The sequence below is a fragment of the Somniosus microcephalus genome, chromosome 11 (genome assembly GCF_052327205.1).
Source record: "Somniosus microcephalus isolate GS21.2 chromosome 11, FLI_Smic_1.0, whole genome shotgun sequence".
NCBI classification, from domain to species: Eukaryota; Metazoa; Chordata; class Chondrichthyes; order Squaliformes; family Somniosidae; genus Somniosus; species Somniosus microcephalus.
In genome coordinates, this window is record NC_140997.1 from 53,987,941 (window position 1) to 54,060,029 (window position 72,089).

Below are 72,089 nucleotides of genomic sequence, written 5' to 3' on the forward strand. Positions count from 1 at the left end.
CCTGGAGCAGGTGCTCACTAGATTGCAGGAATATGGGCTCCGAGCTAACCGCCCCAAATGCGAGTTTTTTAGAAAACAGATCTCGTATTGTGGCCACGTTATCGATAAAGAGGGGTTACATAAGTCCCCAGAGAAGATTGAGGCAGTAGTCAAGGCTCCAGCACCAGAAAACGTGTCACAACTGAGGTCGTTCCTCGGGCTGGTAAACTACTACCATAAGTTCTTGCCAAATTTGTCTACAATACTACACCCACTGAACACCCTACTGCAAACTGGGGTGCCATGGAAGTGGAGTGACGAATGTAGACGAGCTTTCCAGAAGAGCAAAACACTAATCACATCGAAAGAGGTATTGGCCCATTACAACCCAGCATTACCAATTCGGTTGGCATGTGATGCATCACCCTACGGCATTGGAGTGGTGCTGTCGCACAAATTCTCGGACGGCTCAGAGAGGCCAATAGCCTTTGCGTCACGATCACTAACCTCAGCCGAGCGTAACTACGCCCAGATTGACAGGGAGGCCCTCAGCCGAGTGTGGGGAGTGAAAAAGTTCAATCACTATCTGCACGGGCAGAAATTCACCTTGCTGACTGATCACCAGCCTCTTGTCTCCATTTTTAATCCGAAGAAGGGCGTTCCGGTGATGACTGCACAACAACTACAAAGATGGTCACTTTTTCTAGGGGCGCACCACTATGAGATTGAATATAAGGGCACGAAACAGCATGGAAATGCTGATGGGCTATCACGCCTGCCACTGCCTACTGCGGAGGAAGCACCAGCAGTGGATCCTGTCGAAATATTCCATTCGACTATAGTTGAATACCTACCGGTAACTAACGCTCATATCGAAAAGGAAACCCGAAATGACCCGACACTGTCTTGGGTATATGATTTGACGGTGAAGGGATGGCTAGCACATGGCGACTCACTGTTGCCAGCATTTTCGACAAGGAGAGAACAGCTGTCAGTGTGCCGGGGGACCTTGATGTGTGGATCCCGAGTGGTAATTCCACCCAAGTTAAGGGATAGAGTGCTCAATGAGCTTCATGAGGGTCATCTGGGAGGGGTAAAAATGAAAAGCCTAGCCAGGGCTTATGTGTGGTGGCCGGGAATCGATAAACAAATCGAGGACCTGACCAAGAGCTGCTCAGGATGCCAGAAAGTCCAAAATGCACCACCACAGGCCCCTCTACACCAATGGGAGTGGCCCTCATCTCCATGGCAACGGGTGCATATTGATTTTGCTGGTCCATTCATGGACTCAATGTTTTTAATAGCCGTGGATGCGCACTCGAAATGGCCTGAGGTCATCAAAATGTCCTCCACCACTACGGAGAAAACTATTGCAGTCCTACGAACCATTTTTGCCAGGAATGGCTTGCCAGAACAGATTTGCTCTGACAACAGACCACAGTTTGTGTCCGAAGAGTTCCGGAGGTTCTTGAAAAAGAATGGGGTAAGGCATTACACATCCGCCCCGTATCATCCAGCCACAAATGGATTGGCTGAGAGGTTCGTACAAACCTTTAAGAAGGCAATAAAGCTATGTACAATGACAACATTCCGCTGCAGCACAAGGTGGACAATTTCCTGTTCGCCTACCGGAATGCGACACATGCAGTCACCAACCAGGCCCCAGCCATGATGTTCTTTAACCGAAGGTTATGATCTCGCCTGGATTTGCTCAGACCAAACGTACGAAGAGATGTTGAGAGTAAGCAATTCCAGCACATCCATGAGAAGCCAACAAGGAGCTTCAATGTAGGGCAACCAGTCTTGGCCCGCGACTACCGAACAGAAAAATGGCAGCCAGGAACGATATGCACATGGCAGGGCCCACTAATGTACACAGTGGACGTTGGGGAGAGCATCATGAGATGCCATGCTGACCAGATCCTAGAGTCACAGGAACAAGTCAACCCCATGCCTCGCCCATACGTACCTGGTGATGAACCCGACGTACAGGTCGCATCTACCCCAGAAACAGTAGCATCGGAAGCTGATGAACCAACCGACGACAGGGGGCCAGAATCGCCTCCGCACCAAGAGCAAGACACTCGGGAAAGGCGCTATCCAGAAAGGATCAGGAGGCCTCCCCAAAGACTGAATATATAAATAGACTATTTTCAGCTAATGTTGCATGTTAAAAGTGTTAATTGTAATTAGTTTGATATTTAATTGTTAAATGAGTGTTATGGTACTGTTAATCTAAAAGGGGAGGAATTGTAATGTATGTACCTTTAAGGGGGGAACTACTTTTTACAGCTCATGTATACTGTAGTACCGGCAGTGACCACACCTCTATATAGCACTGAGTAGTAATCTGTACAGGCAGTTCCACTGTGAGCCACGTTGAGTAAACACCTGTTGTACCATTTCTCCTGCAGTCTGTGTCTTATTATACCCAGACACAACAGTTATGCTATGACAACAACTTACAACACACAGGGAGGGCCCTTGATCTTGGGACCTCACTCCACCTTTGTGTCCTTCTAAGCATCTATGCTGTGGATTCTCTGCACTCACTCCATCATTCTCACTCAAACTCCACTTGTGTCCCTCATTGCAGGAAAAGAGAGCCCACAATAAGAGGGAAAGGGCGAAGACAGGAGGAGGGCCACCCTCAATAGCCCAGCTCACCAACGCAGAGGAGGTGGCCCTAGAGATTGTGGGAGTCGAGGAGGATGTGCAAGTGGGGGACAGACAGACGGGCGCATCAGAGCAAGCTGGTGACAGAATAGTTTGCATCTCTCTCATTTACATTGCATGAGTGACCGATATTGATTCTGATTCTCAGATTGACTTATGATCATCTGCACAATTCGATGTGCATGCAACGTTTATATCACATGTCGAACTCATTCCTTTACTCCCCCACAGGACCATCAACAGCCCCCCTCCCCACTGTCCAGGAGGAAGAGCCTGAGCCAGAAGACTCAGCAGAGGAAGCTGCAACCTCTGAGGGCGCAGCAGCAGCAGAATTAAGCGCACCCAGCACCAGTGCAGACACTCACACCTCAGTGGGACCTTCGGGAGATAGAGCAGTGTTGTCACCTAATGTATCACAGCTCACCATTGTCTATGGTGTGGTAAGAAGGTGCGAGCCAAATGCGCTTGATTGGGCAACCTAAGCAAATCTGGCCAAGATGAGTGCGTCCTTTGCATCCCGGGCAGCAATGTGCTCGCATGCTGCTGCCGCTGGTTGATGCGCCTCCGCAACGTCTTTGTTGGAGACAGGGACAGCAGTGGAGAGTCCTCATCGGAGGCCGCAGGGCACTCCCAGCTCAGCTCAGCTGCATGTCGACGCTGTGCCTCCGGGTCCATCCAGAAGGAGAGCGGTGCTGGAACTCCAGGAACAGGTGCAGGAGTCTCTGGCAGGTTTTGTCTCCAGGGTCACTGCGAGTGTGGAGCGGATGGAAGAGTCCATCGCCAACATAAGCAGAGCCTTTGTGGAGGCATTGGCGCATGAACACATCCATGGAAAGGGTGGCAACCTCTGTGGAAAGGATGGCTACAGTAGAGGAGAGGATGGCTACGGCCATGGAGGAGCTAAGTCGCCAGAGTGCTGAAAACATTGTGATTGTTCAGAATAGACTGACATCTCTGGAGGAGCGATGGGCAGCTATTGAGCAGAGAAACCAAAGCTTCATGGAAGTCCTCTGGAGTAGGACAACCAGTGCAGAAATGGGTCCTCATGGCCCCCCTGAAGTGCAGCAAGGTGCTGTCAAGCCACTTGCTAGCTCTGAAGTGGGGCTTACCCATGAGGGAGATGTTGGTGGCAGACAACAAGGAAGTGAGGGCTCCTCTCCAAGCACTCACACTCCCATGCCACTGTGGAGCCCTCAGTCAGAGCCTCACCAGAGTCCTCACCCAACTGAGATGGGCGTCTCAACCTTTACACAGCCGTAGGAGCAGCAGACTGTTGGCGAGCCCTCACAGGCTCGCAACCCCAGAGGATGCCCGCCAAAGGTGTCGAGGCAGGAGCAGCATGAAAGTGAGCAAGGGGCCTCCACATCTGCTGAAGCCACAGGGGAAGCACCATGTAGGAGCATGCGTAAGAGGAAGATAAAGCACAAGTAGTCACAAGGGTAGTCACTTAGATGTTCTGTTGTGTTTAATTGTGAAATGCCATCCTTTAGTGAATGTAATACAATGAAGTGACGGCAAACTGTTGAAGTTCTGGGCTGTGTCATATCGCTAATGGAGGTTCCACATTGAGGGCTCAGGGTGACTTGGAATTGTCAGTACGGTGGTCAGAGTGATAGGAAGCCGTAGGTTCTTGTCCATTGTCTATGGTGTGGTAAGAAGGTGCGAGCCAAATGTGCTTGATTGGGCAACCTAAGCAAATCTGGCCAAGATGAGTGCGTCCCTTGCATCCCGGGCAGCAATGTGCTCGCATGCTGCTGCCGCTGGTAGATGCGCCTCCACAACATCTTTGTTCTTGCTCTCCTCATCCTCATCCTCATCCTCCTCCTTCTCCTCATCCTCATCCTCATCTGAGGAGGCTATGCGATGAGTCACTTGTCCCTCAGGCAGCTGCAAGCCACGATGCTGGGGGAGGTTGTGAAGTACACAGCAGACCATGCTGATTCTGGAGACCCTGGCTGTTGAGTACTGCAGGGCTCTACCTGATCTATCAAGGTTTCTGAATCGCATCTTCAGCAAGCCGATAGTTTGCTCGATAATAGATCTGGTGGAAATGTGGCTGGAGTTGTAGCGCACCTCAGCTTTGTTGGATGGCCTCCTGAACGGCGTCATTAGCCACATCTTCAGGGGATAGCCCTTGTCTCCAAGTAGCCATCCGCAAAGTTGGTTTGGTGGACTGAAGAGTGGAAGCACACTAGGCTGCCGCAGGATGAACGAGTCCTGGCAACTGCCAGGGTACTTGGCGCAAACATGCAAAATTTCCTTCTTGTGGTTCACACCAGCTGCACGTTGAGGGAGTCGAAGGCCTTGCGGTTGACAAAAAGAGCTAGATTGTGATGGGGTGCCTTAAGGGCCACATGTGTGCAGTCTACGATGTCCTGCACCTCTGGCAAACTTGCCATATTTGCAAATCCAACTGCACGCGTGGTTACACTTGCTTGATCCTTGGAGAAGTTGATGTAATTGTGCGCATTGGCAAAGAGGGCATCGGTAACCTGCATGATGCAAGTGTGTGCGGCCGCCTGGGAGATGCCGATGATGTCTGCTGTTGATTCCTGGAATAAGCCTGATGCAAAAAAGTTGAGTGCGGTGGTGACTTTTATGATCACTGGTAAGGGGTGTCCACCTGAACCTCTGGCCTCCAGGTCTTGGTGCAGCATTGCGCAGATGTCACCCACTACCTCTTGCGAATGTCTCAGCCTCCTTTGGCACTGCTGCTCAGTCATGTTGAGGCAGCTCATCCTCTGTCTGTAAACCCTGTTTTGGGGGTATCTCCTGTGGTGACGTGCTTCCCTGCACTGGCGCCTTCTGGCCTGTGCAGCTTCAGGTGAGTGAGCAGCAAGTTGGCACTCCTGTTATTGCTGCTGCTGTTGGTGCTGGTGTTCCGGGTTCTGCTGCTGCCGCGGCTGGTCTTCGTCCAAATCTGATATCCAGGAGGAAAGGAAATAAATGGTTCCCATGCTGCAGGTATATACCACAGTTGAGGAAGCGCTCATTCAAGGTGGGGAGAGGGTTTTCCCAGGAGGTCACAGTGGAGATGGATCTCAGCTTCACCACTTCCAAAATCAGTAGACCTGCAAAAAGTTCTCCAAGACCTGAGAAAACAAAGTTCTGCCACCTGCAACTGATCCTTGTTGAAAACTCCATTTTTATGGTGGAGCTGCAGCTGTTAGGAAGCCAACCACTTGTGAACCTGACAGGATTAGCTGGCGTGTTTCAGGAGAGACGTGCAGCATGCTGGAAATGTGGCAAACTCTGAAAGGCCTCTCAAAATGGGATTATAGAGGTACTTAAGTGGTAGTTAAGTGCCTTAAGGGCCTATCCCGCCGCTTAGAGGCGGGACCAAAGCGAAGTCTGCAAGCCCGCTTTTGGGAAAGTTGCGCAGAGGCAGGTTGAAGGCGTGATCAGAACCCGCCGCCATTTTTTGCAACTTTCCCACCTGGCCCACCTTCAAACCTACCTCCTCTGGGCTGGCAAAATCCAGCCCTGAGTATCTCCGCTTCCACCACTTCTGTCGGCAGCAAGTTCCAGGTCATCACCACTCGCTGCATAAAAAAGTTTTTCCTCACGTCTCCCCTGTATCTCTTGCCCAAAACCTTAAATCTGTGCCCCCTAGTGCATGTACCATCAACTAGTGGGAACAACCTTTCCCCGTCTAGCCTATCCAAACCCGTCATAATCTTGTACATCTCTATCAAATCACCCCTCAACCTCCTTTGCTCTAATGAAAACAAATCCAGCTTCTCCAACCTGTCCTTGTAGCTAAGGTCCCCCATCCCCAGAACCATCCTGGTAAATCTCCTCTGCACCCTCTCAAGTGCCTTCACATCCTTCCTAAAGTGTTGTGAACAGAACTGGACGTAATACTCCAGTTGTGGCCTAACCGGCGCTTTATAAAGGTTCAGCATAACTTCTCTACTTTTGTACTCAATACCTCTATTTATGAAGCCCAAGATCCCATATGCTTTCCTACCCACTCTCTCAATATGTCCCGCCACCTTCAGGGACCTATGCACATTAACTCCCAGGTTCCTCTGTCGCTGCACACTCTTTAACACTGTGCCATTAAGTGTATATTACCTCTCCCTGTTTCTTCTGCCAAAATGCATCACCTCACACTTCTCTGTATTAAATTCCATCTGCCACTTGTCTGCCCATTCTGCTAGCCTTTCAATGTCCTGTTGCAGTCGATTGGTATCATCCTCACTGTTTGCCGCACCCACAAGTTTGGTATCATCGGCAAATTTAGAAATTCGACTCTGTACTCCAATATCCAGGTCATTTATATATATCAAAAAAAGCAGTGGCCCCAGCACTGACCCTTGGGGAACACCACTGTCTACTATCCTCCAGTCTGAAAAACAGCCATTTACCACAACTCACTGTTTTCTGTCCTTAAGCCAATTCCTTATCCAAGCTGCCACTGACCCACCTATTCCATGAGTCTCAGTTTTGTTAACCAGCCTTCCTTTGTCAAACGCCTTCCTAAAATCCATGTAGACAACATCCATTGCATTCCCTTCATCAATCCTCCCTGTTACTTCATCAAAAAATTCAATTAGATTAGTCAAACGTGATCTGCCTTTTACAAATCTGTGTTGGCTCTCCTTAATTAGCTTAAACCTCTCTAAGCGCCCGTTAATTTTTTCCTTGGTTATTGTTTCTAAAACTTTACCCACCACTGTAGTTACTAGGATTGTCATTACACCCTTTCTTGAACAATGGTGTCACATTTGCCACTTTCCAATCCTCATGCACTGCCCCCGCATCTAGGGAAGATTGGAAAATTATGGCAAGCCCTTCCGTTATCTCCTCCCCCAATTTCTTTAGCAACCTGGGATGCAAGCCATCTGGATCAGGTGACTTATCTACTCTAAGCATACCCAGCCTTTCTAGTACATCCTGTCAATCAATTTTCACCCCTTCCATTGCTTCTTCCTTTTCCACTTCTACCGATATTTTGTCAGCATCCACCTCCTTAGTAAACACCTATACAAAATACAAAGTGCTGGGGCCACTTTTTTTTTTGGTATACATTGGGTGACCGCTTTGTGGAACACCTCCGTTCAGTCCTCAAGCGTGACCCCGAGCTTCCGGTCGCCTGTCACTTTAATTCTCCCCTGCACTCCCACTCTGAACTCTCCATCCTCGGCCTCTTACACTCTTCCAACGAAGCTCAATGTAAGCTCGAGGAACAGCACCTCATCTTTCTATTAGGCACTTTACAGCCTTCTGAACTTAACATCGAGTTCAACAATTTCAGACTATAGCCTCGGCCCCTGTGTTTCTTTATATATATGTATATTTTTCTCTTGTTTTCTTACATGGTAGCTGTTGATGATTCTGCTGTCATCATTCACACCTCATCTAGAGTCATCTTTTGTTTCTTAACTTGTCCCATTAACTCTCCTTTTGCCTTGCACCATCATCCCTTTTGTCAGTCAATCTCTCCTGCCTTCCATCCTATCACAGACCATCCCTTTGCTTTTTCCTCCCCTCCTCCCTGCCCCTGCTTAAAAATCTCTCTTCTCTAAACTTTTCCAGTTCTGATGAAGGGTCTCGACTCGAAACGTTGACTCTGTTTCTCTCTCCTTGATGCTGCCTGACCTGCTGAGTGTTTCCAGCAGTTTCTGTTGATACAAAGTACTCATTGAGTATCCTAGTCTTGCCCTGTGCCTCTAAACATATATCACCTTCTTTGTCCCTCATAGGCCCCACCCCGCAGAAGATGGCACAGCTCTATATTTGGCTCTCTGATGACTCAGACCCTGTGGTGTCCATCGTCCCCGGTCATTGCCAGGGAGGGTACGAGCAGGTTTGTTTGGTCCATTACTCTTCTTCACTTCTTCCTTCAAAATAACATGAGTAGAGGGGAATTCCCAATGGGAACCCCACTGCCCAAATGCACCAAACAATGGGAGTGCCAGAACACTTGGCATAAAGTCTCCTTAGGAATTAGGTGGAAACAGGGGGAAAAAGCAATAAAAAAAGTTCAAATGCAGAGTGCTATACCAGCATTGGTCCCTCCATCCTTGCAAACTACCGCCCCAGCTACAACCTCCCTTTCCTCTCCAAAGTCCTTAAATATGTTGTCGCTTCCCAAATCCGTGCCCATCTTTCCTGCTACTCCATGTTTGAATCCTTCCAATCAGGTTTCCGCCCCACCACGGTACCGAAACGGCTCTCATCAAAGTCACAAATGACATTCTTTGTGACTGTGACAACGGTAAACTATCTCTCATCATCCTTCTTGACTTGTCTGCAGCCTTTGACACGGTTGACCACTCCATCCTTCTCCAATGCCTCTCCACCGTCATCCAGCTGGGTGGGACTGCACTCGCCTGGTTCCATTCTTATCTATCTAATCATAGCCAGAGAATCACCTGCAACAGCTTCTCTTCCCACTCCTGCATCGTTACCTCTGGTGTCCCCCAAGGATCTATCCTTGGCCCCCTCCTATTTCTCATCTACATGTTGCCCCTTGGCGACATCATCCGAAAACACAGCATCATGTTTCCACATGTACGCTGACGACACCCACCTCTACCTCACTACTACTTCTCTTGACCCCTCCATGGTCTCTAAATTGTCAGACTGCTTGTCCGACATCCAGTTCTGGATGAGCAGAAATTTTCTCCAATTAAATATTGGGAAGACCGAAGCAATTGTTTCCTGTCCCTGCCCCAAACTCCGATCCCTAGCCACTGACTCCATCCCTCTCCCTAACATCTGTTTGAGGCTGATCCACACTGTTTGCAACCTTGGTGTCAAATTTGACCCCGAAATGAGCTTCCGATCATATATCTGCGGCATAACTAAGAACACCTATTTCCACCTCCGTAACATCACCAGTCTCCACCCTTGCCTCAGCTCATTCGCTGCTGAAACCCTCACCCATGCCTTTGTTACCTCGACACTTGACTATTCCAATGCACTCCTGGCTGGCTTTCCACGTTCTACCCTACATAAACTTGAGGTCATCCAAAACTCAGCTGCCCGTGTCCTAACTCGCACCAAGTCCCGTTCACCCATCACCCCCATGCTTGCTGACCTACATTGGCTTCTGGTTAAGCAACGCCTCGATTTCAAAATTCTCATCCTTGTTTTCAAATCCCTCCATGGCCCCGCCCCTCCCTATCTCTGTAATCTCCTTCAGCCCCATAACCCCCCGAGATACCTGCGCTCCTCTAATTCTGCCCTCTTGAGCATCCCTGATTATAATCTCTCAACCATTGGTGGCCGTGCCTCCTGTTGCCTGGGCCCTAAGCTCTGGAATTCCCTGCCTAAACCTCACCAAAACTAGGGGCCATAAATATGAGATAGTCATTAATAATTCCAATAAGGAATTCAGGAGAAACTTCTTTACTCAGAGAGTGGTATAATCTTCCAATCCCCCTTAGATATGGGGGTGGTGCCAGAAGACTGGAGAATTGCAAATGTTACACCCTTGTTGAAAAATGGGTGTAAGGATAAACCCAGCAACTACAGGCCAGTCAGTTTAACCTCGGTAGTGGGGAAGCTTTTGGAAACGATAATCAGGGATAAATTTGACAGTTACTTGGACAAGTGTGGATTAATTCAGGAAAGCCAGCATGGATTTTTTAAAGGCAAATCATGTTTAACTAACTTGATTGAGTTTTTTGATCAGGTAACAGAGAGGGTTGATGAGGGCAATGCGGTTGATGTGGTGTATATGGACTTCCAAAAGGCGTTTGATGAAGTGCCACATAATAGGCTTATCAGCAAAGTTGAAGCCCATGGAGTAAAAAGGACAGTGGCAGCATCGATATGAAATTGGCTAAGTGATAGGAAACAGAGAGTAGTGGTGAACGGTTGTTTTTCGGACTAGAGGAAGGTATACAGTGGTGTTCCCCAGAGGTCGGTACTAGGACCACTGCTTTTCTTGATATATATTAATGACTTGGACTTGGGAGTACAGGACACAATTTCAAAATTTGCAGCTGACACAAAACTCGGAGTATTGTGTCCAATTCTGGGCACCGCACTTTAGGAAGGATGTAAAGGCCTTAGAGTGGGTGCAGAAAAGATTTACTAGAATGATTCCAGGGATGAGGGACTTCAGTTACGTGAATAGACTGGAGAAGCTGGGGTTGTTCTCCTTAGAGCAGAGAAGATTGAGAGGAGATCTGATAGAGGTGTTCAAAATTATGAGGGGTCTAGACAGAGTAGATAGAGAGAAACCGTTTCCATTGATGGAAGGGTCGAGAACCAGAGGACACAAATTCAAGGTGACTGGTAGAAGAACCAAAGACAACATGAGGAAAAACTTTTTTACGCAGTGAGTGGTTACAATCTGGAATTCACTGTCTGATAGGGTGGTGGAGGCAGACTCAATTGTGGCTTTCAAAAGGGAATTGGATAAGTACCTGAGGAAAAAAGTTTAACAGGGCTACGGGGAAAGGGCGGGGGAGTGGGACTAGCTGAAGTGCTCTTGCAGGAGCCGGCATGGGCTCGACAGGCCGAAGGGCGTCCTTCTGTGCTGTAACCATTCTACGATTCTATGGTGAGAACGTGGAACTCGCTACCACATGGAGTGGTTGAAGCAAATAGCATTGATGCATTTAAGGGGAAGCTAGATAGCTACATGCAGGAGAAAGGAATAGAAGGTTACGTTGATAGGGGGAGATGAAGTAAATAGAGTGGGAGGAGACTCGTGTGGAGCATTAACTCAATGTAAGTCTATGTAAATTCTATATAATTCTATGTGAATTTGATCTAATTTGATGTAAATTCTATGTAATTCTATGTAATCACACACAAAGTAAGGGCCTTTATCACCTTCATGGGAGGGCAGGTGGGAGTTGCAGGAAGTTGGCTTTCTGGCTCCCAATGTTCCTTTTTCACTGCCTCTCCTTTCGAAACATTCTAGTAGATTCAAAGTGACTTACTTTTGATTCTGACAACGTGTAGTGTTTGTAATTATTGGTCAATCAGTAATAAATGAGAAAGGGCTTTGGAGCTTAAAAACATATCATTGGAACATTCGGCCATTTTCAGCAAACCAACTGCAGCTGTCAATCACACAATCACGCCCAGGTCAGGGAACTCCTTGCATCTGATTGGTAGACTAGGTTACAACAATATAAATACTGGTTTCTGGAACTTGTCAACAAATGGTGATGCATTGCTCAATCTTGACAATTAAATGGTGAACAAACTATCCTAAACCACTGCATAACTCAGACAATTAGTCATTAAAACCAAAAAAAAGTTGATTAACTAGCTGAGAAAAGATTCCATGAAACAGTGATGCCCTGCAAACAGATCCACTCTGTCTCTGTTGCTCAGCACCTTGTTGCTTATCAATCCTGTAATTACTGCCTCCTACAAATATTTCCATGATATATCATCATCTGCAAGAAAGGATTTTTGTGCACATTTTAATTTTGAGCATTATTAAAGCAGAATTATAGGAACAGGAGGAAACAGGCCCATTTCTCAAAGGAGCAGTTAATTCTTCAAATTTGCCATCTAATCTTACACAGAATTACAATGGGCCGGATTTTGATGTAGAAATAACGGTGGACAGCCACTTCCGGCATCCGCACATGCACAGTTAAACGCGGAAATCAGGGAGTTGCTGTCTGAGATGCCCTGCTCCTCCAGAAGCTGCGTGATAACGGTATCTCGCCGAGAGACTCACCATTCAAATATATTAAACAGCATGAGGTTGCTGTATTTAGCTGATATCACAGAAAATCACAGAAACCCCACAATGCAGATAGAGGCCATTTCAGCCCATCGAGCCTGCACCGACACATATCCCACCCGATCCCCGTAACCCCTACACCAACACACATCCCACCCTATCCCCGTAACCCCACGTATTTAATCCCCCTAACACTAAGGGTCAATTTATCATAGCCAATCAACCTAACCTGCACATCTTTGGACTGTGGGAGGAAACCGGAGCACCCGGAGGAAACCCACGCAAACACGGGGAGAATGTGCAAACTCCACACAGACAGTCACCCGAGGCCGGATTCAAACCCGGGTCCCTGGCGCTGTGAGGCAACAGTGCTAACCACTATGCCACCGATGTATGCACTAAACTCGCCAAAACATAGGGGCTTGTCCATTCCAGTGTAAATACTCTTCTAATGGCGTGATAAGTCTTAATTACTGCCAAACAACTTCTCTGGCACTGAAAACTAACTTTAACAAGCGTGGCATCTCACTCCTTCAGATTTTAATTATTGTTGGAGATTTTTTTTTAAATTTAAATAATTAAAAAAAAACTTTTCCTTTATCTCTATTATCCTTCTCTCTTAATCCCATCTTTCTTTCCCTCTCTTTATTTCACTTTCTGTAACTGATTTGACATTGAATTCTATATTCTAACTGACACTTCCTGGTTTAGACTCTGCGCGCCTCATTAACATTTCTTCAATCTGATTGGCTAAGGTGATACACAGTTGCTTTCCCTGTTCACACTGGTCCCAGATGCTGTAGAGGGTGCTGCGCTTTTTGGCTTTCTAATTTACAGTAAGTTCCTGTGCATAATCCCATAGAAAGTCTATGGGCAAGTGTAAGTGTAATGAAGGGCGAACACCACTGAAAAGGCGCAGAAACAGGCCATTCGGCTCAACTGGTCTGTGCTGGAATTTATACTCCACATGAGCCTCCTCCCACTCTACCGTTTCCCACACTGCCCCCATATCCTTCTTTTCCCATCTCCTTCATGCATCTAGCAAGCCTCCCCTTAAATAAGTGGGCCGAAATTCCTCGGGACTTGTCAGGCCAGTGGATGGGCAGCCAATTAGCATAGGGTAGGCAGGCACAAGCACCACTGTGGGTGCATTGCTAATGCCTGCCTGCCTCATGTGGCTGGAAACTCGGATGTCCAACCACCATTGATGGAAGGAGCCAAAGCCTTGCCTGACCCCAGCCATGTTAGTTTCAGCCCCCTGAGCAAGGGAACCGACCTGGAAACATTTAAATAAAATACCTTTATGTTTCTTTGTGGGTTCAGCCCACTTCCCTGGCCTGAACTCCAACAGCGAGCAACATATTCCTCCATATGGAGGGTGGTACACCTCACCTCACTGGATGTCCTGACTACCACAGATACTCCGGGTCATGACTGAGTCACTGGAGCGGGAATTCCCACCCCTTTGCCATAATTTGCCTTCTAATGGGTGGACGGAGATTCTGCCGCTCATAAAGCAAATCGGAAGCTATCGGCAACACAGAGAGTCAATGCAGCCGGATCTCTGCCATTTTCCTGGGGGTCCTGCTGATCTCTTCTTGGAGTTCAGCCTCTTTTCTAGCCTCTTGTGCATCCCCAGTTTTCAATGCTCCACTATTGGTGGCCGTGCCTTCAGCTGCCTAGGCCCTAAGCTCTGGAATTCTTTCCCCAAACCTCTCCACCTCTCCTCCTTTAACACGCTCCTTAAAACCTCCCTCTCTGACTAAGTTTTTGGTCACCTGTAGTGATATCTCCTTACGTGGCTCAGTGTGAAATATTGTTTGAGATTACTCTTGTGAAGCGTCTTTTAGACGTTTTACCACATTAAAGGTGCTATATAAATGCTAGTTGTTGTTCTTATTATTGCTATGGCAGGAGACGGTCAGAACCCCTTAAGAATTTTGGCCCATTCTCCACTTTTGTCACAAAATTCATGGAACAAAAGAAGGGGCCTTAAATTCCACCGGGGGTGGAACTCGCACCGTAACTTTGGCCGGAGTTTAGCAGAACCCTCCACCCCTCCAAGAAACAGAGTCAGCGGCCACTTATGCCATTTCTCTGGGGGTTGCACCCATCTCCTGCTGGAGGCCAGGAAAACCCCTGTGGAAATCCAGGGCCAAAACGTTTACATTTTACTAGACAAATACACCTCTAGCTCTCAAAGGGTTAAACAGCTGATGAAACAATGCCATTGCCATGAAACTTTACAGAGAAGTGTGCACAAGTTATGCTTGAAGCATGACGTCTATAAATTGAAATTAATGCACCAATTCTAATGGGCGTAACAATACAGACAGGACAAGTCTCTAAGAGCCTGTCTGCCCTCAGTGATAACTAACCCTTTAGAAATGCCATGTAGGGTTACACCACTCAACCACAACACTCACTCTAATGCCAGGATGTTGCAAGAAAGACGCAAATGACAAATTACTGTGTTCAAGGGAAGTGATGATTTGGGGAAGAACATGGTGCGAGTGCAAAAACCTAATTCTTCACGACAGAACCTTTAAATAGAAAAGAATCGCTACTCGCAAGTGCGTGCAGCAATCTCATGGGGGCCCCGGGGGGAAGGGGTTCAATTTAACAACATCTGAACCTTGCTCTCCTGATGGCTGAGTGGTAAAGATGCAGCACATGTAAAGCTGCCAAGTCATTCCGATCAGGAAGTTCCCAGCTTTGAACCCTAGTCTGTGCAGATTTATTTAATAACTCAGCAGTAACTCAGCAAATAATCTGTTCTTGGTTTATTGTGGCTTCTTTATTGACTGATGTTCATGGTACAGTAATTGACTTTAATCTCTGCCATTCTTTTCAGGGCTAGCAATATACTTACGGCAATCCTGTTCACTTTAAATGTCTTCTTTGGTTTGATGCCTGGTCATAGTTCAAGTCTTCTCACACTCTTCTATCTCTGGGAGAGCAGACCTTAGTGAAGTGGTAAAGTGGCCTCTATAAGTTTGACAAATTGTTTAAATTATTCAGCGACAAAAGAATAGGTTGTTCACTTTTTTTAATATCTCTTAACACTACCAGTGAATGATATCAAGTTCAGTTATTAGGTATCTAATTTTCACTCATTGTTAAGTTTGAATCACTTTGTCTAACATTCAATTGGATATCTTAATTTACGGTGGTTAGTTAGGTTGCTGAGTGTCTGAATATTCAGGCAACACCCGCTGGGCAATATTCCAGTGTATTTACTGCTATGCAACCTAACATCAAATAGACTTTTATCTTCTAAATCAATCTCATTCCAATGTGACTGGTAAGAATTTACCTGCTCCCCAGACTGCTGTTTTCACACTGAGATCAGTAACTTGTAGTGTCTCGTAACTTCTCCAGTGAAATCAATGGAAGGGAAAACAACAATAACTGGCCTTTATGTAGCACCTTTAGCGTAGCAAAACGCCCCAAGGCACTTCACAAGAGCACGATCCAGACAAAATTTGAGACTTAGCCACATAAACGGATATTATGACAGGTGACCAAAAGCTTGGTCAAAGAGATAGGTTTTAAACAGTGTCCTAAAGGAGGAGAGAGGCGGAGAGGCAGAGCGGTTTAGGGAGGGAATCCCAGAGCTTAGGGCCTAGATGGGTGAAGGCACGGCCGCCAATGGTCGGGAGAAGGAAATGGGGGATGCACAAGAGGCCAGAGTTGGAGGAATGCAGAGTTCTCGGAGATTGTAGGGCTGCAGCAATTTACAAAGATAGGGAGGGGCAAGGCCATGGAGGGCAGAATAAAATGCACATTGAAAGAATTACTGTACAACTAAGAATTATTGTACTCAATTATAAGTAACAGAAATATGGTTATTATCAAAATGTTATGATTAATTATTGAATTATTAGCAGGACCATGATACTAGCAACATTTAATTTTAATTGCTATTAACTTATATACAATAAAAAATTTGGCATGTTATTAACTTTGAAGGCAACTCCATATTTGAATCCCGCCAATCAGGTTTCCGCCCCTGCCACAGTACCGAAACAGCTCTCATCAAAGTCACAAATGGCATCCTTTGTGACTGTGACAAAGGTAAACTATCCTCCCTCGTCCTTCTCGACTTGTCTGCAGCTTTTGACATGGCTGACCACTCCATCCTTCTCCACCATCGTCCAGCTGGGTGGGGCTGCACTCGCCTGGTTCCATTCTTATCCATCTAATCGTAGCCAGAGAATCACCTGCAATGACTTTTCTTCCCACTCCCGCATCGTTATCTCTGGTGTTCCCCAAGGATCTATCCTTGGTCCCCTCCTATTTCTCATCTACATGTTCCCCCTTTGTAGGGTTCTCAAAATTCCCACATTCCCCAAAGTTGTGGATAAAGGGACCCTGTATGGACAAGTTATGAAAAGGCAGGGTACCCAAAATGGCTTCTGCAACCTCGTGATCAAAGGTACAGGATTTTAAAAGCAAGGCTCTGCAAATGGGCAGGCACCTTTATCAAACCTGAAACGAAACTTAAAATGCATAAATCTGTGAAGAGACTTTGTGGAGCCAGACAGTTAAAGCAAACACAGAATATGCATTCCATTTGCCTTGAAACAGATCAGGTTAGAATGGGCCTCAATCAAGGCCATTAGGTTTCACAGAAATCACAGAAACCCCACAAGTGCAGATAGAGGCCATTTCGGCCCATCGAGCCTGCACCAACACATATCCCACCCTATCCCCATAACCCCACATATTTAATCCCCCTAACACTAAGGGTCAATTTATCATGGCCAATCAACCTAACCCGCACATCTTTGGACTGTGGGAGGAAACCGGAGCACCCGGAGGAAACCCATGCAAACACGGGGAGAATGTGCAAACTCCGCACAGACAGTCACCCGAGGCCGGATTCGAACCCGGGTCCCTGGCGCTGTGAGGCAACAGTGCTAACCACTATGCCACCGTGGTTTCTGCATATTTAATCGGTAACAGCTCACAGAAGCCATCAAGGCAGTTTCATACATAACCAACAGCCAGGACATCGAAACCATTAAAACACAGAGACAACCATTCCAGGAGTCGTTAAAGTAAATGGCTGTAATCAGCTTAAACGAGCCTGCCAAAAGTTAGACAAAGGACTGACCTGATTTGGCGCGCAGATAAGGAATGAAGAATCGGGTATAATTGTAGGCCCATCGGCAGTGATCGGTCTCTTGGCTCTCTTAGCTCTTGCTCTTAGCTTTCTCGTGCCCTGGCCTCGTGGCGGGCTCTCTCCTCACTCCCCGCGCCGCTCAACACCAAGGATGCCCATTGCTACACCGAGGGCCCAACGCGGGAGGAGAACGAGGCCCGAGTTCGAAACCACACAGGACACACAGGCCACAAACGGGCAGACGAGACGAGACGAGATGAAGAATACGGTAAACCGATAAGAGAAGGGCAGCGAAAGACGCATTGGGGAACAAACGCCTAGTTATAAGCTGGCGTTTGGTGAATAAGTTGGTGTTACATGCATGGACAGTAAAACCCGAATTTAAGAATATGCTGGTGTTCGAAGAATGGGTAGCAAAATCAAGACAAACGGCCTAGTTATAAGCTGGCGTTTGTCACATGGACAGTAATAGCCCAGTTGAAGAATAAGCTGGTGTTCGAAGCTTGGATAGCAAAATCATTAAACGGTAAAGACCGCCAACTGACTACAGCAATACCGTCGGCGACCGCCCAAAGGAGAAGAAGGCCCATCGCGACGAAGTACTCGACGAAGACGTTAACAGAGAAAAAGGGAGGGTGCCTCGCACAAACGACTTCAGCGCCGCGCCCTGTGACCATGTGGCGACGGGATACCCCAAAGGACAGAAAGAGCGGACCTCAAACCCCACCATCTAAAGCAACAGGTTTTGAATTGGTGAGCATGAATTCCTGACCCCTCATACCTTAATCTAGTTAGGTATAGGGGGTGGGATAAGGATAAGGGGATTTTTAATGTATGTTTTCCTTGATGTGCCGTGTGTTCCTCATTCCCATATAAGTGTATTAACTGTTTATGCCTGTAACTATACCAGTAATTTTCAGTAGTATTGGCCCAGAAATTCGGGTCTCCACGGGTGAGTACGCGCTGGGTACTCACCCGTAGGCCCGATGGAAGTGCCGGTTTTCTGCATGCACTGCGCATGCGTGGGAAACCGGCGCTAACGTTCCTCTGAAAGCAGGGGTTCAGAGGTTGAACGCGTGCGCGGGGGAGTCTGCGCATACGCTTTGAACTTACGTTTTTTTTACAGGATTTTCCGTGAGGGCAAGTCTTTAGAATTTAGAAATTTAAAAAGCAGGCGTAAGCCTGCTTTTTACAAGGTAAGTGGTCAATTAATTAAAATTAAAACTTTTTTCCACAGGTTTATTATTTTTAAATACTTTAAAGCAAGGTAAGTTTATTTTTAGCCCTGTTAGAATATAAAATTATTTTTTTCAAAAATTTAAATTATTGTTTAAAATAGCTATTTAATGTAATTTATAGTTTATTTAAAAAATGTGATTTAAAAAAAAAATTATTTGAAGGTCTACTGCTATTTTGGGGCCGTAGTATTATAAGTCTTGACAGCTCTTCCTGTCAAGACTTATGAATGGGCATTTCCCTGCTCCGATTGGCTGCCCATGGCCCACGTGATCCCAGGGAACGCATCAAACTAACTGCGCCCCTGGGACACGCAAGCACTGCGCGCCGGCAGCTGGGCCAGGCCCCGGATCGGAATTCCACGGGGCCCTACAGCTCAACTCCCGGCGCGCAAGGTAAGTGCAGGTCGGGGGCTTACACCTGCGGGAAGCCCTCGACCCAAATTTCTGGGCCACAGTGTTTTATTCAGCCTTTTAATAAAATTTGGTTTTCTTGCACCAAACCACTTGTCTACTCGATTTTCTGTATCACCTCCTGTACCTAAGTCCGGTGTCTAGAACCCAGGGGGTGTGGAGCGATTCGAGCCGCTCAGAGACAGTCAGGGGCAGAGCTGACTGGGCACACACGCCAAAACCTCCTACACCTTGGCAACATCATCCGAAAACACAGCATCAGTTTCCACATGTACACTGATGATACCCAGCTCTACTTCACCACCACTTCTCTCAACCCCTCCACGGTCTCTAAATTGCCAGACTGCTTATCCAACATCCAGTTCTGGACGAGCAGAAATTTTCTCCAGTTAAATATTGGGAAGGCTGAAGCCACTGTTTTCAGTCCCCGCCACAAACTCCGTTCCCGAGCCATTGAATCCATCCCTCTCCCTAACATCTGTCTGAAGCTGAACCACACTGTTCGCAACCTTGGTGCCATATTTTCCCTGAAATGAGCTTCAAACCACATATCCGTGGCATAACTAAGACCGTTTATATCAACCTCCCTAACATCGCCCGTCTCTGCCCTTGCCTCAGCTCACCCGCTGCTGAAACCCTCATCCATGCCTTTGTTACCTCTAGATTTGATTATTCCAATGCACTCCTGGCTGGCCTCCCACATTCTACCCTATCTTTTTCCGAGTGGCAGGCAGTGACTAGTGGGGTACCGCAGGGATCGGTCCTTGGACCCCAATATATATTAATGATCTAGACAAGGGAACTAGATGTAATATCTCCAAATTTGCAGATGACACAAAGCTGGGTGGTCGTGTGTGCTGTGAGGAGGATGCCGAGAAACTACAGGGTGATTTGGACAGGTTGGGTGATTGGGCAGAAACATGGCAGGTGCAATATAACGTGGATAAATGCGAGGTTATCCACTTTGGTGTCAAAAACAGGAAGGCAGATTATTATCTGAACGGCAATAGATTGGGAGAAGGGGAAGTGCAACGAGACCTGGGTGTCCTTGTGCACCAGTCGCTGAAGGTAAGCATGCAGGTGCAGCAGGCGGTTAAGAAGGCAAATGGTATGTTGGCCTTCATAGCGAGAGGGTTTGAGTACAGGAACAAGGATGTCTTGCTGCAGTTGTACAGGGCCTTGGTGAGACCACACCTTGAGTATTGTGTGCAGTTTTGGTCGCCTTATCTGAGGAAGGATGTTCTTGCCATGGAAGGAGTTCAGCGAAGATTCACCAGGCTGATACCTGGGATGGCAGGAATGACATATGAGGAGAGATTGGGTCGATTGGGCTTGTACTCGCTGGAGTTTAGAAGAATGAAAGGGGATCTCATTGAAACTTATAACATTCTGGCAGGACTGGACAGACTAGATGCAGGGAGGGTGTTCCCGATGGTCGGGGAATCCAGAACCAGGGGTCACAGTCTAAGGATAAGGGGTAGGCCTTTTAGGACAGAAATGAGGAGGAATTCCTTCACCCAGAGAGTGGTGAACCTGTGGAATTCTCTACCACAGAAGGCAGTAGAGGCCAATTCATTAAATATATTCAAGAAGGAGTTGGATATATTTCTTAAGGCTAAAGGGATCAAGGGGTATGGGGAGAAAGCAGGGACCGGGTACTGAACTTGGATGATCAGCCATGATCGCATTGAATGGTGGAGCAGGCTAGAGGGGCCGAATGGCCTACTCCTGCTCCTATCTTCTATGTTTCTATGTTTCTATGTTTCTATGTAAACTTGAGGTCATCCAAAACTCGGCTGCCCACGTCCTAACTCGCACCAAGTCCTGTTTGCCCATCATCCCTGTGCTTGCTGGCCTACATTGACTCCCGGTTAAGCAACTCCCTAATTTCAAAATTCTCATCCTTGTTTTCAAATCCCTCCATGGCTTTGCCCCTCCCTATCTCTGTAATTTCCTTCAGCCCCACAACCCCCCGAGATATCTGCGCTCCTCTAATTCTGCCGTCTTGAGCATCCCTGATTATAATCGCTCAAACATTGGTGGTACTGCCTTCTGTTACCTAGGCCCTAAGCTCTGGAATTCCCTCCCTAAACCTCTCTGCTTCTTTACCTCTCTTTCCTGCTTTAAGATGCTCCTTAAAACCTACCTCTTTGACCAAGCTTTTGGTCATCTGCCCTAATTTCTCCTTATGTGGCTCAGTGTCGACTTTTTGTCTGAAAATACTCCTGTGAAGCGCCTTGGGACGTTTTACTACGTTAAAGGCGCTATATAAATACAAGTTGTTGCTGTTGTTGTTGATATACAAAATAATTAAAAGAAAATGTCTAAAAAGTGCTCATCAAGGAATCTTCCCCTGTTTTTTGTTTTTTTTAGCTAAATCTCTATTAGCCAGTAGACAGCTCCTCATTTTTCATTATCGTTAGTTTCTGTACCTCAAACAAAGTATTAGACAAGGCCATTTAAAAAAAATCTGAGGACCAAATATTTTCAGTTGCGAGCCACTCTTTGGCCAAATTGAACTCATTCCAGTCTCCAGCCCAGTTTCAGCAGCAGGCCTCTATTACGCAGGGTATTCTAGTGAAGGGAGCCCGTGACGAATTAAGGTATTCATTCCCCTGTTTAACACCTTTCGGGTGAAATGTGAAACCAAGCTGCCTCTCAGGTGGACATAAAACATCCCGTGACACTATTTGAAGATGAGCAGGCGAGCGCTCCAATACTGATCCCTCAACCAACATCACTAAAACAGATTCTCTCGTCATTGTCACATTTCTGTTTGTGGCAGCTCGCTGTGCGCAAATTGGCTGCCATGTTTCCTAGATTACAACAGTGACTATACTTCAAAAGTACTTCATTGGCTGTAAAGCGCTTTGGGATGTCCTGAGGTTGTGAAAGGTGTTATATAAATGTAATTCTTTCTTTTAATGTACAGCATGTTCCCTGTTCCCAGACAGCTACCACAGTTCATTTATCTTCCGACAGTTAACCACACCCACCCACCCCCTTTCCAACTTAGCAGGAATGTTCAAGGATGCCAGCTTGGAGAAAAGGGCTACTCCTTTCTACCATGACACCCCTTTGAAACCCTCCCACACCTGAGCAGATCAGGTATAGCGATAGCCAGGATACCACACGGGAGGGTCACCGAGCCCACCAGCGGGCTCCTGAAGCAATGCGTCAGGTGCCTTGATAGCTCCATGGGCTCCCTTCACTCGAACATCAGGTGTAAGAGTGGCCTGCTGCTCGTCCAGCACAACGTCACTCTCCAGAAAGGATTGGAACTGCAGGAGGCAGGTGGGCAAGAAGGGTCGCCATGGGGTGAGGAACAGGTGGCCAAAAAGGTGAGGCAGAAGCAGAGGAAGAAGAGACAGCACATCACCTGCTGGGTAAAGACACTAGAGATCCATTAATGGCTCATCAGGTGAACACCTCAGTCCCCTTTCTGTAAAACTGAAACCAATCCCCTTTGCAGTACCAATCCTGGTAACCTCCATCTTCACTCCCTTCATCGTGCATTCTCTAACACTGACAACATTCTGCCAACTCTCACCTCAATGACTTACTTACACAATTTATTTCTCAAAACACTCCCTTTACTGCATAAGAAAGGACCATACCTAAATTTATTAATCCTTGTACTGTCTCTTATCCTGCAATCAAATTTCTAGTTTCGACAAACTTTCCGTTTGGTCCCCAGAGGGGTAGGACTTAATCCTTCAGCTGTTAAAGATCATTGTTACGTGAATAGCTGCTCAATTATTGAGAAATGAAACTTTAAGATCCAAATCAAGACAGGAAGATCATTTCTAATACAAATGCACAAATTCAGCGATCCATTCAGAGGCCAATGTATTGCCCCTTTCATTTGCCTGAGAGAACATCCAACATGCAGGAAGCAATTTTCCATCAATTAATTCCCTGACAAGATCATAATTATTAGGTTGTTAGTATAATTCTCTTCTTTATTCAAAATTAATTAAATCTTTAGACTCGTATTGTATGCAGCTGTGTATCTCTGGAATTGAAAGGACTCTATATAGACTTTATTATCGAAGTTTGTTCACCTTATTAAAAACCTGAATAGCAATTTGTGAAATCTATATTCACACACAGTTGCACATGCCCTTTTACAAGTGTCTTACTATAAGTCTCTTGTGACTTCTAAGTGATGACAGAAAGTGCAGGTTTGTTAATTTGATGTTGATTTTTAAGCCAGGAGATAGTTTGTCAATCGTGTACAAAACAAATGTGAATACTTGCAGCTATACAGACAAATAACCTTGGACTGACCTGAGGATATTATCAGGATATTGTGCCTCACATTTGAGGTCCAAAAATTGGAGTTTTTAATTTAAGTGAAGAGTTTAGATCCTTTGACATTGTCAAGTTTATTGTCGAAACATATTGGCCTAGAAACTGGATTGGGTTATGTTCAAAATCATAAAAATGATGCCAAACACTTTTTAATAATTATTATGCCTGTTAAAATATGTCACATTCGGCAATATCAGTAAGGAATACTTTCCTTTAAAATAGGCAACAAAGGAATTTCATACGAACACATTAACACGTTGAGTATTAATATCACACAGTGCGATTTCAACCTGCAAGGGCTGGGTTTTGTGGGTGGAGATGAGTTGGAGGCGGGACTGCTGCTTGTCGGGACTAAGTCCCGCCTCCATCATCTTCTGGCCAACCAGCGAGATTTTCCCCTGATTGACCTTGTTAAGCCCGCCCTGCAGGCTCAGCAGGCCAATTAGGGGGGAAGTCACTGACAGCGCACGTCAACGTCTGACATGCCATCTGTCAAGGCTTCTTGAAAGAAGAAATGTCAGCGTTTGACAGCTCTGTGAAGCTGTCAAGCACTGACATTCTCTGTAGTTTGATGAGTCCTTGTGTTCAGGACTCATCAAACCTTTCAACTTTGTAGATTTCAGATGACTGTTGGTTCAGAGGATCCAGCAGCCAGTCTGTGAAATCGACAAGGAAGATGTCAGGACTCCCGATCCAGAGCGGATGTAGGCAGAAGCCAAGGTAAGTGAACATTTTCTAACACTTAACACTCACCTCTACATCTTACTTTCATGTCCCTCCGACACCTGCAGACCTCCTACTCGACTCCTCCAACCCGGCGGGGTTCTCCGAGGTTGGGAAGCCTTCACCTGAAAAGGTAAAATGGGACTAATCCTTTTTTCTGCCTGTTAACTACCTGAAGCAGCACATCTTCCCGCCTCCTGGCAAAAGGGCTCGGAGGCGGGATGGGGGCGGGTTTGCCATCCGCCCCCACTTTCTGCTACTTTACCGACAGTCCCGCTTCCATACTCGCCTTCTCGGGGCTGAGAAAATCCAGACCCTCGAGTCCATTCCCTCATGCCAAAATAGCAGAAGTGTGCCGCCTGTTCCATTGATTAAGGCTGCTCGGTAGGCATCCAGGCTCATCCAGGGCATTTAGACCATTACAAGTCGGGGGCCTAATGCACGTGTCGGGCCCCCTTGCCAAGTTGGTCTGCAACGCAGGTGCTCAGAAGCCAAACCAGTGATCCTTAAAGGGACCACCGAAGGCTTCCACCCAAAAGGTAAGTTGAACGTTCTCGATTTACCTCATGGTGGAGCCAAGGGGAGCAGGAGCGCTCCTCCGGGCTTCACATTAAAACTGCAGACCACTCCCAGCTACCGTTCGCCCCCCACCCCCCTTCCCAATTGCCTCTCTCCCTCCCCACAATCTAGAGGCCACCGGCAGGCTTCCAGCCGGACAGATCTTGCTGTCCCCCTGTGACCGGCAAGCCGGTACTATCCTAATGAGGCCGGCAGACCAATTTTCCATGGTCCTGCCAGCACCCTCATTAGACACTGGGATTGCACCCCAATTTGGGCCCGATTCAATCTTTAGAGCTTAAGTTTAGAGAGAAAGAAGAGCTAGCGGAACCAATGACATCACAAGGGACATGGCGATGCACCTTACTGCAGTTGTTATTACTTTGCAAGAAATTCATAAAGATTTTGCAAAACACTTTTTAAGAATTATTATGCCTGTTAAAAGATGTCACACTCGGCAATATCAGTAAGGAATACGTTCATTTGAATTAGGGGACAAAGGAATTTCATACGAACACATTAACACGTTGATTATTAATATCACACAGTGCGATTTCAACCCATAGTGTCCATTCCCTCGTGCCAAATAGCAATTAAGCCATCAGTTTGCTTAATGAGATTGTCCAAATACTTGTTGGATCCGTGGTTCAGTGGATAAATAATCACACGGATGCTGTACATAAACAAATAACGGGTCTTTACTGGAGGAGGGTAATCTCTAGACTGGGGTACAGAGGCATGTGCACAGCTTATATACCGGTGTGGTCACTGCCGGTACTACAGTATACAGTAGCTGTAAAAAGTAGTTCTGGCTTAAAGGCACATACATTACAATTCCTCCCTTTTTAGATTAATAATACCCCCTTAATATTCAAATAACAATTACATTTTTACATGTACATTCAATAACAAAAGTCCATTTATAGATTCAGTCTTTGGGGCAGCTTCCTGACCCTTTCGGGATAGCACCTTTCCAGAGGTTCTTGTTCTTGGTGCAGAGGCGATTCTGACCCCTTTTCATCGGGTAGTTCATTGGGTTCCACTGCTACTGGGTCTGAAGTAGATGCTACCGGTATGTCGGGTTCATCCCCAGGTACTCGAGACATGGGGTTGACGCATTCCTGTGATGCTAAGATCTGATCGATGTGGCGTCTCACAATGTTCTCCCCGACATCCACTGTGTACATTAATGGCCCCTGCCTTGTACATATCGTTCCGGGTTGCCACTTCTCTGTTCGATAGTCCCGGGCCAAGACTGGTTGCCCTACATTGAAGCTCCTTGTCGGCTTCTCGTTGATGTGCTGGAATTGTTTGTCCTCAACATTTCTTCGCACATTTGGTCTGAGCAAGTCCAGACGAGATCTCAACCTTCGGTTAAAGAACATCATGGCTGGGGTCTGATTGGTAACTGCATGTGTCACGTTTCGGTAGGCTAATAAGAAATTGTCCAGCTTATGCTGTAGTGGAATTTCCTCGTCGCACATGGCCTTTATCGCCTTCTTAAAGGTTTGTACGAACCTCTCAGCCAATCCATTGGTGGCTGGATGATACGGGGCGGATGTGTAATGCTTTAACCCATTCCTTTTCATGAATTTTTGGAACTCGTCGGACACAAACTGTGGTCCATTATCAGAGCACATCTGCTCTGGCAACCCTTTTCTGGCAAATATGGTCTGTAGGACTGCAATCGTTTTCTCTGTAGTGGTTGAAGACATCTTTATCATCTCAGGCCACTTTGAATGAGCATCCACTGCTATTAAGAACATTGAGTCCATGAATGGACCAGCGAAATCAATGTGCACCCATTGCCATGGAGAGGAGGGCCACTCCCATGGGTGTAGAGGGGCATGTGGTGGTGCATTTTGGACCTTCTGGCATCCTAAGCAGCTCTTAGTTAGGTCTTCGATTTGTTGATCGATTCCCGGCCACCACACATAAGCCCTAGCAAGGCTTTTCATTTTCATTCCCCCCAGATGACCTTCATGTAGCTCATTTAGCACTCTCTCCCTTAACTTGGGTGGAATCACCACTCTGGATCCACACATCACTGTGCCCTGGCATACTGACAGCTGTTCTCTTCTGGACGAGAATGCTGGCAACAGTGAGTCGCCATGTGTTGGCCATCCCCTCACCGTCAAATCATATACCCGAGACAGCGTCGGATCATTGCGGGTCTCCTTCTCTATATCCGCGTATGTTACTGGCAATCGTTCAATTATCGACGAATAAAATATCTTGATAGGGTCCACTGCTGGTGCTTCCTCCACCATAGGCAGTGGCAGGCGCGATAGCCCATCAGCGTTCCCATGCTGTTTCGTGCCTTTATATTCTATTTCATATTGATTCGCCCCTAGAAACAGGGACCATCTTTGTAACCGCTGTGCAGTCATTACTGGCACGCCCTTCTTAGGATTAAAGATGGAGACAAGTGGTTGGTGGTCAGTCAGCAAGGTGAACTTCTGCCCATGCAGATAGTGGTTGAATTTTTTTACTCCCCATACTAGGCTGAGGGCCTCCCTGTCAATCTGGGCGTAGTTGCGCTCGGCTGAGGTTGGTGACCGAGACGCAAAGGCTACTGGCCTCTCCAACCTGTCTGGGAATTTGTGCGACAGCACCGCTCCAATGCCGTACGTTGATGCATCACATGCCAAACGAATTGGTAGTGCTGGGTTGAAATGGGCCAACACCTCTTTTGATGTGATCAATTCTTTACACTTCTGGAAAGCTCGTCTACGTTCGTCACCCCACTTCAATGGTACCCCTGTTTGCAGTAGGGTGTTCAGCAGGTGTAATACCGTAGACAAATTTCGTAAGAACTTGTGGTAATAGTTTACCAGCCCGAGGAACGACCTCAGTTGTGACACATTTTCCGGTGCTGGAGCCTTGACTACTGCCTCAACCTTGTCAGGGGACTTATGTAACCCCTCTTCATCGATGACGTGGCCGCAATACGAGATCTGTTTCTGGAAAAACTCGCACTTGTGGCGATTAGCTCGTAGCCCATATTCCTTTAATCTGGCGAGCACCTTCTCCAAGTTAGCGAGGTGATCACCGTCATTTTCTCCCGTGACCACGATGTCGTCCAATTAACACTGGGTCCCTGGAATCCCTTGCAGGACCTGATCCATTGCCCTTTGCCAGCCGGTTGTATTGATAGAGACCTTTATGGGTGTTGATCGTAAGGTAATGTTTCGAAGCTTCTTCTACCTCCATTTGCAAGTACGCCTGGGCTAGATCAATTTTGGTGAAGCGTTTACCACCAGATAGCGAGGCGAAAATATCCTCAATTCGTGGAAGCGGATATTGCACCGTGTGAAGGACTGGGTTCACTGTCACCTTAAAATCCCCACAGATGCGGACCTTCTTTGGTTCCCCAGGCATATTACTCAACGACCTCTTCATTACAGGAACGATGGGTGTAGCCCACTCGTTCCAGTCCACTTTGGAATGTACTCCTGAACTTTCCAACCCTTCCAGCTCTGCTTCAACCGCTGGTCTGATCGCATAAGGCACTGGTCTGGCCTTCAGAAACTTTGGGCTTGCATTTTCCTCTATTTTAATTGTTGCTGTTATTCCTTTTAGTGTTCCTAGTCCCTCCTGGAATACTTCTTTTCCGTCAGTTAGCATTTTTGACAGTCGTCCAGGTGTGACGTCGTCATCCTTTTTGGCCTCAACCTTCAGTACCTGTATGGAATGCCAATCTAATTGTATCTTTCGGATCCATTCACGTCCTAGCAGTGGTGGTCCTCCATTTGGTAATACATATATATCCATTTTAGGTATTTCCTGACCTTTATATGTCACCTTCACCCTTATTTTCCCTTTGGGGTAGACTTTTTGCCCCGTATATGTCTTCAAGACAATCTCTGTAGCTTTCAAGGGTATGTGTGAAAATAGCCGCTTGTAGTCTCTTTGATTTATGACTGTTAGAGCTGACCCTGTGTCCAATTCCATTTCCACTTGGACTCCATCTATCTTGAGTATAACCCAGATAGTCTGGTGATCCTCCATTTCGGTTACATTATGTAGTTTCAGACAACCCAGCTCCTTGCTTCCGGAGTCTGTGTCACTTTTTTGTTCGTCTGAACCACTGTCCATCACCTGGTGTACCTTTTTGTACTTCTCCTGTGGAGATTTCTTGCTGTTGGTTTTCTTCCCAGACCTGCAGACTCTTGCTATGTGTCCTGCTTTCCCACACTGTCTGCACACTTGGTCCTTGAACCAACAATCTTTCTGGTCATGTGTTGTTCTGCCGCAGCGATAGCACTTCCCTGTTCCATAGGTCATTTCGTTGGTGCCATATTCTTGCGGTCTCCGTTGTATCTCTGCAGCGCCCCTTGCGGCTGCTTCGTGTGATACTGCCATACTGAAAGCTTTGTCCAGCGTAAGGTCCTTTTCTGATAGAAGCTGTTTCTGGGTTCCTTCACTTTGTAGCCCACACACAAACTTGTCCCTTAACGTGTCTGCTAGTCCCGCTCCAAACTGGCAGTATTTCGATAGCTTGCGCAGTTCCGTTAGGTACTCAGCATTGCTTTCGTCTTTGTGTTAGTTCCTTTTATGGAACTTAAATCGTTCTGCTATCAGCAGCGGTGTGGGGTTTAAGTGGTCCTGTAGGATTTCTACTATGCTTTCAAAATTCTTGTTTACCGGCTTCTCTGGAGTTATTAGATTTTGCACACATGGAATTTAACAGAACCAGTGCTTTATTAGCATCTGGCACTTCATTTGCCCTGCAGTACACCTCAATACGTTCCACATATGTCGCCCAATCTTTGACTTCATTGTCGAACGTAGAGATACTGCCACTCTTCGGCATCCTTGGTTGTGCGTTAACTATCACTAATGGCGCCTCCCGCGCTTCCCCTTCTTCTCCGCTGGCACAAAATGGCGTCTCCCGCGCTTTCCTTCCTTCCCGCGCTCGCCCGTCATCTCCGCTGCGGCTTCGCAAAATGGTGTCTCCCGCGCTCTTCCTTCTTCTCCGCGGCTCAATGGCGCCTCCCGCGCTCTCCCTGCTTCTCCGTGGCTCAATGGCGTCTCCCGCACTCTCCCTGCTTCTCCGCGGCTCAATGGCGTCTCCCCTTGCTTCGCCCCGCGGACCCTGATCAGCCCGTGATCCCTGGTTGTGCTCTGCGCGTTCTTCTCTTGATATTTGTCGACGCCGCTCAGTCTAGAACCCGGCTGTTTCTTACCCTCTCTCTCTCCGGTTTGCAGTATTTTTCCTCGACGCCGCTCGGTGATCAACCCCCGGCTGCGCCCTGCTCTCTTCACCCTCTTTCTTACCCCATCGACGCTGCTCGGCTCTCTCTGCCGTCGGTCGGCTCCAGCCGCCGCTGCTCGGGAAGGGTCTGCTCTGGACCTGTCGTCGGTCTCTTACTGCTCGTTGTGGCTGGGGAACCAAGCCCGGCTCTCCACAGCCTCCCCAGCGAAGTTGGATCTCTGCCTGACTGCTGGGCGGTTGCTCGCGGTCGATGCCCGTGTTCCTGGACTCGACTATTTTTTTTTTTTATGTTGCAGGTAGATTCGAATCGACACTCGTCGCCACTGTTGGATCCGTGGTTCATGGATAAATAATCACACGGATGCTGTACATTAACAAATAACAGGTCTTTGCTGGAGGAGGGTAATCTCTAGACTGGGGTATAGAGGCATGCGCACAGCTTATATACCGGTGTGGTCACTGCCGGTACTACAGTATACAGGAGCTGTAAAAAGTAGTTCTGTCTTAAAGGCACATACACTACAATACTATTCGAGCGAACAGCCTTAAATCAACATTCAAGGAATTTAGCTTTGTGGATTTTAGTTTACCTTAGGATAGTGTTTTCAAAAGTCACTGCAGTGGGGAAATAGTATCCTGCAAAAATGTACACAGACTCACAACACCATTCTATTAAAACTCACAAAAGTCCACAATGCCTCAACATTTTCAAGTTGCCATCTGAGGCCCTCTCGTGATGAGATTGTTATCAGTGGTATTTACCTACCCCACTAGTCTTGATAAAATTCTTGTCAGATGTTATGCTGCAAACTGACATTCAAAGGTATTAACCCTTTCTGTATACCTGCAGAACCATCTGAAGAAACTCCCATCTCGTCTTGTCTCTGCCTTAATGCACAGTCATACACTTTAAGCTTAAATTCCTTCAACTACTTAATATTGAAATGAGTGTCTTTTGCACCCACAAGCAGCAAAGTAGGCAATTTGAAAATTGGGCATGACTAATTTAGCATCCGGCTTTCTGACACTTGTGGGAATTCACCTGGGGGAAGGAAAAGGTTCTCAATGTCTTCAGCCATTATTATTCATCCGATGATGTAGATTAATCCAGCAAAAAAGGCCGCTCGTCTCTCGAGATCTTACACCAAGAGCAGCCTCCAGAGCTCTCTGATAATTGCTTGACGTGCTCGATAATGACTACTTGTGATCAAATAATAAATGTGACACCAATATAAGAGGAAATTATATATACTAAAGGCGGTTGCTGTTTTGGGGAGGGAAAGAACTTAGAAAGCTCGATATAATTTTTACACATGCCAATTATTTTAGTTTGTGTGTTACTGATACTGTTTGAGTTGGTTATTGTTTTTGAAATGTGAATCACACCGCTGCATTGTGTGTTGAGAATTGCATCCAGAGGGCCAGAGACTCCTGGAGTTGGGGAAGGTGCAATGGTGGTGCTTTGTCACACAGGAATTTGGCGGGGGTTGGGGGGAGGGCAAAGTTTCTGTTCCATTTGAAGTGCACCCCAACTTTAACCAGAAGTATGGGTGGGAAGAAGAAGCACAAAGTCTCCAAAGAGCACAAATGTGCAAATGAAGCCATGTAGAGCAGGAGGGCAGAGACATGATTATGTACCTGATGGTCCAGCATTCATACAGCCGCTTGAGTCCCTTTGACATCCATGTTTTGTTCACAACCGCCAGCAGAGACACTGTCAGCTTTGGTAAATCATTATTGTATCACGCCATCTTAAATTCCCATCTTGAACTCTGCCCTTCCGATAAATGCCTGTATAAAACAGGCGTGCTGGCCAGGACCAGCAGATCAAGTTGAAAATGGAGTCTCAAAGGCAATCTGCGAGGTAAGAGAGCAGTTTTGGCTCTAACTTTGTTGTACCTGCATATTTTTGCTCCGTTCTTCTGAAGTCTTCAGCTTCAATTCCAAGTACTGTACTCAAATATTTCTTTGCTGTGCTGCTGTCCTGAAGGAAAGCAGCCTCGTCAATGAGCTCTTCAGCTATCTCATCTGAACTGGGAATAGAATGCTGGTGCCCCACAATCTGCAGAAGAACAGATCTGATGGAAGGACTAATATCCCTCAAACTATGTAAGTGTACTGGAGATCCTCCAAGTCATCTGAGATGGTTCTCTGGTTAGATCAGAATCCAGTTGCCATCAATCTCTCCAAACGGTCTCCCAAAGTCTAAAGATCAGAAGTCAATGTTTCCACGTTGGGGATACTGGCTGACCTGGAGGTATTACTATTAGGCAGGATAAACCCAGATGCCACTCTCATCCAGGAGACGTCACCTCCGACAGTGCAGCACTCCCTCAGCACTGCACTGGAGTGTCTGCCTGGATTTTGTGCTCATTTCTCTGGAGTGGGGCTTGAACCCACGACCTTCTGACTCAAAGGCAACACCATATACCAAAGAAAATAATGTTATATAGAAATTATTGAACTTGAAATTGTTTTGCAGTCTCGTATATTTTTAAAATTGCACTTCAAATTATTGAACAATCACAGCTGAAAGAAATCAACCTTTTTTAACCACTGGGACTTTTTCCTGTAAGTATTGTTGTATTTTTCAGTTTACCCAAAAATAATTCTCAACCATTTAGTAAGCTGAGGTCAATGTAGCTTTGAGTTTCTTTTGTTCTTTTCCATCACTGTTTTCTCTTCTGTGAGTTAAGCAGAAGTTTATGTTATTGTAGCAGGACTATGAATAGGAAATGAAGAGAAAAGAAAAGAAAGACTTGCATTTATATAGTGCCTTTCACAACCTCAGGACGTCCCAAAACATTTTATAGCCAATGCGCTACGTTTGAAGTGTAGTCACTGTTACAATGTATGAAATGCTGCAGCCAATTTGCGCACATCAAGCTCCCACAAACAGCAATGTGATAATGACCAGATAATCTGTTTTTTTTAGTGATATTGATTGAGGGATAAATATTGGCTAGGACACCGGGGATAACTCCCCTGCTCTTCGTCAAAATAGAATCATAGAAATTTATGGCACGAAGGAGGCCATAGTGCCATGGGAACTTTTACGTCCACCTGAGAAGGCAAACAGGGCCTCTGTTTAACATCTCATCTGAAAGATGGCACCTCCGACAGTGAAGCACTCCCCTAGTAATGCACTGGAGTGTCAAACTAGATTTTTGTGGGTGTGGTGTATGTAACCTGTTCCACCTTAAGAGAACTTAAGCCTGTTCCACCTTAAGAGATGTACTACTTTCTCTGGCTGCTGTATATGTAATACCGGTGGTGACCACCGGTATATAAGCACTGTGTAGTAATATTGTATTTAGTTTTAGTCCTGACCTCCAACCAGTAAAGACCTGTTGAACTTTAATCTTGTAGTCTGTGTTAGTAATTACAACTAGAACACACAGACTTAACAGTGGCGACGAGGATGGGATTCTTACCCTGCGGCAGTTTATATCCACGGCGGCTTCGTCCACAGAACGGACGTCGAAGAGAGGCTTCCACCCTCATCACCCTGCTGGAAGATACGTCGCGCGGCAGACATCGAGAAACCAGAGTGCAGAAGACATCCTGAGCTCGAAGCCTCCATCAGCGGCTGTCAGCTATCTTCTTTCTACCTCGGTGGTGGGTAAGCCGGGCAGCGACGCGACCAGAAAGTCGGCCGCGTTGGCTGTACAGACGGGGAGGGAAGACGGAGGAATAAGGGCGGTGAGATCGATCGCGACCGGAGATAAGGGCCGGGCCGCATTTGGGCCGAAAGGCGCAGCGCGGGGACATTGATCGCGGCTGGTGATAAGGGCCAGGCCGCATTCGGGCTAAAAAGGCGCAGCGTCTGGGGCAACTGAAGGCACGAGAGCCGCAGTGAAGCGGAGACAGCGTCGGGGGACGGGTGAAGACCGCCAAGCGCGGGAAAACCGCCATTTCGTAGGCGGAGGACGAAGACAAGAGCGGGTAGCCGCCATCTTGGATAAAAATAAAAATTAATTAAATTGCAACGATGCCTAAACATGGGAACATTAATACCTTTGATAGCGGCATCGAAGATTGGGCCATGTATGTAGAACGCATACAAAATTATTGTAAAGCAAATAAAATCCCAGATGAAGAGAAAGCACTAACATTATTAAACTTAATGGGTGCGAAGACATACGGGCAATTGAAACACCTTTTATCACCAGATGAACCGGCGGATAAGACGTTCGAGGAGATTGTTACTGTCCTGAAAAATCATCTAAACCCCACGCCGCTGATGCTAGCGGAATGATTTAAATTTTACAGCAGAAGGCAGCTGAAGGATGAAAGCAATGCTGAATATTTAATGGAATTGCGTAAGCTAGCAAAGTACTGTCATTTTGGAACGAGACTGACAGAGGCGCTACGAGATAAATTTGTGTGTGGTTTATTAAAAGAAGATACACAAAAGCGACTGCTCGAGGAGAATGAGCTGACGCTTGAGAAAGCGGTCACTATGGCAGCAGCACACGAAGCCGCAGCGAGAGGCACGGCAGTAATGCAGCTACGGTCACCGGAACTCAGTACAAATAAATTGGGTTTGAGTACTGTAAAATGTTATCGTTGTGGAAAGACAACGCACGATCAGAACCAGTGTTGGTTTAAAAACCAAGAATGCAGAACGTGTGGCAGGCTTGGCCACATAGCTAAAGTATGCCGGTCAGGAAAGAAGACCAGCAACAAAAAGCCACCGCAAGGAAAATACATAAAGGTACACAAGGTGACAAAGAACAGTTCGACCGAACAGAAGTCAGATTCAGACGCTAGCAGTAATGAACTGGGTAGCTTAAGAGTACACAACGTTGGTAAGGATGCAGATCTCCAGACAATTTCGGTCACCCTTCAGATAGCAGGAGTCCAAGTAAAGATGGAATTGGACACTGGATCGGCATTGACGGTCATGAATAAGAAAGATTACAAAAGGTTATTCCAACATATTCCCCTACAGGATACGGAGATTATATTGAAAACATACACGGGGCAAAGAGTGTACCCCATCGGAAAGATAGAGGTAAAAGTGGTCCACAAGGGCGAAGAAAGCCAAGTAATGGACTTATATGTGCTACCTGAAGGAGGTCCACCACTACTGGGACGGGAGTGGATTAGGAAAATGAATATGGACTGGCACTCCTTGAAGGCACTAACGGTAGATTCCGGGGAAACAGATGTCAAACCTAAACGATTGTCCAAAATATTGGATGATGCTAAAGAGGTGTTCCAGCAGGGACTGGGAACACTGAGAGGAATTACGGCAAACATCAAGATTGATGAACATGCACACCCAAAATCTTTTAAAGCCAGACCGGTACCCTATGCAATACGACCTACTGTAGAAGCGGAACTGGAAGCGCTAGAACGTTCAGGTGTACTGTCTAAGGTAGATTGGAGTGAGTAGGCTACGCCCATTGTTCCCGTTATGAAACGTCCTTCAAGCAACAAGCCAGGAGAACCAGGGAAGGTTCGCATCTGTGGAGATTTCAAAATCACCGTTAATCCGGTGCTTCACACGGTGCAGTATCCGCTTCCGCGGATTGAGGATATTTTTGCTTCGTTGTCTGGCGGGAAACACTTCACCAAGATAGACCTGGCGCAGGCGTACTTGCAGATGGAGGTTGAAGAAGAGTCACGCCAATACCTCACGATCAACACGCATCGAGGTTTGTACCGGTACAATAGGCTGGTTTTTGGAGTGGCATCGGCTCCAGCAATTTGGCAGAGGGCCATGGAGCAGGTATTACAGGGAATTCCAGGCACACAATGTTACCTGGACGATATTCTGATTACAGGTGATGGTGATGAAGAACACCTCGCAAACTTGGAACTGGTGCTCAACAGACTGAAAGAGTATGGACTTAGAGTTAATCGGCAGAAATGTGAGTTCTTCCAGAAGCGGATCTCGTACTATGGTCATGTCATTGACCGGGAGGGGCTTCATAAGTCTCCTGACAAGATAGAGGCAGTTGTAAAGGCTCCCGCTCCGGATAATGTCTCTCAGTTGAGGTCGTTTCTAGGATTGATTAACTATTACCATAAATTTCTACCAAATCTATCCACGGTACTGCACCCGCTAAATGCTCTTTTACAGAAGGGGGTACCATGGGAATGGAGCAAAAACTGTAAGAAGGCATTTCGCAAAAGCAAAGAATTGATCACCTCAGAGGAAGTGTTGGCTCACTTCAACCCGACACTGCCTATTCGGTTGGCTTGTGATGCTTCTCCATATGGTATTGGGGCAGTACTCTCACACAAGTTGCCAAATGGCACGGAAAGGCCAGTCGCGTTTGCATCCAGATCATTGACCTCCGCTGAGCGCAACTATGCGCAGATCGATAGGGAGGCTCTCAGCCTTGTATGGGGAGTGAAGAAGTTTAATCATTACCTGCAGGGCCAAAAATTCACACTTCTGACAGACCATCAGCCGTTGGTATCCATTTTTAACCCTAAGAAGGGTGTTTCAGTGATGACAGCACAGCGTCTCCAGAGATGGTCCCTTTTCCTAGGGGCACATCAATATCAAATAGAATTCAAAGGTACGAAGCAGCATGGCAATGCTGATGGGCTGTCGCGCCTGCCACTGCCTGAAGAAGAAGAAACGACGAAAGTTGACCCTGTTGAGTTATTTCATTCGACCATCATCGAGTGTTTACCAGTCACCAATGCAAGTGTTGAAAGAGAAACCAGGAACGACCCGACACTGTCCAGAGTCTACGAGGTGACAGTGAAAGGATGGCCAACACGTGGTGATCCTCTGTTACCGGCATTCTCGGCAAGGCGAGACCAGCTGTCCGTCTGCCATGGTACTTTGATGTACGGGACAAGAGTGATTATTCCTCCCAAGTTAAGGGAAAGAGTTCTAAAAGAACTGCATGAAGGTCATCTGGGGGGAGTTAAGATGAAAAGTCTTGCTAGGGCTTATGTATGGTGGCCGGGTATTGACCAACAGATAGAGGAGTTGACGAAAAGCTGCGCTGGGTGCCAAAAAGTGCAAAATGCACCTCCGATCGCACCACTACACCCATGGGAATGGCCTTCAGCCCCATGGCAATGCGTACATATTGACTTTGCTGGTCCATTCATGGACTCCATGTTCCTAATTGCGGTGGACGCACATTCCAAATGGCCAGAAGTGATCAAGATGAATACCATTACTTCAGAAAAGATAATTGCGGTGTTAAGAACAATATTCGCAAGGAACGGATTGCCAGAACAGATCTGTTCGGACAACGGACCACAGTTCGTGTCGGAAGAATTCCAAAAATTCTTAAAGAAGAATGGGGTGAAACATTATACCTCTGCCCCATATCATCCGGCGACAAACGGGTTGGCCGAGAGATTTGTCCAAACATTCAAAAAGGCAATAAAGGCCATGAACGATGATCAGATTCTGCTACAGCACAAGGTGGACAATTTCCTAATGGCATATCGAAACGCCGCTCATGCAGTGACTAACCAAAGTCCTGCCATGATGTTTTATAACAGGAGGTTGCGGTCCAGGTTGGACTTGTTAAAACCAAATGTGCGGAGGGAAGTGGAAAACAAACAGTTCCGGCATATTAATAACAAGACCACTCGAAGTTTCGACGTAGGACAACCAGTGTTGGCAAGGGGCTATGGAAACGAAAAATGGCAGTCCGGAACAAGTCGGGCCAGACAAGGACCTCTGATGTACACAGTAGATATTGGTAACAATGTGATAAGGCGTCATGCGGATCAACTGGTTGAATCGAGAGCAAGGGTCGAGCCCATGGTTGCGACAGAGACAACTGTGGAAGACGTTAATGACCCTGAAGCATCTACCTCAGCAGGGAATGTACCTGATGATGATGATAACACCCAATGCATGGGAGACCAACTAGAGGAGTCACCTCAGCAACAAGAATCAGAGACAACTGAAAGGTGTTATCCAAACCGAATCAGAAGGCCTCCTGAGAGACTGAACCTTTGAACTGTTTATACCTGAAGTTATATATGTTATTATGTTGTGTTAAATGGGGATATGACTGTTAAGCTAAAAAGGGAGGATTGTGGTGTATGTAACCTGTTCCACCTTAAGAGAACTTAAGCCTGTTCCACCTTAAGAGATGTACTACTTTCTCTGGCTGCTGTATACGTAATACCGGTGGTGATCACCGGTATATAAGCACTGTGTAGTAATATTGTATTTAGTTTTAGTCCTGACCTCCAACCAGTAAAGACCTGTTGAACTTTAATCTTGTAGTCTGTGTCAGTAATTACAACTAGAACACACAGACTTAACAGTGGGCAGATAAATTAATTGTGGAGTGGGCAGATTGTGAACTTACTGCAGTGCATTATACAATCAAATTTTGACTACAATCCAGTAAAATTATTCTTGTGATGTTATACAGCGTGGCATAACAATGTTCAAAAATACAGGCCAGAAACGAAATACAAGAAACTTAGATCCAAGGTCAGAGCCATCGACTGAGGAGGCCCAAAACTGAGCCTAAATAGCGATAGGATATGTGAAAGGAAATTCTGAAATGGTGTTACCCAGTAAAATGATTAATTTATCAAACATTGGCCCAGAAATTCGGGTCTCCACGGGTGAGTACGCACGGGGTACTCACCCGTAAGCCCAATGGAAGTGCCGGTTTTCTGCATGCACTGCGCATGCACGGGAAACCGGCACTTCCGTTCCCCTGAATAAAGAGGTTCAGAGGTCGAACACGTGCGCCGTATGAGGCAGCGCGTGCGGATGGAACTTAGGAGTTTTTCTCAGTTGGTGCAGTGCTTGTAAGTCCCTAGCATTTGCACATGTAAAAAGCAGGAGTACTCTTTCAGCAGTGGGACTACTAAACGGAACATTTTTAATTGTGAAAGGGAGCAAAGTTATTTTCAGAAAGTCTGAAGTAAGTTTCCAAATTAAAAAAAAAATTTTAAACGGGTTTTGAGTACAGTAGTTATAAAGAGCAACTCTTGCTGTGTGCAAGGCCTAATTGAATTTGATTTTTTTATTAAATGTGAAAATGACTGTTTAAAAATGAATTATTTAACATTTACAAAAGTTTAAAAAAAGAAAATGATCATCAATTATATATATTCCTTTAAGTAAGTATGTATGTATGTATGTATATATTCCTTTAAGTATGTGTATGTATGTATGTATGTATGACTGTCTGAAAATGTTAGTTATTGGAAAACCATCTCGGGCTGTGATATTCATCAGGCGGGTATGACGTGTTCCCAAGCTGATACCGCACGTTTCCTGCCATAGCCCGAGGTGATTTTCTAGCCACTCACTTTATTAAAATTACTTTAACAATTCTTTCCATTTTTTCCTTACAAGGACTGCTGTTTAAAGAGGAAGCCTGTGAGGGAGAAACATGCCCTTTGAGAATGCTGTCCTGATCCTCTGTGCGATTTTGCTTCAGAGAATTCGAAACGCCAGGGAACAACATAGAAGACTGAGGAACCATAACCGTCTCCTGATCAGGTGGAACTACTACCCACCCCAGAGAGTGTACAGGGAGAGGCGATCATTTGAGATGCTGTCGGAGGAGTTGTGTGTGAGGAGGCTGCGCTTCAGTAAAGAGGCAATTGGCCGACTATGTGACATGTTGGAAGGAGGACCTTCAAACACGCTTGAAGACCCGCACTGCCTTGTCAGTGAACATGAAGGTAACCACAGCATTGAACTTCTTTGCAAGTGGGTCATTTCAAGCAAGCACCGGTGACATAAGCAACATCTCCAAGAATGCTGCGAGGGCCTGCATTCACCAGGTCACAGATGCCATTTTCCGTAGGCTTTCAGAGTTCATTAAGTTTGACTTGTCGACTCGACATCAACAGGAGATGGCCCTTGCACTTCATCGCATTGCTGGATTCTCCAAAGTGATTGGGGCCGTCGATGGAACCCATATTGCATTGAAGGCACCAGTGGATGCACCTGTGACAGACATCAACAGGAAGGGGTATCATTCATTGAATGTAATGATAGTCTGTGATGCGCACCTAAGGATCCTAAACGTGAATGCAGCACACCGGGGAAGTAATCATGACTCCGTTGTCCTCCGTAACTCGAAATTATATGACGCCCTCAGCAAATTGCCTCCAGGATCCGCATGGATATTGGGCGACAAGGGCTACCCGCTAAGACCATGGCTGATGACTCCCTACCGCAAGACCAATAATGAGGCTCAGGAGAGATACAACCAGGCACACGTGTCCACACGTCAAGTGGTGGAGAGGACAATCGGAGTTCTGAAATCACGCTTCCGGTGCCTGGACAGGTCAGGGGGGACCTTGCAGTATTCTCACCAGAAAGTGGCAAGGATTGTGATGGTCTGTTGTGCTTTACATAACTTTGCCCTGCAGGAAGGACTGACCCTTAACTCTGCAGAGGAGCTCCCTGCTGAAATGGAGGACATGGACGATACCGATGTGCCTGTGGCCAGGCCTGATGGGGAGGAGCCAAGTGCTGTCGAAAGTAAGGCTGCTCGGGAACAGCTAGTAGCCAACACCTTCACAAGGTAGTGTCGCCTTGTACCTCCCCCTCCCCCAGCTAGGCAAAGAAAGGAACAGACACAATTTAAAGTGAAACAGTGATCTTTTATTGCAGCATCAAAGACTTTTGAGGTTCAGTTTTGATGTAGATAGTTTATAACTTTTAAATATTAACTAGCTATTTTCTACTTTTCAAACATTCGCAAACATAAATATTTTAGAAAAGAACTATAAACAGTTTAAAGTGACTTTTTTTGGTTTCTTACTGCAATAAAGACATTCAAGATGTTAACTAGCTATTTTCTACTTTTCAAACATTCGCTAACAGTTTAGAAAAAATATTATAAACAGTTTAAAGTGCCTTTTTTTGGTTTCTTACTGCAGTAAAGACATTTAAGATGGAAACTAGCTATTTTCTAAATTTCAAACTGTTGTAAAAATATTTTTGAAAAAATAAAAGTTGAAATTTTTTTCAAAGTGACTAGAGGCTGTACTTTTTAAACGAAAAGGTTACATATATTCATATATTTCCAGTCACAAATATACATTTCAATGAAAAAAGCAAAGACAACATTTAACATGTAAATAAAATGATAAATTAAACAATTGAACTATTTGCCCCCTCGCATCTGTGCCTGAGGGTTAAAGAAAGTGCATTGCGCAAAAGGTGACACCCTAACGTCTCCTGTGCTTTCCCCCTCCCCGTGACTGGAGCCCTCTGCTGCCACTTGAAAGGCCCCTGTGTGCCATCTCTTGCCCTTCAGCAATTGCCTCATGACAGGGTTGCTGCTGCTGCAAGGCAACGTTTGCTTGCATCATGACTGGCGGACCAGCTGGCTCCTGGGCCCGCACCGTTTCTGCGCTGGGAGCAGGTAAGGGCGCTTCTGCGGGAGTCAGAGTAATGGCAGCATAATGTGGTTCAAGCAACTGCAAGAGTCGAACGAGAGTCTCATTAATGCCAAGATTATCGATTCCCTGCCTGATGGAGGCAATAGAGTGAACATTCTTCTCAGTAAGCGAACACATCAATTGGCTCAAACCTTCAATCTGTTGCACCTCAGCTTGTAAGTGCAGTTCTGGTAAATGTCTTTCTGCTCCTCCCACCTGCTCAGCAGTATCAAGCTGGTGTCTGTCTGTGGAACAACAGTCATCTGTGCCTTGCACAAACCCAGAGGGGCCAGGAGATGGTGAGGTACTGTGCAGCAACGCAGGGTCCATACCCTCCTGTTCCACTAGCTGACATAGCACAAGTTGCTCCTGCTCCTCCACCACCTCACTCACTTCTCCCACTGCATCAGCAACCCCTTCCTCAATGCCCTCTGCGTCCGCAGACTCAACGCACTGCTCATCCTGTGTGTGAGAGGTATGCTGTCCAACTGTGGAAAGGAAACAGTAAACATTTGCAAAGGTAAAGCATGATCTGCCACATCACAGATATTCAGCACACACCTAACATTTTTAAACATATAGCTGGCCAGCGCAACTCACGTTCAAGTGGAACAATCTGCGATTGTAAACCAGCCAAGGGGCAATCCAAACAGCTGCTGGACCCTCTCCTCATGTTCAGTTAAATCCCTTAGCGTGACAACACCACCGCCTGTCAGTGCACGTTCTCTGGCGTTGTGAGCACTTTTACTCTAAAATGAAAACAGAAAATATGAAACACCCGCATTTCAGACAGGGACACAACATGCTTTGGAGACAGGGTTTTTTTTCACTCACTAATTGAAATTTTACAGCTCAAACCAGTGGAATCAAGATAAGCACACAATAGATGACCCTGAGCTGGCCCCAAAGCTGTAGTGTATGTACCCGTCTACCTTTAAGAGAACTATTGTATGTAACCGTTCACCTTTAAGAGAACTATTTTAGGTGTGGCACTACTTTGTTTGGCTTCTGTATACGGTAATACCGACGGTGACCACACCAGTATATAAGTGTTGTGCCAGGAGTTATTGGGCAGATTCGCCCTGACCTTCGAATAGTAAAGTCCTGTTTTAAGTTACTCTTGGAGTCTGTGTATTAATTAACTAAACAACCCACAGACTTTACAGTGGCGACGAGTCCGATCGTACCCTGCGGCATCAATAATTCCGAAGCAGTTAACGAGCGTCGAGAAGAGGCAACCACCCTCGTCATTCTGCTGGGAGAAAACTCGAGTCTGCAGAGCTGGAAAGGAGGAAGAATTCAGAGACAAAGACTTCCATCAGCAACAGGCACTGACTGTCCCTTCTGCCACGGTGAGGAGTGAGCCGATCAGCACGAGAAGCAAGGCGGCCACGGTGACTGTGAGTAAGGGAAAAGTAAAAAGAATAACCGGAGGATAAGGGCGGTGCACTCGACCACGGTCGAGGGGGAAAGGAGCCGGACAGAAGTCGGGCCCAGAGGCGCTGAGACTGGGGCAGCGTGGAGCAAGGAAGCCGCGGTACAGACAGGCTGGGGATGCAACGGCGTCGTGAGACAGCTAGACCGCGACCGGCGAAAAAGGCCGGGCAGCGACCGAAGCCACGAAGCGCTGCGACCGGGAGCGTAGGCGCGGGAAGATATAAAAACTCAGCCGCAGCCGGGGAGGGAAGCACCGGACTGCGAGACGGCTGGGAGAGGCGTTTGGGAGCCGAGCGAGCGGGAGAGGCAGAGCCGACCAAGGGAGACTGCGCGAGAGCCAGTCCAGCGGCTGAAACTGTTCTCCGTCAACGGGGTGTACCCAGCGCCGGTAGAGCCGAGAGAGCGGGAGAGAGACCGAGCCCGAGCAAGGGGAACTGAGCGAGAGCCAGCCCAGCGGCTGAACCTGTTCGCCGTCAACGGAGTGTACCCAGCGCCGGTTGCCTTGCCGAAAAAAGGGAAAGCACTGAAGCCGACGCGCAGGCTGTGAATCTGAAAGCCAGCGGCCGTCGCCTGTGGGGGAAAGAGTACCCCTCCCGCTAGGGAAGAAACGCGGGAAGCCGCCATTAGGCGGGGAAGAAGACAGAAGCGGGAAACCGCCATTGAAGTGGGCGGGGAGAGAAGATAAGCGCGGGAAACCGCCATTTTCGCGGGAAAACCGCCATCTTAGAAAAAAAAAATAAGTTAAAGAAATAATTCGGGGTGTTATCAGAAAGAGAGGAAGATGCCTAAGCGTGGTAACATCAACGATTTTAATGCCGAGGTAGAAGACTGGGCCACGTACGTGGAACGCATCGAGATCTATTGTGAGGCCAATAAAATAGAAGAAGATGACAAAGCTACAACCTTGCTAAACTCGATGGGCGCGAAGGCATACGGGCTCTTGAAGCATCTACTATCACCAGCTAAACCGGCGGATCAGACTTTCGATGATATTGTGGCTGTTCTGAAGGATCACTTGAACCCCACACCGTTGATGTTGGCGGAACGATTCAAATTCTATGCGAGAACGCAACGGAAAGACGAAAGCAACGCAGAACACTTGGTCGAACTGCGTAGACTAGCGAAATACTGCCAGTTTGGAGGGAATCTGACAGAGGCATTGCGAGACAAGTTCGTGTGCGGGTTGGCAAAGGAAGGAACGCAAAAGCGACTACTCGAAGAGAATGACCTTACACTTGACAGGGCTGTCCTTATTGCAGCATCGCACGAAGCCGCAGCGAAGGGAACTGCGGAAATGCAGCTGAAGACAGCAGCACTAAGTGTGGATCAAATTACCTCGACAACAACAAAATGCTATCGTTGTGGGAAGACAACACACGACCAGAACCAATGCTGGTTTAAGAACCAGGAATGTAGGAAATGTGGCAAACTGGGTCACATAGCTAAGGTATGCCGGTCAGGGAAGAAGACCAACAACCAAAGGACCAACAACCAAAGGAAGCCATCACAGGAAAAGTACAACAAGGTACACAAGGTGGCTGAGAAGAGTTCAGACGAACAGAATTCAGACTCAGACCCAAACGGCCAGGAGCTGGGTAGTCTGAGAATTCACAATGTGAGTAAGGAAGCTGACCTACAAACTATCTGGGTCATGCTAAAAATAGCTGGAATCCAAGTGAAAATGGAGTTGGACACTGGATCAGCTCTATCAGTCATAAATCGAAGGGATTACCACCGGCTATTCTCACATATACCCTTAAGAGATACCAAGTTCGTATTGCAGACATACACGGGGCATAAAGTATACCCCATGGGAAAGATAAGAGTCAAAGTGAGAGATAGGGGTAAAGAACACCCAAGAATGAACTTATACGTACTACATGAGGGAGGACCACCACTTCTAGGACGGGAGTGGATCAAGAAAATAGACATGGAATGGCACTATCTAAAAGCCATAACGAGTGAGGACTCGGTGCAGACAATCAGCTCAGATTCTGAAACGGATGACGATAAGACCAACCCAAATATGAAAGACAAGGCTGAAATGGACTTGCCGACGAAGGTTGGAAAAACGAAGGCATGCATAAAAGCTTATGCTCCAGAGAAGAACAAAGTTTCAGAGCAGAACTCCACCGAACAACGACAACGTAGTTTGACAGAAAATTCTGAGCCTGTTCAAGTTACGGACATATCCATGACGGAAGAACACCGAGCTCGGACTCAAACTTATTTCAAATTACGACAACAATTAGAACAATTGAGTTACCGTCTCGTACAAGAGATGAAAACAATGAAAAAGTTCTATGACACCGAATGGGAGAATCTGGAAAGACAACAGAAGCAGCTAGCTCAAGCAGAGAGCGACCATAGAGCCACCGTGACCAATTACCGATCACATCTCCCTTATGCTGTTCAGGAGTTAGAATATTTGCAGGAAGAAGCAAATGAAGAGGAATCTTCAGGAAGCCAGGATTTTATTCCAGTTCTTCTCTACGACTCCTTACAAGCAGAGTGTGAGAAGTTGCAAGAACAGTATGAACAGGCCCAGGCTACAATTCTGGAAGGGGTTAACTCGGCAACCTCCGAAAAGCTAGTTTCAGTGGAAGCATATGAGCAACTGAAGGTTGAACATGAGCAAGAAGTCCAAAGGCTGCAGGAAATTCTTGATGAGCTCAAGGCCAAGACAGACTCATCGGTAGAAGATCCATCCATAGATGAGAAATTAGAGGTGAAAGACATGGCAGAACATGAAAGACAAGATGTACAAGAACTCATAAAAATATTAAAGGAAACCCAAGACAAATATGGGGCGGCAATGACCGAGATTCAACAACTTGAAGAACAGATTCAACTGGGAATCCGTTCAGTGGAAGAAAAGGGAACTGTAAGAAACACAGAGACTGTAAGAATGGCCTCTAAACATGAGCTAGAGAGCATCAAGGCGCAACTTCTCCGAGCGCTGGAAGCCAAAGTACAAGAGGAAAAGAAGGTGAAAGCATTGGAGGAAAAGGTGGATGAAATGGAGAAGACTCTGACCCACAGTGTTCCCGTGGAAGAGTTAACGGTCAGCCAACTCCTTCATATGCTGAAGGACAAGACTCTACAATGGGAACAATCTGAACACGAGCTTCAATCTTCAAAGGGAAGGAGTTCGGAGCTCTCAAAAGTTATGGAAATAGCTGAGGTTGCAACACAGATTTTACAGGGATGCCAAAAGTACGCTGAATCACGTCAATGTGAACAGCAGAATGTTGAAACAGCTGCTCCAGTAGAAGGATTGAATAGCCTGATCAATCAATCCCCGAGGGAAGGGGAAGTATTGAAATCACAAAGGAGGTCATTAGTGAAGGATTTGCAGGAAACCCAGGAAGAGCGGGATGAATATGAACGCATGAAGAAGTCTCTTCAGGAAAGATGTCTAGGGAGGGAACAACAGTCGGCTAACGTCCAGTTGGGTACGGAAGAAGTAGCAGGCCCTCTCGCTAGACTAGCTCAGGACGACACCCAATATTACCATGACCTGTTGAGTGACACGGAATATTACGATGACTTGGTCTGCCCAGCTTGTGATGAAAACTCCCAAAGTGCAGAAATCAGGATGAAGCACTTAAAGTCTAAGGAACATAGGGAGATGGTGGCGCTACAGCTGGCAGCAGATAAGGGAGTCCCGAGAGTCTCCAAGAAGCAGAAAAGAAAAAGACAAAGCAGAAGACGATAACCATCTAAATCATTATCACTTCTATCAGATCATGCATGTGGGCCCACGAAGGGGGCCAAATCAGTTGGAAAGTAGGAAAAATTACCAAGGCAGTCCAGCTGTTTGTAAAAGTCAGCACTGCTGGTTCAGCAGGACGGAAGTTCAAGCTGTTAAGCCAAGGGAAAGACTATTGGATGAGTCACGCTAGAAATGTGAACTGGCTACACCACAGAGATGTTGTTCGGACCGAGCCAAGACCAGAGACTGAACCTGTGAACTGTTTCCCACAGAGACTATATCTGTGAATTGTTTTACATGAAGTTGATTATATGTTATGTTTAATGGGGAATAAGTATGTTGTAAGCTAAAAAGGGAGGATTGTAGTGTATGTACCCGTCTACCTTTAAGAGAACTATTGTATGTAACCGTTCACCTTTAAGAGAACTATTTTAGGTGTGGCACTACTTTGTTTGGCTTCTGTATACGGTAATACCGACGGTGACCACACCAGTATATAAGTGTTGTGCCAGGAGTTATTGGGCAGATTCGCCCTGACCTTCGAATAGTAAAGTCCTGTTTTAAGTTACTCTTGGAGTCTGTGTATTAATTAACTAAACAACCCACAGACTTTACAAAAGCCATAAAATTTTATTGCAACCTCAGGTGACTGGACCAAGAAGTCACTTGACTATTCTACACATGCATTGAATAGCTTTTTAAAAATAGTTCAGTTAAATTTAAAGAAATGTTACAGTTGACTTTTCTAATAACTGTACAAACCTTGACAGATCACAATAAATCACTAAATTTCTTGCGGCATTGTTCCGCTGTCCATGGAATGGTGGAGATCGCACTGACAGCCTGGGCAACTTCTGACCAAGCTATCATGGCCCAGAAATCCGGGTCGGGGGTTTCCCGCGGGTGCAAGCCCCCGACCTGCACTTACCTAGCGCGCCGGCCGTTGAGCTGTGGGCCCCCGTGGAATTCCGATCCTGGGCCTGCTCCAGCTGCCGGCGTGCAGTGCTTGCGTATCCCAGGGGTGCAGTTAGTTCGATGCATCCCCTGGGATCACGTGGGCCATGGGGAGCCAATCGGAGCAGGGAATGCTCCATTCATAAGTCTGACAGGAAGAGCTGTCAAGACTTATAAATACTACCGCCCCAAAACAGCACTAAATCTTCAAATAAATTTTTTTTTAAATCACATTTTTAAAATAAACTATAAATTACATGAAATAACTATTTTAAACAATAATTTAAATTTTTGAAAAAAATAATTTTATTTTCTAACGGGGCTAAAAATAAACTTACCTTGCTTTAAAGTATTTAAAAATAATAAAGCTGTGGAAAAAATGTTTTAATTTTAATTAATTCACCACTTACCTTGTAAAAAGCAGGCCTTACGACTGCTTTTTACATTTCTAACTTCTGGAGACTTACCCTCCCGGGAAAACCTGCAAAAAGAACTGTAGTTCGATGCACACGTGCAGCCTCTCCTGCGCATGCGTTCGAACTCTGAACCCATTCGTTCAGAGGAACGGAAGTGCCGGTTTCCCGCGCATGCGCAGTGCATGCAGGAAACCAGCACTTCCATTGGGCCTACGGGTGAGTACCCTGTGCGTACTCACCCCTGGAGACCCGAATTTCTGGGCCATTCTCTCTTTTTCGTGGTGCCCTGGACTTCTCATTCCCAATGATCCGCAGGCGCTTCGCCTCCACCTCGTTGAGGAGATTGCTGAGGTCATCGTCAGTGAAATTCTGAATTCTTTTAATTATGTGAATTGTGCTCATTCCAGCCATTTCACTTTGCTAATTAGATAAAACGAATGAAAAAAATGCTTTCAGGGCTTTTAAAACTCTTTAAATTGCTTCAAATCTCTTTAAAACTATTTAAGATTCTTCCAATTCATGTAAAAGTATTTAAAAGTTTCTAAAAGTTAGCAAATGATTCATAAAAATACAAAGAACCTACTTACCATTGTGTTCTGCATGTTCCAAGGGTTTGGAGCTTCTGAAAAAAATTGGGGGCGTGTCCTATGCTAATGCAACTTTAGAGGGCGGGCCTCCCTTACACTCCACGCCGGACGCTCCGCGCAGGCTGCACTCCTTGGCGGCGTGACGTCAGACGCTGCCCGGGAGTCCTCCTCAATAAAACAGAATTCCACGCGCGCCCAGAGCACAACGGCCGGCGCGCTACGTAAGTGCAGATCGGGGGCTTGCACCCGCGGGAAGCCCCCGACCCGAATTTCTGGGCCATTCCAGAAATTCGTGTCTCCACGGGTGAGCACGCACGGGTTACTCACCCGTAAACCCAATGGAAGTGCCAGTTTTCTGCATGCACTGCGCATGCACAGGAAACCGGCACTTCTGTTCCCCTGAATAAAGAGGTTCAGAGGTCGAACGCGTGCGCCGTATGAGGCAGCGCGTGCGTATGGAACTTAGGAATTTTTCTCAGTTGGTGCAGTGCGGGTAAGTCCCCAGCATTTGCACATGTAAAAAGCAGGAGTAAAGCCTTGGCAGAAGCTCTGTAACGATCAGGAAGAAGAACTCTTTCAGCAGTGGGGCTACTAAACGGAACATTTTTAATTGTGAAAGGGAGCAAAGTTATTTTCAGAAAGTCTGAGGTAAGTTTCCAAATTAAAAAAAAATTTTAAAACGGGTTTTGAGTACTGTAGTTATAAGGAGCAACTCTTGTTGTGTGCAAGGCCTAATTGAATTTGATTTTTTTATTAAATGTGAAAATGACTTTAAAATGAATTATTTAACATTTACAAAAGTTTAAAAAAAGAAAATGATCATCAATTATATATATTCCATTAAGTAAGTATGTATGTATGTATGTATATATTCCTTTAATTATGTGTATGTATGTATGTATGTATGACTGAAAATGTTAGTTATTGGAAAACCATCTCGGGCTGTGATATTCATCAGGCGGGTATGACGTGTTCCCAAGCCGATACCGTATGTTTCCTGCCATAGCCCGAGGTGATTTTCTAGCCACTCACTTTATTAAAATTACTTTAACAATTCTTTCCATTTTTTCCTTACAAGGACTGCTGTTTAAAGAGGGAGCCTGTGAGGGAGAAACATGCCCTTTGAGAATGCTGTCCTGATCCTCTGTGCGATTTTGCTTCAGAGAATTCGAAACGCCAGGGAACAACATAGAAGACTGAGGAACCATAACCGTCTCCTGATCAGGTGGAACTACTACCCACCACAGAGAGTGTACAGGGAGAGGCGATCATTTGAGATGCTGTTGGAGGAGTTGTGTGTGAGGAGGCTGCGCTTCAGTAAAGAGGCAATCGGCCGCCTATGTGACATGTTGGAAGGAGGACCTTCAAACACGCTCGAAGACCTGCACTGCCTTGTCAGTGAACATGAAGGTAACCACAGCATTGAACTTCTTTACAAGTGGGTCATTTCAAGCAAGCACCGGTGACATAAGCAACATCTCCAAGAATGCTGTGTCACAGATGCCATTTTCCGTAGGCTTTCAGAGTTCATTAAGTTTGACTTGTCGACTCGACATCAAAAGGAGATGGCCCTTGCATTTCATCGCATTGCTGGATTCCCCAAAGTGATTGGGGCCATCGATGGAACCCATATTACATTGAAGGCACCAGTGGATGCACCTGTGACATACATCAACAGGAAGCGGTATCATTCATTGAATGTAATGATAGTCTGTGATGCGCACCTCAGGATCCTAAACGTGAATGCAGCACACCGGGGAAGTAATCATGACTCCTCCGTCCTCCGTAACTCAAACTTATATGACGCCCTCAACAAATTGCCTCCAGGATCCGCATGGATATTGGGCGACAAGGGCTACCCGCTAAGACCATGGCTGATGACTCCCTACCGCAAGACCAATAATGAGGCTCAGGAGAGATACAACCAGGCACACATGTCCACACGTCAAGTGGTGGAGAGGATAATCGGAGTTTTGAAATCACGCTTCCGGTGCCTGGACAGGTCAGGGGGGACCTTGCAGTATTCTCACCAGAAAGTGGCAAGGATTGTGATGGCCTGTTGTGCTTTACATAACTTTGCCCTGCAGGAAGGACTGACCCTTAACTCTGCAGAGGAGCTCCCTGCTGAAATGGAGGACATGGACGATGCCGATGTGCCTGTGGCCAGGCCTGATGGGGAGGAGCCAAGTGCTGTCGAAAGTAAGGCTGCTCGGGAACAGCTAGTAGCCGACACCTTTACAAGGTAGTGTCGCCTTGTACCTCCCCCTCCCCCAGCAAGGCAAAGAAAGGAACAGACACAATTTAAAGTGAAACAGTGATCTTTTATTGCAGCATCTGATGTGCCTTCAATAACTCAAAGACAAGGCGTTTAAAGGATTCAACTAAAGGCTTTTAATCACAAAGAACATTGCAGCATTGCAGGTCTTTCCACATCGGGTTCGTCTGGTAGAAATGACTCATACAGCTCTTGAGACCTTTATATGGCAAAAGACAGGGGCGTAGCCAATACACACAATAGGAACAAAAGGGGGCGGTTCACACAATACAAAGCAGGTAAAACACAGGGGCTGATGAAGGCATATATTTCATCACATTCACCCCTTCTACAGATTTAGTCTGTCCGGGGGTGTGATAATCCTTCCTGAACGTCGCAACAGTACCTTGGGTTCCGACCGGGAGTCCGTGGTGCCCTCCTGGGCATACCCATGTGCTGGGGGTGTTGCAGATACTTCTGGGGGTGGTGAGGATACCTCTGGGGATGGTGGAGGTTCTTCTGGGGGTGGTGGTGATGGGTCGTCATCGCTTCCTGCCGAGGCGAGGTCCCTTATGGACACGGTGTCTTCACGCCCGTCGGCGTGCTTGACGTACACATACTGTGGGTTTGCGTGGAGTAGGTGTACTGCCTCCACGAGGGGATCCATTTTGTGGCCCCTCACATGCTTCCATAATAGGACTGTCCCTGGGGTGGAGAGCCACGAGGGTAGGGACACTCCTGAGGTTGATTTGCGGGGAAAAACAAACATCTTCTCGTGAGGAGTGGCGTTAGTAGCAGTACACAGTAGCGACCTTATCGAGTGGAGTATGTCTGGGAGGACCTCTTGCCAGCGGGAGGTGGGGAGGCCTTTAGACCTTAGTGCTAAGGTGACCGCCTTCCACACTGTCGCGTTCTCCCTCTCCACTTGCCCATTACCCCGGGGGTTATAACTAGTGGTCCGACTCGTGGCTATCCCCTTCGACAGCAGGTATTGGCGCAGTTCGTCGCTCATGAACGACGCCCCCCTGTCAGTGTGGATGTAGTTAGGCATGCCGAACGTGCAAAACAGGTTGCCGAGGCACTTGATGACCGTGGCACTGGTCATGTCTGGGCAGGGGTAGGCGAATGGGAAGCGGGAGTACTCGTCCACAATGTTGAGAAAGTACACATTGCGGTCGGTGGAGGGGAGTGGTCCCTTGAAATCTAAGCTCAGGCGCTCGAATGGCCATGTAGCTTTGATCAGGTGGGCTCGGTCGGGCCTGAAAAAACAGGGCTTGCATTCCGCACAGGTGCGGCAGTCCCTGGTCATCGACCGGACCTCCTCGATGGAATAGGGGAGGTTACGGGATTTTATAAAGTGAAATAGCCGGGTGACCCCCGGGTGGCAGAGGCCATTGTGGAGGCCCTGTAGCCTGTCCCCCTGGATGCTGGCACACATCCCTCACGATAGGGCGTCGGGGGATTCGTTGAGGGCCCCTGGCCTATATATTATGTCGTACTCAAACGTGGAGAGTTCGATCCGCCACCTGAGAATTTTGTCGTTCTTGATCTTCCCCGTCTGTTTGTTGTTAAACATGAAGGCTACCGACCACTGGTCGGTAAGCAGGGTGAAGCGTTTGCCGGCTAGGTAGTGCCTCCAGTGCCGCACTGCCTCCACTATGGCCTGGGCCTCCTTCTCTACCGAGGAGTGCCTGATCTCGGGCCCTTGGAGGGTTCTTGAGAAAAAGGCTACGTGGTTGAGGGTGGCTGCTAAAGAGAAGTCAGACGCATCGCTTTCGACCTGGAAAGGGATGTTTTCGTCCACTGCCTGCAGCGCGGCCTTCTCAATGTCATGTTTAATGCTGTTGAAGGCGGCGTGGGCCTCGGCCGTGAGCGGGAAGGACGTTGATTTCAGGAGGGGACGGGCCTTGTCGCAATAATTGGGGACCCATTGGGCGTAATAGGAGAAGAACCCCAGGCACCTTTTCAGGGCCTTGGGAGTGTTTGGTAGGGGTAGCTCCCGTAGGGGGCACAATCGGTCGGGGTCCGGACCGATTTCCCCGTTTTCCACCACGCAGCCCAGGATACAGAGGCGCGTGGTGCTAAAGACACACTTATCCTCGTTGTAGGTGAGATTGAGTCTGAGGGCGATTTTCAGAAATCTCGCGAGGTTCGAGTCGTGGTCTTGCTGGTCGTGGCCGCAGATGGTGATGTTGTCTAGGTATGGGTAGGTGGCTGTTAACTGGTTCTCATCGACCATGCGGTCCATCTCCCGCTGGAAGACCAAGACCCCATTCGTTACCCCAAAGGGGACTCTGAGGAAGTGGTAGAGGCGTTCGTTTGCCTCGAAGGCGGTGTATGGACGGTCCTCCGGCCTAATGGGGAGCTGGTGGTGTGCCGATTTTAGGTCGATGGTGGAAAACACCCGGTATTGCGCAATTTGGTTAACCATATCCGCTATGCGGGGCAGAGGGTAGGCGTCTAGCTGGGTGTATAGATTAACCGTCTGGCTATAATCTATCACCATCCGTTTCTTTTCGCTACCCTTAACTATTACTACCTGGGCGCGCCACGGGCTGGTACTGCATTCGATGATACCCTCCCGCTTGAGTCTTTCTACTTCCGACGCAATGAACCGTCTATCCTCCCAGCTGTACCGCCTACTCTTGGTCGCTATGGGTCGACAGTTGGGTGCGAGGTTGGCGAACAGAGAGGGCGGCTTGACCTTCAGGGTAGCCAGACCGCACACTGTGAGGGGCGGCTGGGACCCACCGTAGGTAAGCGTGATACTTTGGTGGTGGCACTGGAAGTCCAGACCCAAGATCACGCTCACACAGAGATCTGGCATTATCAATAGTTTAAAATCTCTGTAATCAGTGCCTTTTACCGACAACATAACCGCGCAGAAACCTGGGCCTAGAAATTCACTTTGGGGCGGCCAGCTCGCTCGCGCCCAAAAGTTAGCGCTGGGCGGGGAGCCATTAGCGATCGTCAGATATTCAGTGTTTGCGCCCCAATTCGGAACCGGGCGCTATACCAGGGTGTGCCCGCCTCCGCTTGGGGCGCTGACACTGAATTTCAGCGCTCTTGGCGCCGCTGCGCCAGCCGCTGCGGTGCGGCAGGCTGCGGTACTGCAGGCTGCGGTACTGCAGGCCTCCTCCTTCTCTTAAGGGGGAGCTGCCTGCAACGGGGAGGTCGCCGCTGGAGAGTGCCGGCAAATGAGCCCGGCACCACGGAGAAGTGCCGGGTTCGCGGAAAGCAGCCGGCAATGCCGCGGGAGGGGGGTGGTGGAGGAGGCCGGGGAAGGAGGTGCGGGCAGGCGGCCGCCGAAAAAGCGGCCGGCCGCACCTTCCCCTTTAAAGCGCCCCACTAAGGCTACAGCACGGCCCCGTTTTCTGGTCGCTGTTTGCGGCCGCTTCGGAGGAGGCGGCCGCTACTAAATATGGGGATCGGGCCGGTTTCGGGGCGGAACCGGGGCACTGCGCACACCGATGACGTCATCGGTGCCGGCGCAGCGCTAACGGCTACCGCCGCCAATACCGCTGCGCTGAATATCAGCGCAAACTCATTTTTGGCGCAGAAGCCCTCTTTAGGCGGTAACTGGCCGCAAAGCTGGCAGCGCCTTAATGAATTTCTAGGCCCTGTAATTTTTGAGGTATGAGTCTTATCAGCCATGGCGATTTTGCCCTGTGTGGGGACTATCGTTAGTGAAAGTTGTTTTACCAGGCTAGGGTGAATAAAGCTTTCGGTGCTCCCGCAGTCAATCAAGCATTTAACCTTGTTCCCGTTTACCTCTATGTCCATCATCGATTTAGACAACGGATGCGGCCTGGATTGATCCACTGTGATCGAGGCCACCAGTGGGTCCTGGAGGTCCGTGTAGTCGGGACAAGATGGTGGACTCCATGAGGGTGGACAAGATGGCGTCCAAGATGGCCGCCCCCACAGCGCGCACGCGGCGGTGGTGGAGTTGGAGGCGGGGTTCCCTCTGCAGACTTTGCTGAAATGTCCTTTCTTCCCGCATTTAAAACAGGTGGTGTCCTTCGCTGGGCACAGATGCCTGGAGTGTTTGTCCTGGCCGCAGAAGTAGCATTTCGGGCCCCGATGCATCGCGGCAGTAGTGGGGCTCCTGGGTGGGGGCTGGGGCTCCGATGGTGCTGGGCTGGCCTGAGACCTGGGAGGTGAAGATGGCTTCCAAGATGGCGGCCCCCACGGCGCGCACGAGGCGGAGTGGGCCGCGTGGCCTGAGGAACAGGATTCAGAGTTCCTCTGGGCCATATCCAGCGATCGCGCTATGCCCATGGCCTGTTTTAAGTCCAGTCCCTCCTTTTCAAACAGTTTCTGCCGAATGTAATTTGAACTGAGGCCCGCAATAAAGGAGTCTCGAATCAGCTCCTCCGTGTACACGGTGGCAGACACGGCCTTACAGTTACAGTCTCTGCCCAGTACTTTTAGGCTTAGCATGAAGTCCTCTAGTGACTCACCATGCCGCTGCGTGCGAGTAGTCAGAAGATGCCTGGCGTACACCTCGTTTATTGGTCGCACGTAGTGGGCCTTCAGAATGGTGCAGGCATCCCCGTAGCTGGTGGCATCTTGGATGAGAGGGGAGACCCGATGGCTCACCCAGTTTCGCAGGATTCCCAGTTTCACGTCTCCGGTGGCGGTTGCGGCTGCTATGGCGGTGGATGAGTTTGCGATGAAAAATTCGAAGCATTGGAACCAGTGTCCGAACTGTGTGGCTGCGTCTGAGGCATGGGGGTCCAGATCCAAGCGCTCTGGTTTCAGGAGTCGACCCATCTTGTTGTTTTAGTGATTAAAATTGATGTGCCTTCAATAACTCAAAGACAAGGGCCTAGAAATTCAGCATAGCCAGTTTTGGGGCGGTAAAGTCGGGCGGGCGCTAAAGTTTGCAAAGTCGAGGGCACTTCGCCGATATTCAGTAGCTTCGCCCTAAGAGGTTGCTTGAGCGCTAAAACTGGCGATGCACGCCTATCTTTAGGCGCTAAGCCGGCGGTGCTGAGGGATAGCGCCGAGGCCGGGCGCAGCGCAGGTGTGGTCATTTCTTGATTGACAGCAGACACCGTGGCGCCGGCCAGCTCTTAAAGGGGGAAGGGTCGACTTAGTCTGCTGCAACGGCCTGCACACTGCAGCCTTCCAGCTAGGCCTGAACACTGCTGGTGATCAGAAGGAGCCATGGCAACGGTACAGAAGGCCCGTGAGCGTGCCCTGCGCTTCTCAGCCCATGACTTGAAGGTGATGGTGAGGGCCTTGGAGAAGAGACAGCACATCTTGTTCCCGGACACTGGCAGGAAGCCTCCCACCAGCGTCTATAGGAAAGCCTGGAGGGAGGTCGCCCGCTGGGTGTCGGCCACCGGCGATGCCCCCAGGGACAATGTCCAATGCCGGAAGAAGTTTAATGACCTGACCAGGATTGTCAGGGTGAGTACCCTTTCCAGTCTCCTCCTCATCCTTGCATGTACACCTGACATGATGGGCAAAGGGACCTGAAAGCCCTAATGGCCAGCCCTCAGCCAGCAGCTATGGGACAGTCATGAACATCAATTGCACATTCTGCACTTTACACCATGGGAGGCAGTGCACACCACATCAGGGCTACACACTGGCCAAGCTATTCCACCATGGGAGGCAGCGCACACCACATCAGGGCTACACACTGGCCAAGCTATTTCACCATGGGAGGCAGCGCACACCACATCAGGGCTACACACTTGCCAAGCTATTCCACCATGGGAGGCAGCGCACACCACATCAGGGCTACACACTGGCCAAGCTATTCCACCATGGGAGGCAGCGCACACCACATCAGGGCTACACACTGGCCAAGCTATTCCACCATGGGAGGCAGCACACACCACATCAGGGCTACACACTGGCCAAGCTATTCCACCATGGGAGGCAGCGCACACCACATCAGGGCTACACACTGGCCAAGCTATTCCACCATGGGAGGCAGCGCACACCACATCAGGGCTACACACTGGCCAAGCTATTCCACCATGGGAGGCAGCGCACACCACATCAGGGCTACACACTGGCCAAGCTATTCCACCATGGGAGGCAGCGCACACCACATCAGGGCTACACACTGGCCAAGCTATTCCACCATGGGAGGCAGTGCACACCACATCAGGGCTACACACCGTACTTACAGGCCGTCCTTTCTCTTGCAGGCAAAACTTGCCAACAACCGAAGGCACCAGGAGGAGACCGGGGGAGGCCGCCCCCAGATCCAGGAGCTCACTCCCCTGGAGGAGCGCATGAGTCGCCTCATGGGAGCCCGGGTGATTGGGCCTGTCACCTGTGGAGATGCCGACCCTCTTCTGGGCCGCAATGGTATGGACATCACCTTTTGGACCTCTCTCGTCGCACTTGCGCATCCGATCTACCTCCTTTGCCACTGTCCGACCAATGCACTGAATGCCACCAGTCATGCCTCCCTCGCTGACGCCCTCTCCTCACTCTAAAGCTACTCTTGTGCCTTCCTGCTTTCAGCTGGTGATGAGGAGCTCCCTGAAGCTGCCAGTGACAGCCCCTCCGAGGAGGAGGAGGAGGAGGAACAGGAAGGCGGACCATCAGGGCAGCACTCAGGTCCGGCTGCAGATGCCGAAGTAGTGGACACGTCTTCCCTGGAGGAGAGCCTGGAGGAAGTGTCAGAGGGGAGTGGAGCTGCTGGGACCAGTGGCGTCCAGCAACCCAGGAGGGCTGCGGTTGGTCCGCGGCCTTCCCCCCAGAGGGGGGAAGGATCGGAGGGGAGTGCAGTTGCTGGGCCCAGTCGCCGCCGGCAACATGGCAAGGGTCGGGCAGCTCTGCCCCCTGCTCCCCAGCGGGCGAGTCCGGACTCCAGTCCGGCCACGTTCAACTCAGAGGAGGCGCGCCACCTCGATCAAATGGCCCAGGATTCGGATCGCCGGCACACCGAGCTGATGGGGGTAGTGGCACGGATGCCTGAGGCGATTGAGTCCCTGGCTAGTAGTGTGCGCGAGTTCGGGGCCTCACATGCCGCGAGTGGCCGGCTGATCAGTGATGCCGTCCAGACAGTGGCTGCTCTGTTGCGGTCGCAGACCAGGGCAACAGGGGCACTCACTGCTGCCACACGCGCTGCGTCAGCCAGGCATCGCCTGGACACCCGCCGCGCTACAGCAGCACAGCGGGCTGCCCTTCGGCAGATTGGTGCGCATGCTGCAATGCGGGCCCGGGCGAGTGCCAGAGTGCCACATCACCAGCCAGCGCCTACCATCCGCCAGATTGCACACATTCCTCCAGCCGCCACCGCCACTCCCCCAGTGGCGCCTCAACGGCAAGCGGCTGCGAATGATGTTGGCCAGGCACAGCTGCGCCAATCACCAGCTGGCCCCTCAAGGGCCAAACCCCGTCTAGGCCGCCCCCCAAGGGCATCTGCCGGAAGGACATCTGACCCTCAGAAGCCTTCCCCCAGCCTCGCAGCAGCCACTGGGCAGAGCTTGCGGAGGAGCAGCAGGCCGGGCAGGGGCCCCAAAAGGCTCGACAAGGTCTCGCCCTCGCGGCCCAATAAGTAGACGGTGTGGCCAAGTGTTATTTTATATGGCGATGCCTATGTTTCTTTTGGGGATGGTTGTTTTGTTTCTGGGGATGTTTTTTGGGTTAAGGCCGAGGATGAAGGCCATTTTTGTCCAAATGTTCAGTTATTCCTCCCCAGGTTGTGGGAGTGAATCATTTGATGTACTGTTTTTTGGGGCCGTTGAATGTTTCTGGGTTTCATGTGGGAAGGGGTTTCATTGGTCTAAAATAAAGATTTCTCTTTATTCAGAGAGTGTCCATGTTTGTTGCTGTAAGTGTTTGTTGCCTTCGCCGGCTGAGGGCTTGCGGAGTGGCTGCGTTCATGTTCCTTCATGGCCACAAGGCATTCCCTGACAGGGGGCTTAGAAGTGACGTTCAATAAGCCGCCGACGGACGGCCCTTGGACCTTCTCGCTCCCTCCTGGGATGGTACTCCTCCTCCTCCTGCTCCTCCTCCTCATGCTCCTCCTGCTCCTCCTCCTGAGGTGGTGGTCCAACGTGAGGTGGCAGTGCCTGAGTCCTGCAGAGAGCCAGGTTGTGCAGCATGCAGCAAACAACGACGAATTGGGACACTCGGTCCGGGGAATACTGCAGAGATCCGCCGGAACGATCCAGGCAGCGGAACCGCTGCTTGAGGACGCCAATTGTTTGCTCGATTATGTTCCTGCTCGCTTGATGACTCTCATTGTATGCCTCTTCAGCAGGGGTCCTGGACGCGCGGAGCGGGGTCATGAGCCAGGTACACAAAGGATAGCCTTTGTCCCCGAGAAGCCATCCTCTTGGGGGAGGCTGTGCCTCGAACATGTCACGCACAGTTGTCTGCCGCAGGATAAAGGCATCGTGGCTGCTGCCTGGAAAGCGGGCATTGACAGCTAGGATGCGCTGCTTGTGGTCACACACCAGCTGCACATTGAGGGAATGGTAGCCCTTCCGGTTGCGGTAATCCTCGGCATGCTCCACAGGTGCCCGCAAAGCCACATGCGTACAGTCAATGGCGCCCTGCACCAAGGGGAAGGCCGCGAATCTTGCAAATCCCAGTGCACGCTGATGCTGCCTCTCCAGGGCCATGGGGAAGGAGATGAATTGGCGTCTCCTTCTGAAAAGGGCATCGGTCATCTGGTGGATGCAGCAATGCACGGCGAACTGGGATATGTTAGCAATGTCCCCAGCAGCGGATTGGAAGGAGCCGGTGGCATAGAAGTTCAAGGCCACCGTCACCTTCGCCTCCACCGACAGAGACGTCCTGCTCCTGAGCTTTGGACGCAGGTCTCTGCGAAGCAGATGGCAGATCTCTCCAACCACCTCCTTTCGGAATCTCAGCCTTTTTAAACATCGCGCGCCACTCATGTTGAGGTAGGAGCGCTGCTGGCGGTATGCCCTGACTGGGTAAGGCCTATGTTGCCGACGCCTGTTGCCCCCTCTGCGTCTAGCCAGGGCTGCCCCTCTCACACCGCGTCTGCGAGCCCTACGGACATGACGCTAAAACTCAGCGTTGGCACCCCATGCAGCCCCCATAATATGCTGCCAAACAGTCAAATATCCAAGAGGCCACTTGCAACGCTCTGGCCTGAAGCCAAAAATACCTGAGCTAGTGTTGGCCCAAACCAGAAAGCTGTCTTCCTTGGTCTCTCTCCAGAAATCCGTTGCACAAGAGTGTTCGCTGCAAAATGGCTGCCCTTTATAGTGCAGGGTAAGTGCCCTTTAATTTACGCTCCCCGGGGCCTGCGTCGGCTTTGTTGCGTTCCACTAAACAAGCGTTCGGGCCGCCGGCCGCACAATGGGGCGGTCCCACTGAAGTTCTGGATCGGGGCGCGCAAAGGGCGTTGCACGAGGATATGACGTCATTTTCTGCGCGCGCAGGTGAGCGCGCGCTAAGACTTTGCACCGGCGCTAAATGGCTACTTAATTTGGGGCGAGGCGCAGATCGCACTGCGCCCGGACGCTACACGCATAGCGCCCGAAATTCACTTCTCTTAAGGCGCTAACGGCTGGCACAACCAATTGAATTTCTAGGCCAAGGAGTTTAAAGGATTCAACTAAAGGCTTTTAATCACTAAGAACATTGCAGCATTGCAGGTCTTTCCACATCGGGTTCGTCTGGTAGAAATGACTCATACAGCTCTTGAGACCTTTATATGGCAAAAGACAGGGGCGTAGCCAATACACACAATAGGAACAAAAGGGGGCAGTTCACACAATACAAAGCAGGTAAAACACAGGGGCTGATGAAGGCATATATTTCATCACAGCATCAAAGACTTTTGAGATTCAGTTTTGATGTAGATAGTTTATAACTTTTAAATGTTAACTAACTATTTTCTACTTTTCAAACATTCGCAAACATAAATATTTTAGAAAAAAAATTGTAAACAGTTTAAAGTGACTTTTTTTGGTTTCTTACTTCTTCTTATCATGTCCACGGACAGTCTATACATAGCCCAGCCAGAACTGGACATATTTTTGTGCCTTGTTGTTGGATTCAGCAAGATCTGCAACAGTGCACTAGGTAAGTGCAGATCAGGGGCTTGCACCCGCGGGAAGCCCCGATCCGAATTTCTGGGCCATTATCATTTACCAGTTGTTGTACATGCATGACACACATGGATTAAATTAATAATTTTATTTGTAGTTTTACAAAAGATCTTGTAACCTTGAGTCTGCTATTTAACAGCTACTGACAGAACAGGCTGCATCATTCCTTTGACAAATAAGCATCACGGCCGCAAGCTTTCAATTATTCTTCTTTCGATAATTGCTAGAACCTGAATAGCTTGTCAAAGCCTGATAACTGATGAGCCGCGGGATTTCAGTAATAAAAACAGAAAATGCTGGAAAACACTCGGCAGGTCAGGCAGCACCTGTGGAAGGAGATACAGCATTAACGGCCTCCATATAACCCACCACCGCCCCCTCTCCCGCCCCCACGATGGGTGGGAGATGGACAAATTTAACAGTTTAATATCCGCAAAAGAAGCACATGTTTACGGGGAGGCGGGGAGGCGGGGAGGGAGAGGGAGCATGTGTCAGTGGCCGGGAAACCTGGGAATATATTGGGAAGGCCTGCTGCTGAATTTGACGGCAGGATCTCATTAGAATTTTTTTACTCTGTTTCCCACCCGGCAGCTGGCCAGATGGAGAGGCTGCCCAATTGCCGGGTGGGAAAGCCTGCGGTAGAGGGCCGCAGCCAGAGACCTGTGGGGATGGTCCCTGGCAATTGAGAAGATCGGAGGTCGGGGATGGGGGCTGGGAGTGCAGCAGCGAGAAGCGAGAGATCGCAAGGGGGAGAGATCGTGGAGGAGAGAGATCATGGAGGAGAGGGATCGTGGAGGAAAGAGGTGAGCGGGGGAGATATCGCGGAGGAGAGAGATCGCGGAGGAGAGAGATCACGCGGGGAAGAGATCGCGGAGGAGAGAGACCGCGGAGGAGAGAGATCACGCGGGGGAGAGATCGCGGAGGAGAGAGATCGTGGAGGAGAGAGATCACGCAGGGGAGAGATCGCGGAAGAGGGAGATCGTGGAGGAGAGAGATAACGCGGGGGAGAGATCGCGGAGGAGAGAGATCGCGGAGGAGAGAGATCACGCGGGGGAGAGATCGAGGAGGAGAGAGGTCGCAGGGGGAGAGATCGTGGAGGAGAGAGATCGTGGAGGAGAGAGATCGCTCGGGGGAGAGATCGCGGAGGAGAGAGATCGCGCGGGGAGAGATCATGGGGAGAGATCGCGGGGGGGAGAGATCGCGGAGGAGAGAGATCGCGTGGGGGAGAGATCGCAGAGGAGCGTGATCGCGCGGGGGAGAGATCGCGGAGGAGAGAGATCGCGGGGGGAGAGATCGTGGAGGAGAGATGCAAATTCAATAGTAGCTTTCAAAAGGGAATTGGATAAATACTTGAAGGAGAAAATATTGCAGGGATATTGAGAAAGGAGTATAGGAGTGGGATTAACTGGGTTAATCTTCAAAAGGCCGAATGGCCTCCTTCTGTGCTGCACTATTCTGTGATTCTACTGCATGGAGAGATCGCGGGGGGAGAGATCATGGACAAAAGATTGCAGGTGGAGAGATCGCAGGGGGAGAGATGGAGGGCAAGAGATCACACAGAGAGATCTCGGGGGGGGGAGAAATCTCAGAGAAAGATTGCGGGGGAGATCTGGAGATTGCGAGGTAGGAGGCATCGGATCACGGTGGGGGGGGTGGTGGGAGGGAGATCATGGCAGGTTTGCTTGGAGGGCCGGGGGAAGCACTCCTGCTCCTCCTGGCCCACAAGCTGTGCTGGAAAAGCTCTTACCTACTGGATCTGGCAGTTCACGCCTCCCTACAGCTGCCGGGTTTCCCAAACCCCGGGAAACCCGGCCCGCAGCCGTTAAATTTAAATGGCTGCCAAAATCTGAGGCACGGAGCCTCATTAACATATAATAATCACTGACCTTCCTCTCCGGAGCAGGCTACTCGGACACCCCGAAACCCGTCGCAGTTAAACATGAAGTAGACATGTACACGATGGGTTGGGGTCGGGTTTCACATTGTTAACAATTTAAACCCCGCCACCACCCCTCTCCCGCCCGTTGTGGGGGATTAAAATTCCCCCCATGATCCCTATTAATGATTCTGACTTATTGTACACTGACAGTGAAATGAAGGAAAATATCAGGCAAACCTGAAAAAACACACTTAAGAAAGAAAGAACTTCATATTTTCCTACAATGCAACAGTTCTTCTCTTCTTCTTAGGCAGTCTCTCGGAACCGAGAATGACTTGCTTCCACATTAAAAATGAGTTCACAGGTGACTGATGAGTCCAATGCAGGACCTACAGTCTCTGTCACAGGTGGGGCAGACATGCGCTCCTTCCGCTGTTTGCGCTTGGCTTCCGCTTGCTTCCGGCGAAGAGACTCGAGGTGTTCGGCGCCTTCCCGGATGCTTCTCCTCCGCTTTGTGCGGTCTTGGGCCAGGGATTCCCAGGTGTCGGTGGGGAGGTTGCACTTTTTCAAGGAGGTTTTGAGGGTGTCCTTGAAGCATTTCCTCTACCCACCTGGGGCTCTCTTGCTGTGTCGGAGCTCCGAGTAGAGCGCTTGTTTTGGGAGTCTCGTATCGTTGCATGCGGACAATGTGACCCGTCCATCGGAGCTGATCGAGCGTGGTCAAAGCTTCGATGCTGGGGATGTTGGCCTGAGCAAGAACACTGACATTGGTGTGCCTATCCTGCCAATGGATTTGCAGGATCTTGCGGAGGCAGCATTGTGGTAATGCAACAGTAACCACAATTCAAAAGCACCTCATTGGCTGTAAAGCGCTCTGGGACAGCCTGAGGTCATGAAAGGCGCTATAGAAATGCAAGTCTTTCTTCTTTACCATGACATATATGGAGCTCTTTTACCTCCTAAGTCCTGCGTTCCTTAATATATGCATGAAGCAGGCAACCTGCCTTGAGAAATTCTATTTATGACAGCAGTCATTAATAAATATTATGGTCAGAGGTATCCCAGACTTTGTTGGCCACAATTGCACAAGTAAAACTATTAGCATTTTCATTGGTCTCTACTACATATTATCCAACTGATTCATTGCCCAATTTAGTTTCATTTTCATTTTACCCGTAAGTTTCTTAGTAAGTATCTTCTGAAATTTATGATATGCAATATATACCAGCTTCTCTCCACTCAATAACTTGATTACATCCTCAAAGAACACCAATAAATTCGGCCCCTATTAGCAAGCTATTATAAAGAATAACATCACTCACCCTTTATTATAGTGCTTACTGCTGTAGAACTATTAGTTAGAAGCCAGCTCGAGATGCAGATTTTGCACAGAACTTTTCCTGATGTGGCATTATAAATGCTGGGCAATGGGCAAGATTTTCAGTTCTTGATGCCACTCTAATGATTCAAGTCAACTCCAGATACTTTCGCTGTGCTCGATGCAAAGATTCACTTCCACAGACAGGCTCCCACTCTCCAATTCAGGATAGCAGGCCACAGGACCATTAGACCACTGAGGCATGAACTGGAAATAGTATGGATAATCACCGCACACCAGAGAGGAGAATTCTAACCCAGCCCTTATACAACTGGGCGGGAGCCAGTTAAAATGGAACGGAGGATTGACCCACCGACTTCCTGCCCCGATCTGCCTGACTTCAATTTTAAATTGCAGGCAGCATGGACACCCGTCCCAGCATCGATCTTCAAATATTTTGGTGGTAATCTTGGCTCACTCTCACCTCTCAGTCGGAAGGTTGTGGTTTCAAACCCCCACTCCAGGGGCTTGAACACATAATCTAGGCTGGCTAGTGCAGTACTGAGGGAGAGCAGCATTGTCAGATGTGCCCTCGCAGCTGAACATATAAGATCCCGTGGCACTATTTTGAAGAAGAGCAGGGTAGTTCTCCCCAGTGTTCTGGCCAATACTTATCCCTCAACCAACATCACTAAAACAGATTATCTAGTGACTTATTTCATTGCTGTTTTTGGGACCTTGCTGTGCGCAAATTGACTGCCGCGTTTCAACTACACTACAACTGTGCCAATACTTCAAAAGTACTTCACTGGCTGTAAAGCGTTTTGGGATGTCCTGAGGTCACGAAAGGCGCTATATAAATGCAAATTTTTTCTTTTCTTTTTAAGTGTGCAGATCGGGCTCTGCTAATGTCATCGGGGCCTAACTGCAATCTTAAGCTGAGGCTAGGGTGGGGGAGCAGTGGTGGCTTCCCCGCCAGGCCAAGCTTGCTGCACAAAGATAGCACAAGGGCAACCGTCTGATGACACAAGGTGGAGCTCAAAGGCACAGAAGCTGCCTGACCATCTCCTGAACTATTGTTTACACGTGTAGAACAGCGCCTCTGATACAATGGCCACCACTGATAATGGAGATTTGCCTGTAATACCTGTTAATCAATTCACCTTCAGGCAGACCACTTGGAAGTGACATGAACAGATCAGTCAAGCTTTGTGTTTACTGCAATCAAGAGAATCACAGGCCAAAAAATAAGATCGCGCAACGCGTTTATCGCCCGACAAATGGGCGCTAGAGGATCCAAAATGGCGTGCGTGTGCTCACTCCAAGTTGGGTGAACACCACAAGACAAATTGGTTAGGGCGGCTGCTTGAAACTAGTGTTAGGCTCTGTTTCAGGCCTCTTTGCAAAAAATTGGATCACAACTGACCAGAGTTTGCCACATCAGCTTCCCAGGAGCTGCCACCTCCAAGGGTCTGAGATGTTAGCTAATAATTGAACTAATAACACAATGTAATCAACGATGAATTAGCAGATTAATTTGGAATATAACCTGCAGCAGCGTTGTTTCCTGTCACTTGATCTTTTCAGTTTATTTTTAGAACACAATATACATGAACCAACCTCCAGAGGAGACTGCCGCTGTAACACAGATTAACCGTTGACATTGTTGGCAAAAGTGCCTCAAACCAGAAAGAAAGTTCAGCGTAGAAATCAGCACTGCAAAAAAAAAAGTACCTTTTCTTGTTTCATCTGCAACGTTTTATCAAGATCAAATTAAAAGATGTCAATTGGCAGCAAGTGCAGCGCTTGAATTACGCTGGCCCAGATTTTGCAGTCGGCGGCGTAATTAAGGATTACACCGCCGGCATCCGAACCGAATGCGCACTTACCCGTTGCGGGGCTCCAAACGAAAAGTTGCAGTCTGTCGCTGCAGCGTTGAGTGCAGAGTGGTGGCCCACGGATACCGGGGTGCACCGTGTGCGTAAGCGTACCTGGGATCACGTGGGCCGGTGCTCCAATCAGCAAATAGAAGGTCTAGCAGAACTTGCGTATTATCATCGCTAGCGCAATGCTTTCTGCTGCTTAAAGTATTTGTTAAGAGCTGCAAGAATGACTCCCATGCTGACATCTAAGAGTTATAAATGCAGAAACATACAGAACTGCAAATGTTTCTCTTGATGTTTGTTGAGTTAATCCCCAACTAAATTAGCCTTTAAATCATGACAAGTAGTGGACACTATTAAAATGAAGCTCAAAAGGTTTCAAATTACTCTCAAGTTAGAGATCATTAGTCTTTGCACTTCAGTACTTTGAAAATGACTTAAATTTGTGATTTTGGGGTCTGGGCGTGTGCAGAAGTCATCTACATTTTCATTTTTTTCCTCCCAGCAAAAACATTTTAAAAACCTGAGAAGACAGTTCTTTACTTTTCATGAACATAGCCTTATATAGCTTTTAAAATTACTTGGATTTGTCAGGAGGTATCCCCTTACGCTGTGCAAACAGGCCCTGTGCCTGTCTGCACCAGCCATAAAATTTTCATATGTAATTGCTGGGCAGTTGGTGGCCAATTAGCCCAACTCTGCGCCAGCAATTAGGATTTCAATGTCGGAACTTAACAGATCGCAAGTCTGGGATTTAACACATGTGCAAGTGCATGCAGAAATCGCGAACTTGTGGTCCATTTCAAAGGCAGTATGACAGCATATTTAAAGAAGGACTCAGCTGGTTTTGAGCAGGCAGCTTTGCTGCTTGTCTAGAAGCCTGCGTAAAAACTGTAGTCGATGGGATCCAGGTGCCTTGAGGGCAGATAACTAACTTGGGTGATTTTAACTGCCCACCCTCCCGGTTTCCGGCAGGCACATAGGGTTAAAATTGTACCCTCAGTCTCATCACAATTGAGAGTGAACAAGTGTAGTGAAATGTGGAACTCCCTCCTCCAATCATTGCAGCATACTTCACTGGGTGCCATTGAGAAGGAAGAGGGAAAGGCTGCGACTACTGGGGCTACAGGTCATAGAGTCATAGAGTCATAGAGTTATACAGCAAAGAAAGAGGCCCTTCGGCCCATCGTGTTCGTGCCGGCCATCAAGCCCTGTCTATTCTAATCCCATTTTCCAGCACTTGGTCCATAGCCTTGTATGCTATGGCGTTTCAAGTGCTCATCTAAATGCTTCTTGAATGTTGTGAGGGTTTCTGCCTCTACCACCCTTTCAGGCAGTGAGTTCCAGATTCCAACCACCTTCTGCATGAAAAGGCTTTTCCTCAAATCCCCTCTGTAGGATTTCACATTAATTTCAAAATTTCCTACAGTTCTGAAGATTAATTTTTGATTAAAGAATACCTGGGTAATATACCTTTAAAAATCCAGGGATCAAAATGGCCATCAGACTGCATGGCAGAAGACAAAAGGACTTGAAAAGGCAGCCTGCTGTCTGTGAGAAAGGTTCAATGGAGCAGTCAACCTGCCAATCAAAAGGGAGTTCCCCCTCCCTGCAGAGACAATCGATGTGTTTACAGAAACTGCTGCAATGCTAAGCAGAGAGTAATGAGATATATGAGTTAGGAGTCTTACCTTAGTAGCCCTTGTCAGGTCATTCAACGTTTTCTGCATTGCAGCCAGGTCCTTGGAGTAATGCTTCTGGCATTGACCTGCACTGTTACCCCTGTCCACTGTGGCTGTGAAGCTAGCTGGGATATCTTCTTATCACTGAGTGGAAAGATGGGATCCCTCCTCCTGCTGACTTCCTCCAGCAGCACCTCTAAAGCTACATCTGTAAAGCGAAGAGCCCTTCCAGTATCGCTCCTAACTGTCATTTCAGTGATGTTCAGAATGAAGCTGATTGCTGCCACAGTGCACCTCCCCTTTAAGAGGTGGTGGCTGCCTTTAACTGGTACCAGTGGCGTTTGAATTCCCGCACACCTCCCCCCTCCCTGCCCTTGTTAGGCGAGCTGCCAATCAAGAGCACACTGGCAGCTTGCTTATTTCATGCTAAGCAGGAAGGGGAACGATTTAGCACGGACTCTGAGCCCACGTGAACAGACGCGCCATCAGAGCGCGATAATCAGTTTGCCTCTCCGTTTTCAGCTGATTGTAAATTTAGGCTCCGATATCTGTTTAAGCAATGTTTCCTACCTGGAAATTGAACTGGAAGACAACACAGGAATCAAATCTATTCAAACATTGACTCAATTGAAAAGAAAAGTCATCCTTTTGAATTGATCTTTTCCTTCTGTCATTTTATTTCATTAGGTATTTGGTAACGTTTCATACAATGCAGCTGCTTTAATCATTCTTGGGGCCTGTTTGCCAAATTGCTATCAGTATGATTTATTGCTCCTAGTTTCCATATGGCTGCACAGATGCTCGTTAAATAATTGTCATTCTGAAGTTCAGTATTATTCAACTGAACCTTTGCGATAGTTTTAAGGGGGTAAATTTCCTCACTGCTTACTGTGCAAGAATGGCGTAGGAAATTCTTTCAGCCAGGAAATTGGGGTGGAAGCCATTTTCGCCTGTAAACGGCTACCCCCAAGTTTCCTCCCGCTTCTGGAGCCCTCCCACCATCGTCCCGCCAAGCCTCCTGTGTAAAAGTGAGAGCCAGTGATGAAGCAGTTCCAAGTTTCAAGCTGCCTGACCTGCTGGGTATTTCCAGCATTTTCTGTTTTTACACCCCAGCTTTACAAATGCAGAGGTGATTCTGAGGTAGCAGAAATTGAAATTCAAATGTGATCAGCAGTCCGCAAACTAAATTTTAGTTTCTGTGAAAAATGTAAGGGCGACATCACAGCCAACCCCAAGGTTTGCACGCGCTTATTTTAGCAAGAGTCACTGGATAATGCTCGGGAGTGGAAGCCCTGGCTGATTATTCCTCCACTCCCTCGCCCAACCGTAGCACCCTGAGGCACCACCACCCTGGTTGGGACCAGCTAACAGTGCAGCCAGCGATCCAAAGTAGGACCTTGTTCAGTTGGCTTAGTTCCACACTGGGTGCTGGATGTACCATGTGAGCCATCAGGAGTGCTGCTAATTTCTTTTTCAATGGAATGAGATCATTAACTCCTGGCACTGCTACTCCCCTGTTTAATTTGCTCGTTAGAATGTCATTTTTCGTTAACAGCCGGCAACACAGACAATAGAGATTCAATTTAAATAGACAATTGTATCACTTGTTTAATTCACAGAAATTTTGAAAATGTGTTGTTGAACCAAAGAGTATTTCTTCTCCATTTTGCATATATTAGAGCAACAATAGAACATTGAACAGTTGAAAAATAGTTTAATTTACATTTTTACTCATCAAAGGCTGAATTGGGCTTTGATAACCTGTCACTGATGATTTTTTTCTCAGCTGTTTATAGAAATCTTCGGTCCTGTTAAGCATTTCAATACTTTCTCTATCCTGATCCATTCCAATTTGCAAGACCATTACCAAATATTTTGGTCGGAATTTTGAGGAGGAAGGTGGACTGGGGGGGGGTGGGGGTTCCGAGGCGTTCGGGAAACCCGGTCCCACAGGCCCTGCCGAATTAACGGCTCGGCAGGGCCTGATTTGAATGCGAGGCCTCAGTTTCCCACCCACAGCCAGCCAGATTCAGAGGCTGGCTGGCTGTGGGCGGATAGGCCTGTGGCTACACAGAGGAGGGAGGGAGGGTTCACATGAAGGCCCAGCCGTTAACTGGGATAGGGTTGGGAGTGGGTAGACGATCGGGGGTTGGGCTGGGCCATTAAATGGATCGGGGGGCGTGGGGGGGGAGGCGGGCGGGTGGGAAGAGAGGATCAGAGCCGGATGATGGTGGGGGGGGGGGTGAAGGGAAGATCGTGGCAGGCAGCCAGGATCGCTGAGAGTGGAAGAGAAAACCGGGGCCGGCCACCCGAGGATCGTGGCCGGCCTCAGCATCATCGCTGGGAGGAGGGAAGGCCTGGGGGGTGATCGGATGTCTAGTGAGGGGGTCTCCGATCGCGGGGTTGGGTTCAGGTTAAAATTCCCCCTTCCTTTTAATTAAAACATAGGTGAGCTTTTACACTGACTATACTGGTTGCTGCTAATTGATGCTACCTCAGAGTCAAACAGGTTTTCTGGTGTAAAGCCAACTTTTTGTGTTCAATAAACCTGGGTGGCAGTGTGGCTGGACTTGGATAGACAGCAGTCATTTCTGATGTGATGGTGAGTCTTGATCTGAGCTGGGATATCAGAAGGAGTCACTGAGCAATGATGAGATGATTCTTAATGGGAATTAATTCAGGCTACTTGTGCTGGTTCTTGGATCTGAGGTACCACTGACCAGCAAGAGGGCAGACCTGATGATGTCAGTTAGATCATGCGGACCCTGAGAGATGTAGGCCCAAAAGTTATCAGAAACCGTCTGTCATTGTCCTCTCTAAACATCCCCCAAGGCCTGAAGGCCAATGGTTAAGGCATCCATTTTAGATGCGCTGATTAGTCTGATGGTCTCTCTGTTAGGGGGGGCGATGTATGCAGATATTCCTGGCACCACCACTACCCACTCCAGGTAGTGCTGCATTGTGTCGAATTCTTCTTGGATATTGGCACCGAGGATGGAATTGGACTCCTGCCATCTGTCTCAGGTCCCCAGTGCCACCCTGTGAGTATGATGCTCATCCAGCATCCTCCTGTTTATAGCAGGACCCACGGAGATCTTAGGACACAGGCTCGGGAGCCATGGGCCTTGACTTCTGTGGAGTCTCTGACTGGTCTGGCACCATGAGAACAAAAAATCAAAGGCACTTGCTTCACTGTCGCTGGTGAGGTTTTTTCTCAAATTTTTCCACTGGAGATGTGCACCCCTCCCCCACCAGGTATTCAGGAAAGATAGGGAAGAAAAAAAGGAGGGAGTGGCAGTATTGATCAAAGAAACTATTATAGCTCTGGACAGGGATGATGTAGATGAGGAGTCAAAGACAGAGTCTATTTGGTTATAATTAAGGAACAATAGAGGGGCGATTATGCCACTGGGTGTATAACAGTCGGAAGGAGATAGAGGAACAAATTTGCAGGCAAATTACAGAAAGTTGCAAGAGCTACAGAAAAGTGTTAATGGGGGACTTCAATAATCCTAATATAGACTGGGATAGTAAAAGTGTAAAGGGCAAAGAGGGGGAAGAATTCCTGAAATGTGTACAAGAGAACTTTCTCGATTAGTCTGTTTCCAGCCCAACAAGCAAGGGGTCAGTGCTGGCTCTAGTTTTGGGGAATGAAGTGGGGCAAGTGGAGCATGTTTCAGTGGGAGAGCATTTGGGGAACAGAATAGTTATGGAAAAGGACAAGGTGTAATCAAGCGTAAAAATACATAACTGGAGGAACGCTAACGTCAGTGAGTTTTAAAGGGATCTGGCCCAGGTGGATTGGCATCAAAAATTGGTGAGCAAAACAGTGATTGAACAATGGGAGTCCTTCGACTGGGAGATGGTCCGGGTCCAGAGTAGACACATTCCCATGAGGGGGAATGGAAAGGCATCCAAAGCTAGAGCTCCCTGGATGACTAAAGATCTATATCTAAATCTATAGGTTAAAATAAGACAGAAAAAGGAGGGTTATGACAATTGTAAGGTTTATAATACAGTAGAGAACCAAGCTGAATATAGAAAGTACAGAGGAGATCTAAAAAAAAGGCAATAAGAGGGGCGAAGAGAGAGTTTGAGAATAGATTAGTAGATTACTAACATAAAAGGGAGCCCAAAAGTCTTTTATAAACACATTAATATTAAAATGGTAGTCAAATAAATGGTGGGGTTGATTAGGGACCAAAAAGGAGATCTTCTTGTGGAGGCAGAGGGTATGGCTGAGGTACTAAATGAGCGCTTTGTCTCTGCCTTCACTAGAGAAGAAGATGCTGCCAATGTCACAGTAAAGGAGGAGGCAGTAGTGATATTGGATAGGATAAAAATAGTTAAAGAGGAGGGACTTAAGAGATTGTGGCCTAGAAATTCAGTTGGTTGCGCCAGCCGTTAGCGCCTTAGGAGGAGTAGATGTCGGGCGCTAGGCGGGAAGCGCCCGGGCGCAGCGAGAACTGCGCCTCGCCCCAACTTCACTCGAGATTTAGCGGCGGCGCAAAGTCTTTGCGCCCGCTCAGCTGCGCGCGCAGATCATGACGTCATTTCCTCGTGCAACGCCCTTTGTGCGCCCCCAACCGGAACTTCAGTGGCAACGCCCCATTGTGCGCCTGGC